The sequence below is a fragment of the Capsicum annuum genome, unplaced genomic scaffold (assembly GCF_002878395.1).
Source record: "Capsicum annuum cultivar UCD-10X-F1 unplaced genomic scaffold, UCD10Xv1.1 ctg83095, whole genome shotgun sequence".
NCBI lineage: Eukaryota > Viridiplantae > Streptophyta > Magnoliopsida > Solanales > Solanaceae > Capsicum > Capsicum annuum.
This window is the reverse complement of record NW_025893936.1, coordinates 1-64,836: the sequence shown is the minus strand read 5'-3', so window position 1 is coordinate 64,836 and position 64,836 is coordinate 1. Positions and strand designations below refer to the sequence as shown.

The following is a 64,836-nucleotide window of genomic DNA, read 5'->3' as shown; positions in this document are numbered from 1 at the left end:
ATTGGTGGTTAATGTGATGGGTGGTCTCCTTATAAGACTTGGACAATCCTCCTCCTCTTGAGCTAGCTTTTGGGGTGTGAGTTAGTCCCAAGACCAATTTTAACATGGTATCAGAGTCAGGCCCATTCCAAATATTTGTTCACCGATGTTGGGCCCCCATATATATTGTCCACGCTCCAGTTAGCCTCTGTGTGTTGTCCATGCTACAGTTAGCCTGGGCGTGCGGGCGAGTGTTAAGTATGCCACATCGGAAGAGGAAAGGGTCCTTGGTCTCCTTATATGGCTTGGGCAATCCTCCTCCTCATGAGCTAGCTTTTGGGGTGTGAGTTAGGTCCAAGACCAATTTTAACATGGTATCAAAGCCAGACCCACTCACCCAATGTTGGGCCTCCAGAAAGTCAGACATTGGTGGTTAATGAGATGGGAGGTCTCTTTATAAGGCTTGGGCAATCCTCCTCCTCATGAGCTAGCTTTTGGGGTGTGAGTTAGGTCCAAGACCAATTTTAATATGGTATCAAAGCAAGACCCACTCACCCAATGTTGGGCCTCCAGAAAGTCAGACATTGGTGGTTAATGAGATGGGTGGTCTCCTTATAAGGCTTGGGCAATCCTCCTCCCCTTGAGCTAACTTTTGGGGTATGAGTTAGGCTCAAGACAAATCTTATAAAGAGACCACTCATCTCATTAACCACCAATATGGGACTTTCTTTTTAATCTTTTTAACACCCCACCCACGCCCAGACCTCAACTGAGGACCAGACCTCAACTGGGCGTGAAAAATCTCCCCGACATCTCAATTCGGGGGCCCAACATTGGGTGAGAATGGGCCTCGCTTTGATACCATGTTAAAATTGGTCTTGGGCCTAACTCACACCCCAAGAGCTAGCTTTTGGGGTGTGAGTTAGGCCCAAGACCAATTTTAACATGATATTAGAGCCTAACCCATCTCACCCAATGTTAGGCCTCCGAATTGATATTCGGGAGAGATTTTTCCACGCCCAGTTGAGGTCTGGGCGTGAGGGGGGATGTTAGAAGAAAGTCCTACATTGGTGGTTAATGAGATGGGTGGTCTCCTTATAAGGTTTGGGCAATTCTCCTCCTCTTAAACTAGCTTTTGGGGTGTGAGACCAATTTTAACAAGCTTCTTAGAAATCCCTTCCGCAGGATACAAATATAGTGGCCTTACCAATTTAGTAGCCATTGTCAAATCCTAACACCAAAAAAGAAATTAAAGTGATGCTGCGATTAAGTACTTGATCAATAGATTTGTAATTTTGATAAACTATTAAAATCTGTTATTTCATTTATGATTTGCTTACCTCAGTTGGGCTCAGCTGGTAAAGATTAGTTGCTAAAAACTTGGGACCTAGGATGAGGGTAGTTGGAGGATTCTCAGGTCCATTGTCATATATAACGCGATTATCAAGTTCAGGTACTACTGCATTACATGTCTATAACGAAGTATATTTAGTTTCAAACATGTAAGACAACAAATCAATTATGAAAAATTGGTACCTCAGTGTAGATGGTGTTTGCACTGAAAGTTGGACCAGGCATTAAAGCAGCGAGAAATACAGCAACTGGAATCTTTTCTGGGAAGGTTTCCATGGCTTTAGATGCCAAGTCCACCAATGCTATGGCCGACAAGAACTATTTTTTCATCAGCAGGAAGTGAAGCCGTGAACTCCATTCACGGATTCAAGTAATCAGAAGAACGTGTGACTTGGAGGGTCTGTTTTGCGTTGGTTCCTGAAGCACCCATATCAAGAGCTGTAACGTTATACCCCGAAGATTTCATCAATTCTACAATCTTATACCAGCACCAGGCTCCATGGCCTCCCGTATGAATTAACACAAATTGTTTCTTAGCTTTAGGGCCTGACAAGATTGTAAGGATTTAGCATGATTCTATAACTTAAGCAATCTAATATAAATAGTCCTATCAATTATTTAGGAACGAAGAACTTAATGATTTTTATATAAACTTTCTCTCTCTTAACCTTACGTTTCAGAATAATATATGATGGAGCTTATTCTTCTTTTGGCAGAGAGAGCACCCGTTTTATAATATGGAGAGCAGACAGTTATGTTTTCACCTTCCATCAACGTGATTTGTGGATATAATAATTATCCTACTAGCAGTTATCCACTAACAGACAGTAATTATCCTACTAGGAGTCAGTACTTATCTTACTAACAGATTAGTCAATAGTTTAATCCTACTAGGTAACTTTTCCATACAAATTTAGGATTTAACTTATTTAATTATTATTAAACCAGCAAATAAATTAATTATGCGGGCCATAGAAATTTACATTCTCCCACTTGGCACACACAATGTTAATTTAGCGGTTTAATATGGACGTTAATCATGTGCACAATTAACGTTAAATCCAACATCATTTATCATCGTTAAATAAATCAACTAAAATGAGTCATGGCGGTTGTACATCACTTTACTTGACATAATTCCTTCCATGTACTATAATATTAGTCTATTACCTAACATAACATTTCAAATACATAATGAGTCCAACGATAATACTTAGAATCCTTTATCTAAGTCAGAACCTGTCATCATCATTCACAATATTATGTATACAAGAGAAAACAGGTAACAACAGAAACATATATAATTTGATCTAAAACTGTCAATTACATAAATATAATAAAGTCTTTACATAAAATCTTTCATTGTTATCGATAAAACCCATCCTTTCAACATGTTCAACAAATGTTTTGGGCGGTAATCCTTTCATCAAAAGATCAGCAATCATAAGCTTAGTGCTAATATGTTCAATTAACACTTTATGTTTCTGGACTTCTTCTTTAACCAAACAGTATTTCAATTCCATATGCTTAGCACCTTTCGAATACTTATCATTTTTAGAGAAGAAAACTACGACAGTATTATTACAATAAATTTTCAGCGGTCTGGCTATATTGTCGACTAGTTCAAGTTCTAAAATAAAATTCCGCAACCAATTAGCCTAGACTGTGGCCTCAAAGCATTCCACAAACTCAGCTTCCATAGTGGATACAACTATAACAGACTGCTTCGCACTCTTCTATGATATTGCTTCTCCACCTAACAGAAACAAATATCCAAATGTGGATTATCTTGTATCCACACAACCAGCATAATCTGAATCTAAATATTCAACCACATCTAGATGATCAGATCTTCTATAAGTGAGCATATGATCTTTCGTTCCTTGTAAGTATCACAACACTTTCTTTGCAGCCTTCCAGTGATCCATTCCAAGATTACTCTGATATCGGTCCAACATTACAACAGCAAAACTGATGTCTGGTCTTGTACATATTTGGGCATACATAATACTCCCAACTATTCATACATAAGGAATATCTTTCATATGCTTTCATTCCAAGTCATTCTTTGGATATTTATTGAGACTAAACTTATCTCCTTTCTGAATCAAAACGGGGCTTGATGAACATTTTTCCATTCTAAATCCCTCTAATACTTTATTAATATAGATTTCTGAGACAATCCCCACAATTTTTGTGATCTATCTCAAAATATTTCTATTTCAATGACATAGGATGTCTCTCCCATATCTTTCATTTCAAAGTTGTTAGAGAGATATTTCTTGGTATCATGCAATAAATCAAGATTATTAGTAGCTAGCAAGATGTCATCAACATACAAGACTAACATAATAAACTTACTCCCACTGACCTTCAGATATATACACCAATTAACAGTGTTTTCTTTAAATCCAAAGGTGACAATCATTTCATTAAACTTAAGATACCACTGTCGAAAAGCTTGCTTAAGTTTGTATATTGACTTCTTAAGTTTACACACTATGTGTTCCTTTTCTTTAATAGAAAATTCCTTAGGTTGATTCATATAAACTCTTTTCTCCAAATTTCCATTCAGAAAAACTGTTTTCACATCTATTTGATGTAGCGCTATGTCATAAGGAGCTATCAAAGCCATTATAATTCTGAGTGAATCTTTTTTAGAGATAGGTGAAAATGTCTCTTTATGGTCAATGTCATTCTTTTGAGTGAAACCTTTGGTAACAAGTCTAGCCTTATGATGTTCTATGTTGCCAGTTGAGTCGCGTTTGGTCTTAAAGACCCATTTACACTCAACTCTTTTGCAACCTTCGGGTAATTCAACAAGGTCCCAAACTTCATTCTGTTCCATAGATTTTAACTCATTTTTCATAAAATTTATCCATTTATCAGAATTGTTACTTTCAACAGCTTGTGAAAATGAAACTGGATCATTATCAATTCCCAGGTTAGTTTCTTACTTACGTAGATATACCAAATAATCGTCAGAAATAACAGATTTTCTTTGTCTTTGAGATCTTCTTGATTTACTTCTTGTGGTTCATCTACGATAGGTTCATCAATTATGGCTTCATTAGTAGGAGCATTAATTTGTTTTTCTTATTGATTACTTTGTTATGCAACAGCTTCAGGAACAACAAATGAGGAATTCGTACCCTAACTTCTTTAATTTTCACATTATGTGTTTCTTCACTCCTACTAACTTCGCCATTCTCAATGAACCTAGCATTTCCAGTTTCAACAATTCTCATACTATGATTAGGACAATAAAATCTACACCTCTTTGATTTTTCTGGATAACCAATGAAGAAATCACTGATTGTTCTTGAATCCAGCTTCTTTTCTCATGGATTGTATACTCCAACTTCTGTCGGAAAACTCCAAACATGCAGGTGCCTCAAACTAGGTTTCCTACCAGTCCATAATTCAAAAGGGGTCTTTGAAACTACTTTACTAGGAATCCTATTTAGCAAGTAAATTGCAGTATACATCCATAAAGAAGGAGGTAACGATGAATTACTTAACATACTCCTAACCATATCCATTAATGTACAATTACGCCTTTCTGCCACACCATTTTGTTGTGGTGTGTTAGGCATTGTGTATTGAACACATATGCTATATTTTTCGAGGAATTTAGTAAATGGACCTGGGTGTTGTCCACTTTTATCATATCTTCCATAATATTCACCGCCTCTATCAGACCTGATTAGTTTCACCTTTCTATCTAATTATCTTTCAACCTCAGTAATAAATACCTCTAAGGCATTAATCGGTTGAAATTTTTCATGCAACAAATAGATATATCCATAACGTGAAAATTCATCAATAAAAGTGATAGAATATTTTTCTTTATTAAAAGATATAATATCAAAAGGACCACGTATATCAGTGTGTATAATTTCAAGAAGTTGTGTGCTTCTAGTGGCTCCTTTCTTTGTGTGTTTTGTTTGTTTTCCTTTAATACAATCTATACAAATATTAAGGTCAGTAAAACTCTAAATCTAGAAAATTTTCATTCTTAACTAATCTTTCCAGTCTTTCTTTAGATATGTGACCTAAACATTTATACCACAAGTAAGCAGATTGTTCATTCACCAAACTTTGTTTGGTTCCAACATTATGATGCAGAGTTAAGAGTGTTTCGACAAGAAGATTATCAAGATTCAGTTTGTATAAGTTATCACAAAGAGTACCAGTACCAATGAGCTAATTATGTTTAAACAAACTAAAACATCCATTACCAAAATTAAAGGAATATCCAGTCTTATCTAACTTAGACAAAGAAACTAAATTTCTCGAAAGAGAAGGAACATAATAAGTTTCAACTAAATCTAAGTGACGTCCAGTATCAAGAATCAGACGATAAGTCTTGATAGCTTCAACTGGAGCCTTCACTCTATTCCCCATGTAAGCAAATTTTTCATTCTTGTTTATGGTTTGGATTGTAAAGAATCCCTGCATAGTATTAGAAACATGAACAGTACAACCAGAGTCAATCCACCAAGTATTATAAGGAACTTCAGTTAAATTTGATTTGAGACATGTAAAAGCACAAAGCTTACCTTTCTTCTCAAACCATGTCTTACGTTTCAGGCAATCTTTCTGAAAGTGTCCAGATTTTCCACAGAAATGACACTTCTCATTCTTGTTTCCTTTCTTACGTACTTGAGATAATGAATCATTAACATTAAGTTGCTTCTGTTGTCCCTTAACATGTTTCTTTCCTTTATTTTCAACTTCTTGATGATTTACAAAGTTAATGAAGTGGGGTCCTTGATTCTTCAGTCTTGTTTCCTCTTGAACTAGCATACCATGCAATTCATGCACGTTCCATTTGTCTTTCATGGTGTTGTAGTTCATTTGGAAAAGACCATACTCAGACGGTAATGAGTTGATGATGAACTGCACAAGGAAATTTTGTTCCACTTCCATTCCCAAAGACTTAAGTCTTGCTGCTATATTTGTCATTTCAATGACATGCTCATCATAGTACGTGAACCATCAAACTTCATGGTGGTCAAAGTACCCATTAGTGTCCTAGCAAAGGACTTATTGACAGTTTGGGAAGACTCTTCCACAAATTTTAGAAGTTCTTTTGCACTTTCAGTTTTGGAAAGAGTAGTCTTAATGTTGCCCGCAATATTCATTCGCATGAATATTAGGCCTAATCTGTTAGATCGATCCCGATGCTTATAATAGGACTTTTCTTCATCACTGCTAGCTTCAGTAATAACCGTTGGCTTCTCAGAGTAAAGTGCAACATCAAGATCTAAAACCCCAAGATGGAATTTGATTTGTTCGTTCCAATCTAAAAAGTTAAGTCTGTTAAAATTTGTAACAGAGGCAGAGTGCGAATGAAGGGCAAGTGCTGCAAGTAAAACATGCTCATTTATTAATACTTTGAGTTACTAGTTTAAACACATTATCAAATTCAGAAATAATTTACTTTCTTGAATGTATATTGATGTTCTCCTTTGGGCGAAACATCAAAATACAACTTTAAACATAATGATGCTTAAAAGTATATTTAACACAAATCGAAAATATTTAATGCATCAATTAATAATATTTATTATCTTTGGATAAATAAATAAATAAATAAATAAAATTAACGACACATCAAAATTATCTCCTTAATATTTATTGGTCATACGAACAAACAATCAACCTTTAGGTGATCCACAAATATTTTATAACCAAAATTTTAATTTAGCCATAATTATTAGATCAATTATAAGCACCAACATTAATGGATAATTAATTTTAATTTAATCTTTATTTTGGAATTAATTTCATAAAGATTCGACCACTTTGGTGATTAACGAATCTTACATATATAATTTCAAGTCACATTAAAAAAAATAATAAATTTTATTATTGCATACTACAATATTCTAACAACAAAGAGTTGTTTCCGTAACATTTAAAATAACAAAGAACAAACATAATAAAGGTTATTCTTTATTTTATTTAACAATGAGCAGTCCGTAAATTAAAATCTATGGAAGTAATTAACAATGCATCACTGTAAGCCGGAATTTAGTAGAATTAATAATATATCCCATGAATTTATAATATCCTAAATCTATGGAAACATCACTAGGCCAACAATTAAGCATCCTTAATTTACTGCAATATTCAGTCCCATAAATTATGCAATGCGTCACGAAATTTTAATTATTATCACCGTATTAGCAATTATGCTTTCCCATGAATTCAATTCCAATAAACATACTACTACAAACAATTAAAACATAAGGATTTGATTAAAACATACACTATTTAGTTTCTTCATAGACACATAAATCATAATTTATCAAAATTTCATTATTTTGGTAATTGTGAAATTCCTAACAAACATAATTAAGGTTCAAACAATTAGAAGAAACATTATTTTTTTTGATGAAAAATCACTTATTCTTAAACCTTACTCGGATACCACATGTAAGGATTTAACATGATTGTATAACTTAAACAATCTAATATAAATAATCCTATCAATTATGTAGGAACGTAGAACTTAATGATTTTCACATAAACAAATTACAGTAATTCAGTGAAGAATTACTTACCTGAATTCTCTATGGTTTTAGCGGAAGCACAAAAGTATTTTTCTCTCTCTTATCCTTACATTTCAAAATAATATATGAGGGAGCTTATTTTTATTTTGGCAGAGAGATGACCCTTTTATAATATGGAGAGCAGACAATTATGTTTTCACGTTCCATCAACGTGATTTGTGGATATAATAATTATTAGTCAGTAGTTTAATCCTACTAGGTACCTCCCTGTACAAATTTAAGATTTAACTTATTCAATTATAATTAAATGAGCAAATAATTAATTAATTATGTGGGTAATAGAAATTTAGAAAGATAGCATCTGCATATATGGCAACATGCACAAGTATTAGAAAATTGTTTTTTCTTCATATATTTTTTCTACTTCTTTTGATTGGCATTTGTGGATGGTTTGTAAACAAACTTGTGAGTCCTAAATAGGAATTGACAAATACGCTCGATCGATCGGATATCTAAATACTTATTGGCAATGTTTGAGAATTAGAATCAATTTGGAGCGTTGTAGTATTTATTACTTTTGACGCTTGGAGTTGAAGTAGGTTAAGAATTACTCTTTTTGAGAAATCTGAAAAGAGAGGGCAAATTAAAGCTCGACCTTTGGTTTGTGATGGGGTTTGCAGTGAGAACATGGGGAGGCCTAATGAGGCGACATGGTTATTTGCCTTTTGACCTCCAAATGAGTTCAATCCACTAGTCATGTACTTCACTTTGGTTCTTTTGATCTGGCCAGACGTCCTTGTACCTACAATGGCTGCTGAACTTACTATTGCTGCAGAGAATGTTGTCATTGTTGTCCCACCACCAACGTAACCTCTACAAAAAATTGAAGTGGGAACAAGTTTATACCAAAACTTGGGAAAGAAAGAGCTAAAAGATTGGATTTGTACCTTTATTGTAATGGCTTGTGGAGTGCTCTAATTTTAGTTGAGAGATAATAATAATATTGGATTATGAGGCATCTTATAGCTAGCTCATCATCAATTTGTAAAACTGGACGTGTTCATTTTTTCCAAATTTATATAAAGTATTCTTTAATTTGTCCTTTCTTATTATTGCACCCATTTTGTGGCTTTTACTTCATAATAGTAAAAAAAATGGTTTAGCTATAATACATCCTTCCCATATTTGTAGGCCTCATTTTAGGTAACAATTCAATTTAATTTGTATTTGAATTGCTTCAAAATTCTTTCACGTAGAATACCATTGCAACACGTGCTAGGGACGAAAAATTAACATCTTATTGTGACTTCTCCTATTTTATTGTTTTATCTAAAAGTGGATTAATAAGAAAGTGAATTATCAAAAACAAATTCCAAAAATTTAATGAGCTAGAGACGTCTACGAACTTCATACTGCTCGATGATTCACTGTACCGAAAATTATCTGACTAAAAATTAGCTTGTTGAGGAAGACTGTTGCAAGGTAAAAATTATTGTATAAATAGTGGTTATGATTGCATATACATTTGTGTTACATAATTATATCTCATATATACACAGATATATATTATATAACTATTTATATAACATCGATACACAAAATACGCACGCGGTCATTTTGTTAGAAGACTTTTGTCACTGGTACAGTTATGTAAACATCCCAAAAAGATATGTACAACTTGTGTATACTTATATTGAATATACATATACTATAATATAATATTTATATATAGCTGTATATAGGTAAATAATCAATGTAATGATTGTGTATAGTTTGACCATTAACTAGTTGATCCAACTGTAAATAACCTCCACTTTTCCAAAATTAGTTGTATTTAATATGCATTTCACTTCAAAAAAAATTGCCGAGTAGGAAATATTTTAACTCGAAAAAATGCCAAAATTTCAAATTTGGAAAACTCATCCTAAAAGATTAACCGAAAGAACATTTTAATACGTATATATTAAGTAGCAATAACTTATTTTCATGAAAAATGAACTCAAGCAAATAAATTTCTTTTTTTACGCAAAAGGGCACATAAGGTGCAGAAACTAAAAACACAAATCAGTGAGCACATTACATTGTTGTGATTATTGTGTATGCAATGACATATACTTCTCAAGGATCATGCTCTATAACTGAGAAAATATGAAATGCTGAGCTACCAAGAGATCATGTAGCTAAAAATACACCATAATACCCCTCAACGTAGAATAAATATTCACAAAGAAAAAGGTTTTTTGTGGGGTAAAAAAATAAGCCATAATACCCCTCAACACAGGAAAAAATTTGTAGAAAGGACAATCATGCTAAGCAAAATATACTTGAGTAAGCGAATGTTATAACTATTGGGGTCTTTTCACAAGTGAATTTTATGGCTATAATGTGAAAGATTGGGCGTTAGACTTTATTGTTACAAAATATATTTGTGATAGAAAAATCAATTTTCTGCCTGCACCACTTGTTATTTATCTTGTGATTCAAGGAATATGTAAGTTCTTGAAAAGGAAAAATTCTTCCAAAATTCATATCTGAAAAAATATTTGTATAAACTGAAGTGATGCAACAACAATAATATACCTAGAAAAATTCTCCTATGCTCAAAAAGTGAGTTTGTAGGAGTACAGTTTCTTTAAAAAAAAAAGTGACAACATTTCACGTGGTCTTATTGTTCAAAATGATTTTGGAAATAAAGATTTGAGGAGAAGCAAAAAAGAAACTATTTTACAATATGGCTTGGTCTAGATAATTTCGTATTGGGCTGATTTTTAATCCATTCTTAAAGGGGGTCATGTACACTTTTCCACCTATTATTTTGTGTTGTCTTTAAGTTTAAGCTCTTCATAACAAACACTTTTTGGTTGAGCCAAAAACATAACGGAGGGTGTACTCATTTTAAATAGTTCATGAATATATTTGACCACTTTTCTAATTAAAAAAACTACAGATAGAAAATTGTACTATATGCCTCACACAATTGACATTAGTTGTGTTAGAAAAAAGTAAACCCAAATTTTGTATTTTTAGGTCTACAAATTTTGAATCCACATTTTTGTATGATAAAAAGATGTCTCACACACATATTAACATTTGTGCACTACATAAATTAGAGTGTGTTTTGGGTTGACTTATTTTTAGATATTTTTAGTTTTCAAACATTTTTTATTTTTAAGCATATTTTAATTTTTGAAGGTATTTGGCAAAGACACTTTACTTTAAATTTTAAAAGTACAAAAATAAAGTCAACTTTAAATTTAAACTTACAAGTTACTTAAAAAAAACTAATTCAAACACCCCTTAGTGTGCTTCTGTCTTTTGACTCATAAATTAGAAATCTCAACTTAAGGTTTTTTATTTATTTTTAGCATTTTAGCTTAAAATCAAGTAGTTATAAACACTTTTTTTAATTTACCCAAATATTTTCAAAGTACTTTAAAGCTATTTTGACTTAGAAGCACGTCAATCCAAACAGACTCTTAGCAGTAGAACCATGGTTAATCTTGTCACCCCAATCATTCGTAAAAAACAAAAAGAAAAAAAAAAGTGTGGAACAAAGGTAATAAAGAAAAAAACAAAGGCAAAGAAGGAATAAATTTGAAAAAGAAAAAAAAGGCCCACTGCTCTATAACAAAAAATTTAAATTGTAGCCGTTAGGAATGATTAGTAAACCTATAATATTTTCAAAATTTCCCCCTCCTATTCCTTCATTATTATGTAATAACCCCTTTCAATATTTTCAAAATCCAATGCGCCAATTCAAACGTTGATTAAATCATAACCGTCCATCTCTGTCCCCCCCTCTCTCTCTCTCTCTCTCTCTCTCAGATGATGGAGAGTGAAGACTGTTGAGTTATTGATTTCAAGATTTTTCGAATATGAATGTGGAGGGGGGGACAGAGATGGACGGTTATGATTTAATCAACGTTTGAATTGGCGCATTGGATTTTGAAAATATTGAAAGGGGTTATTACATAATAATGAAGGAATAGGAGGGGGAAATTTTGAAAATATTATAGGTTTACTAATCATTCCTAACGGCTACAATTTAAATTTTTTGTTATAGAGCAGTGGGCCTTTTTTTTCTTTTTCAAATTTATTCCTTCTTTGCCTTTGTTTTTTTCTTTATTACCTTTGTTCCACACTTTTTTTTTTCTTTTTGTTTTTTACGAATGATTGGGGTGACAAGATTAACCATGGTTCTACTGCTAAGAGTCTGTTTGGATTGACGTGCTTCTAAGTCAAAATAGCTTTAAAGTACTTTGAAAATATTTGGGTAAATTAAAAAAAGTGTTTATAACTACTTGATTTTAAGCTAAAATGCTAAAAATAAATAAAAAACCTTAAGTTGAGATTTCTAATTTATGAGTCAAAAGACAGAAGCACACTAAGGGGTGTTTGAATTAGTTTTTTTTAAGTAACTTGTAAGTTTAAATTTAAAGTTGACTTTATTTTTGTACTTTTAAAATTTAAAGTAAAGTGTCTTTGCCAAATACCTTCAAAAATTAAAATATGCTTAAAAATAAAAAATGTTTGAAAACTAAAAATATCTAAAAATAAGTCAACCCAAAACACACTCTAATTTATGTAGTGCACAAATGTTAATATGTGTGTGAGACATCTTTTTATCATACAAAAATGTGGATTCAAAATTTGTAGACCTAAAAATACAAAATTTGGGTTTACTTTTTTCTAACACAACTAATGTCAATTGTGTGAGGCATATAGTACAATTTTCTATCTGTAGTTTTTTTAATTAGAAAAGTGGTCAAATATATTCATGAACTATTTAAAATGAGTACACCCTCCGTTATGTTTTTGGCTCAACCAAAAAGTGTTTGTTATGAAGAGCTTAAACTTAAAGACAACACAAAATAATAGGTGGAAAAGTGTACATGACCCCCTTTAAGAATGGATTAAAAATCAGCCCAATACGAAATTATCTAGACCAAGCCATATTGTAAAATAGTTTCTTTTTTGCTTCTCCTCAAATCTTTATTTCCAAAATCATTTTGAACAATAAGACCACGTGAAATGTTGTCACTTTTTTTTTTAAAGAAACTGTACTCCTACAAACTCACTTTTTGAGCATAGGAGAATTTTTCTAGGTATATTATTGTTGTTGCATCACTTCAGTTTATACAAATATTTTTTCAGATATGAATTTTGGAAGAATTTTTCCTTTTCAAGAACTTACATATTCCTTGAATCACAAGATAAATAACAAGTGGTGCAGGCAGAAAATTGATTTTTCTATCACAAATATATTTTGTAACAATAAAGTCTAACGCCCAATCTTTCACATTATAGCCATAAAATTCACTTGTGAAAAGACCCCAATAGTTATAACATTCGCTTACTCAAGTATATTTTGCTTAGCATGATTGTCCTTTCTACAAATTTTTTCCTGTGTTGAGGGGTATTATGGCTTATTTTTTTACCCCACAAAAAACCTTTTTCTTTGTGAATATTTATTCTACGTTGAGGGGTATTATGGTGTATTTTTAGCTACATGATCTCTTGGTAGCTCAGCATTTCATATTTTCTCAGTTATAGAGCATGATCCTTGAGAAGTATATGTCATTGCATACACAATAATCACAACAATGTAATGTGCTCACTGATTTGTGTTTTTAGTTTCTGCACCTTATGTGCCCTTTTGCGTAAAAAAAGAAATTTATTTGCTTGAGTTCATTTTTCATGAAAATAAGTTATTGCTACTTAATATATACGTATTAAAATGTTCTTTCGGTTAATCTTTTAGGATGAGTTTTCCAAATTTGAAATTTTGGCATTTTTTCGAGTTAAAATATTTCCTACTCGGCAATTTTTTTTGAAGTGAAATGCATATTAAATACAACTAATTTTGGAAAAGTGGAGGTTATTTACAGTTGGATCAACTAGTTAATGGTCAAACTATACACAATCATTACATTGATTATTTACCTATATACAGCTATATATAAATATTATATTATAGTATATGTATATTCAATATAAGTATACACAAGTTGTACATATCTTTTTGGGATGTTTACATAACTGTACCAGTGACAAAAGTCTTCTAACAAAATGACCGCGTGCGTATTTTGTGTATCGATGTTATATAAATAGTTATATAATATATATCTGTGTATATATGAGATATAATTATGTAACACAAATGTATATGCAATCATAACCACTATTTATACAATAATTTTTACCTTGCAACAGTCTTCCTCAACAAGCTAATTTTTAGTCAGATAATTTTCGGTACAGTGAATCATCGAGCAGTATGAAGTTCGTAGACGTCTCTAGCTCATTAAATTTTTGGAATTTGTTTTTGATAATTCACTTTCTTATTAATCCACTTTTAGATAAAACAATAAAATAGGAGAAGTCACAATAAGATGTTAATTTTTCGTCCCTAGCACGTGTTGCAATGGTATTCTACGTGAAAGAATTTTGAAGCAATTCAAATACAAATTAAATTGAATTGTTACCTAAAATGAGGCCTACAAATATGGGAAGGATGTATTATAGCTAAACCATTTTTTTTACTATTATGAAGTAAAAGCCACAAAATGGGTGCAATAATAAGAAAGGACAAATTAAAGAATACTTTATATAAATTTGGAAAAAATGAACACGTCCAGTTTTACAAATTGATGATGAGCTAGCTATAAGATGCCTCATAATCCAATATTATTATTATCTCTCAACTAAAATTAGAGCACTCCACAAGCCATTACAATAAAGGTACAAATCCAATCTTTTAGCTCTTTCTTTCCCAAGTTTTGGTATAAACTTGTTCCCACTTCAATTTTTTGTAGAGGTTACGTTGGTGGTGGGACAACAATGACAACATTCTCTGCAGCAATAGTAAGTTCAGCAGCCATTGTAGGTACAAGGACGTCTGGCCAGATCAAAAGAACCAAAGTGAAGTACATGACTAGTGGATTGAACTCATTTGGAGGTCAAAAGGCAAATAACCATGTCGCCTCATTAGGCCTCCCCATGTTCTCACTGCAAACCCCATCACAAACCAAAGGTCGAGCTTTAATTTGCCCTCTCTTTTCAGATTTCTCAAAAAGAGTAATTCTTAACCTACTTCAACTCCAAGCGTCAAAAGTAATAAATACTACAACGCTCCAAATTGATTCTAATTCTCAAACATTGCCAATAAGTATTTAGATATCCGATCGATCGAGCGTATTTGTCAATTCCTATTTAGGACTCACAAGTTTGTTTACAAACCATCCACAAATGCCAATCAAAAGAAGTAGAAAAAATATATGAAGAAAAAACAATTTTCTAATACTTGTGCATGTTGCCATATATGCAGATGCTATCTTTCTAAATTTCTATTACCCACATAATTAATTAATTATTTGCTCATTTAATTATAATTGAATAAGTTAAATCTTAAATTTGTACAGGGAGGTACCTAGTAGGATTAAACTACTGACTAATAATTATTATATCCACAAATCACGTTGATGGAACGTGAAAACATAATTGTCTGCTCTCCATATTATAAAAGGGTCATCTCTCTGCCAAAATAAAAATAAGCTCCCTCATATATTATTTTGAAATGTAAGGATAAGAGAGAGAAAAATACTTTTGTGCTTCCGCTAAAACCATAGAGAATTCAGGTAAGTAATTCTTCACTGAATTACTGTAATTTGTTTATGTGAAAATCATTAAGTTCTACGTTCCTACATAATTGATAGGATTATTTATATTAGATTGTTTAAGTTATACAATCATGTTAAATCCTTACATGTGGTATCCGAGTAAGGTTTAAGAATAAGTGATTTTTCATCAAAAAAAATAATGTTTCTTCTAATTGTTTGAACCTTAATTATGTTTGTTAGGAATTTCACAATTACCAAAATAATGAAATTTTGATAAATTATGATTTATGTGTCTATGAAGAAACTAAATAGTGTATGTTTTAATCAAATCCTTATGTTTTAATTGTTTGTAGTAGTATGTTTATTGGAATTGAATTCATGGGAAAGCATAATTGCTAATACGGTGATAATAATTAAAATTTCGTGACGCATTGCATAATTTATGGGACTGAATATTGCAGTAAATTAAGGATGCTTAATTGTTGGCCTAGTGATGTTTCCATAGATTTAGGATATTATAAATTCATGGGATATATTATTAATTCTACTAAATTCCGGCTTACAGTGATGCATTGTTAATTACTTCCATAGATTTTAATTTACGGACTGCTCATTGTTAAATAAAATAAAGAATAACCTTTATTATGTTTGTTCTTTGTTATTTTAAATGTTACGGAAACAACTCTTTGTTGTTAGAATATTGTAGTATGCAATAATAAAATTTATTATTTTTTTTAATGTGACTTGAAATTATATATGTAAGATTCGTTAATCACCAAAGTGGTCGAATCTTTATGAAATTAATTCCAAAATAAAGATTAAATTAAAATTAATTATCCATTAATGTTGGTGCTTATAATTGATCTAATAATTATGGCTAAATTAAAATTTTGGTTATAAAATATTTGTGGATCACCTAAAGGTTGATTGTTTGTTCGTATGACCAATAAATATTAAGGAGATAATTTTGATGTGTCGTTAATTTTATTTATTTATTTATTTATTTATCCAAAGATAATAAATATTATTAATTGATGCATTAAATATTTTCGATTTGTGTTAAATATACTTTTAAGCATCATTATGTTTAAAGTTGTATTTTGATGTTTCGCCCAAAGGAGAACATCAATATACATTCAAGAAAGTAAATTATTTCTGAATTTGATAATGTGTTTAAACTAGTAACTCAAAGTATTAATAAATGAGCATGTTTTACTTGCAGCACTTGCCCTTCATTCGCACTCTGCCTCTGTTACAAATTTTAACAGACTTAACTTTTTAGATTGGAACGAACAAATCAAATTCCATCTTGGGGTTTTAGATCTTGATGTTGCACTTTACTCTGAGAAGCCAACGGTTATTACTGAAGCTAGCAGTGATGAAGAAAAGTCCTATTATAAGCATCGGGATCGATCTAACAGATTAGGCCTAATATTCATGCGAATGAATATTGCGGGCAACATTAAGACTACTCTTTCCAAAACTGAAAGTGCAAAAGAACTTCTAAAATTTGTGGAAGAGTCTTCCCAAACTGTCAATAAGTCCTTTGCTAGGACACTAATGGGTACTTTGACCACCATGAAGTTTGATGGTTCACGTACTATGATGAGCATGTCATTGAAATGACAAATATAGCAGCAAGACTTAAGTCTTTGGGAATGGAAGTGGAACAAAATTTCCTTGTGCAGTTCATCATCAACTCATTACCGTCTGAGTATGGTCTTTTCCAAATGAACTACAACACCATGAAAGACAAATGGAACGTGCATGAATTGCATGGTATGCTAGTTCAAGAGGAAACAAGACTGAAGAATCAAGGACCCCACTTCATTAACTTTGTAAATCATCAAGAAGTTGAAAATAAAGGAAAGAAACATGTTAAGGGACAACAGAAGCAACTTAATGTTAATGATTCATTATCTCAAGTACGTAAGAAAGGAAACAAGAATGAGAAGTGTCATTTCTGTGGAAAATCTGGACACTTTCAGAAAGATTGCCTGAAACGTAAGACATGGTTTGAGAAGAAAGGTAAGCTTTGTGCTTTTACATGTCTCAAATCAAATTTAACTGAAGTTCCTTATAATACTTGGTGGATTGACTCTGGTTGTACTGTTCATGTTTCTAATACTATGCAGGGATTCTTTACAATCCAAACCATAAACAAGAATGAAAAATTTGCTTACATGGGGAATAGAGTGAAGGCTCCAGTTGAAGCTATCAAGACTTATCGTCTGATTCTTGATACTGGACGTCACTTAGATTTAGTTGAAACTTATTATGTTCCTTCTCTTTCGAGAAATTTAGTTTCTTTGTCTAAGTTAGATAAGACTGGATATTCCTTTAATTTTGGTAATGGATGTTTTAGTTTGTTTAAACATAATTAGCTCATTGGTACTGGTACTCTTTGTGATAACTTATACAAACTGAATCTTGATAATCTTCTTGTCGAAACACTCTTAACTCTGCATCATAATGTTGGAACCAAACAAAGTTTGGTGAATGAACAATCTGCTTACTTGTGGTATAAATGTTTAGGTCACATATCTAAAGAAAGACTGGAAAGATTAGTTAAGAATGAAAATTTTCTAGATTTAGAGTTTTACTGACCTTAATATTTGTATAGATTGTATTAAAGGAAAACAAACAAAACACACAAAGAAAGGAGCCACTAGAAGCACACAACTTCTTGAAATTATACACACTGATATACGTGGTCCTTTTGATATTATATCTTTTAATAAAGAAAAATATTCTATCACTTTTATTGATGAATTTTCACGTTATGGATATATCTATTTGTTGCATGAAAAATTTCAACCGATTAATGCCTTAGAGGTATTTATTACTGAGGTTGAAAGATAATTAGATAGAAAGGTGAAACTAATCAGGTCTGATAGAGGCGGTGAATATTATGGAAGATATGATAAAAGTGGACAACACCCAGGTCCATTTACTAAATTCCTCGAAAAATATAGCATATGTGTTCAATACACAATGCCTAACACACCACAACAAAATGGTGTGGCAGAAAGGCGTAATTGTACATTAATGGATATGGTTAGGAGTATGTTAAGTAATTCATCGTTACCTCCTTCTTTATGGATGTATACTGCAATTTACTTGCTAAATAGGATTCCTAGTAAAGTAGTTTCAAAGACCCCTTTTGAATTATGGACTGGTAGGAAACCTAGTTTGAGGCACCTGCATGTTTGGAGTTTTCCGACAGAAGTTGGAGTATACAATCCATGAGAAAAGAAGCTGGATTCAAGAACAATCAGTGATTTCTTCATTGGTTATCCAGAAAAATCAAAGAGGTGTAGATTTTATTGTCCTAATCATAGTATGAGAATTGTTGAAACTGGAAATGCTAGGTTCATTGAGAATGGCGAAGTTAGTAGGAGTGAAGAAACACATAATGTGAAAATTAAAGAAGTTAGGGTACGAATTCCTCATTTGTTGTTCCTGAAGCTGTTGCATAACAAAGTAATCAATAAGAAAAACAAATTAATGCTCCTACTAATGAAGCCATAATTGATGAACCTATCGTAGATGAACCACAAGAAGTAAATCAAGAAGATCTCAAAGACAAAGAAAATCTGTTATTTCTGACGATTATTTGGTATATCTACGTAAGTAAGAAACTAACCTGGGAATTGATAATGATCCAGTTTCATTTTCACAAGCTGTTGAAAGTAACAATTCTGATAAATGGATAAATTTTATGAAAAATGAGTTAAAATCTATGGAACAGAATGAAGTTTGGGACCTTGTTGAATTACCCGAAGGTTGCAAAAGAGTTGAGTGTAAATGGGTCTTTAAGACCAAACGCGACTCAACTGGCAACATAGAACATCATAAGGCTAGACTTGTTACCAAAGGTTTCACTCAAAAGAATGACATTGACCATAAAGAGACATTTTCACCTATCTCTAAAAAAGATTCACTCAGAATTATAATGGCTTTGATAGCTCCTTATGACATAGCGCTACATCAAATAGATGTGAAAACAGTTTTTCTGAATGGAAATTTGGAGAAAAGAGTTTATATGAATCAACCTAAGGAATTTTCTATTAAAGAAAAGGAACACATAGTGTGTAAACTTAAGAAGTCAATATACAAACTTAAGCAAGCTTTTCGACAGTGGTATCTTAAGTTTAATGAAATGATTGTCACCTTTGGATTTAAAGAAAACACTGTTAATTGGTGTATATATCTGAAGGTCAGTGGGAGTAAGTTTATTATGTTAGTCTTGTATGTTGATGACATCTTGCTAGCTACTAATAATCTTGATTTATTGCATGATACCAAGAAATATCTCTCTAACAACTTTGAAATGAAAGATATGGGAGAGACATCCTATGTCATTGAAATAGAAATATTTTGAGATAGATCACAAAAATTGTGGGGATTGTCTCAGAAATCTATATTAATAAAGTATTAGAGGGATTTAGAATGGAAAAATGTTCATCAAGCCCCGTTTTGATTCAGAAAGGAGATAAGTTTAGTCTCAATAAATATCCAAAGAATGACTTGGAATGAAAGCATATGAAAGATATTCCTTATGTATGAATAGTTGGGAGTATTATGTATGCCCAAATATGTACAAGACCAGACATCAGTTTTGCTGTTGTAATGTTGGACCGATATCAGAGTAATCTTGGAATGGATCACTGGAAGGCTGCAAAGAAAGTGTTGTGATACTTACAAGGAACGAAAGATCATATGCTCACTTATAGAAGATCTGATCATCTAGATGTGGTTGAATATTTAGATTCAGATTATGCTGGTTGTGTGGATACAAGATAATCCACATTTGGATATTTGTTTCTGTTAGGTGGAGAAGCAATATCATAGAAGAGTGCGAAGCAGTCTGTTATAGTTGTATCCACTATGGAAGCTGAGTTTGTGGAATGCTTTGAGGCCACAGTCTAGGCTAATTGGTTGCGGAATTTTATTTTAGAACTTGAACTAGTCGACAATATAGCCAGACCGCTGAAAATTTATTGTAATAATACTGTCGTAGTTTTCTTCTCTAAAAATGATAAGTATTCGAAAGGTGCTAAGCATATGGAATTGAAATACTGTTTGGTTAAAGAAGAAGTCCAGAAACATAAAGTGTTAATTGAACATATTAGCACTAAGCTTATGATTGCTGATCTTTTGATGAAAGGATTACCGCCCAAAACATTTGTTGAACATGTTGAAAGGATGGGTTTTATCGATAACAATGAAAGATTTTATGTAAAGACTTTATTATATTTATGTAATTGACAGTTTTAGATCAAATTATATATGTTTCTGTTGTTACCTGTTTTCTCTTGTATACATAATATTGTGAATGATGATGACAGGTTCTGACTTAGATAAAGGATTCTAAGTATTATCGTTGGACTCATTATGTATTTGAAATGTTATGTTAGGTAATAGACTAATATTATAGTACATGGAAGGAATTATGTCAAGTAAAGTGATGTACAACCGCCATGACTCATTTTAGTTGATTTATTTAACGATGATAAATGATGTTGGATTTAACGTTAATTGTGCACATGATTAACGTCCATATTAAACCGCTAAATTAACATTGTGTGTGCCAAGTGGGAGAATGTAAATTTCTATGGCCCGCATAATTAATTTATTTGCTGGTTTAATAATAATTAAATAAGTTAAATCCTAAATTTGTATGGAAAAGTTACCTAGTAGGATTAAACTATTGACTAATCTGTTAGTAAGATAAGTACTGACTCCTAGTAGGATAATTACTGTCTGTTAGTGGATAACTGCTAGTAGGATAATTATTATATCCACAAATCACGTTGATGGAAGGTGAAAACATAACTGTCTGCTCTCCATATTATAAAACGGGTGCTCTCTCTGCCAAAAGAAGAATAAGCTCCATCATATATTATTCTGAAACGTAAGGTTAAGAGAGAGAAAGTTTATATAAAAATCATTAAGTTCTTCGTTCCTAAATAATTGATAGGACTATTTATATTAGATTGCTTAAGTTATAGAATCATGCTAAATCCTTACAATCTTGTCAGGCCCTAAAGCTAAGAAACAATTTGTGTTAATTCATACGGGAGGCCATGGAGCCTGGTGCTGGTATAAGATTGTAGAATTGATGAAATCTTCGGGGTATAACGTTACAGCTCTTGATATGGGTGCTTCAGGAACCAACGCAAAACAGACCCTCCAAGTCACACGTTCTTCTGATTACTTGAATCCGTGAATGGAGTTCACGGCTTCACTTCCTGCTGATGAAAAAATAGTTCTTGTCGGCCATAGCATTGGTGGACTTGGCATCTAAAGCCATGGAAACCTTCCCAGAAAAGATTCCAGTTGCTGTATTTCTCGCTGCTTTAATGCCTGGTCCAACTTTCAGTGCAAACACCATCTACACTGAGGTACCAATTTTTCATAATTGATTTGTTGTCTTACATGTTTGAAACTAAATATACTTCGTTATAGACATGTAATGCAGTAGTACCTGAACTTGATAATCGCGTTATATATGACAATGGACCTGAGAATCCTCCAACTACCCTCATCCTAGGTCCCAAGTTTTTAGCAACTAATCTTTACCAGCTGAGCCCAACTGAGGTAAGCAAATCATAAATGAAATAACAGATTTTAATAGTTTATCAAAATTACAAATCTATTGATCAAGTACTTAATCGCAGCATCACTTTAATTTCTTTTTTGGTGTTAGGATTTGACAATGGCTACTAAATTGGTAAGGCCACTATATTTGTATCCTGCGGAAGGGATTTCTAAGAAGCTTGTTAAAATTGGTCTCACACCCCAAAAGCTAGTTTAAGAGGAGGAGAATTGCCCAAACCTTATAAGGAGACCACCCATCTCATTAACCACCAATGTAGGACTTTCTTCTAACATCCCCCCTCACGCCCAGACCTCAACTGGGCGTGGAAAAATCTCTCCCGAATATCAATTCGGAGGCCTAACATTGGGTGAGATGGGTTAGGCTCTAATATCATGTTAAAATTGGTCTTGGGCCTAACTCACACCCCAAAAGCTAGCTCTTGGGGTGTGAGTTAGGCCCAAGACCAATTTTAACATGGTATCAAAGCGAGGCCCATTCTCACCCAATGTTGGGCCCCCGAATTGAGATGTCGGGGAGATTTTTCACGCCCAGTTGAGGTCTGGTCCTCAGTTGAGGTCTGGGCGTGGGTGGGGTGTTAAAAAGATTAAAAAGAAAGTCCCATATTGGTGGTTAATGAGATGAGTGGTCTCTTTATAAGATTTGTCTTGAGCCTAACTCATACCCCAAAAGTTAGCTCAAGGGGAGGAGGATTGCCCAAGCCTTATAAGGAGACCACCCATCTCATTAACCACCAATGTCTGACTTTCTGGAGGCCCAACATTGGGTGAGTGGGTCTTGCTTTGATACCATATTAAAATTGGTCTTGGACCTAACTCACACCCCAAAAGCTAGCTCATGAGGAGGAGGATTGCCCAAGCCTTATAAAGAGACCTCCCATCTCATTAACCACCAATGTCTGACTTTCTGGAGGCCCAACATTGGGTGAGTGGGTCTGGCTTTGATACCATGTTAAAATTGGTCTTGGACCTAACTCACACCCCAAAAGCTAGCTCATGAGGAGGAGGATTGCCCAAGCCATATAAGGAGACCAAGGACCCTTTCCTCTTCCGATGTGGCATACTTAACACTCGCCCGCACGCCCAGGCTAACTGTAGCATGGACAACACACAGAGGCTAACTGGAGCGTGGACAATATATATGGGGGCCCAACATCGGTGAACAAATATTTGGAATGGGCCTGACTCTGATACCATGTTAAAATTGGTCTTGGGACTAACTCACACCCCAAAAGCTAGCTCAAGAGGAGGAGGATTGTCCAAGTCTTATAAGGAGACCACCCATCACATTAACCACCAATGTGGGACTTTCTTCTCTTTCTTCTAACAGAGCTGGTTCTTTTGAGAAAAAGGTACAGATCAGTTAGGCGAGTGTACATTATTGCTGTGGAAAGTAAAGGTTTGACGAAAGAATTTCAACGATGGATGATTGAAAATAATCCACCGGATGAAGTGGAAGAGATCTCAGGATCTGATCACATGGTCATGATGTCTAAACCCGAGCAACTTTTGACTACCCTTCTGCGCATTGCCAATTCATATATTTGATGCATTTCTATGTCAATCTCAATTTTTTCTTACATAGAAGTCCTAGTTAATTTGATATTCCAATCATTTTTTCAATTGTTATATCCTTTTGTTGTAATTTCAATGTTTGGAAGCCACATCAATAAATATTTTATTTCCTTGCTTCTGTATCATCCAATTGTTAAACCTATATTTTGAGTCATAAAGATTTTCTGTGAACAAAAAGCTCCATTTTTACAAAATACGTAATCTCTTATTTCTTTCAATCAGATTGACCATATGATGAAAGGTGTCCGTATAGGACCATAGTTATCCTTTTAACTTTTCGATGTCATTTTTCAAACTTTAACTTCAACTTCAAATATCACTAAATCATATGTTGTGGCATATCTTCATAAACTAAAGGATGGTCAGTTTAACAACGAAGACCCTTCATTGACAAATTATAAATTGATCACCCTTTGCTTGAAATTGCGTAAAAATTGATATTTGCTTGTATAGATCAACTATTGGAAATCTTAGGAAAAATATTTAAACATTGTCCTTAAGAATATTTTATCATGAATGTGTATTCCTCAAAATTAAACTCAAATCTCTTTTATTCTTCTCTACACATCAAAAGAACAGGACAAGAATTAATCTATATATATAAAGGAGGATTACAGATAAGGTGATGTGTCTACACATCAAAAGAACAGGACAAGAATTAATCTATATATAGAGGAGGATACAGATAAAGTGATGTGATACCTCTCTATGGCCTCTATTCATATTTATCCTCTTTTTTTTCTTTTTGAATTTTTTCCTCCATTCTTTTCCTTGAATAATTTGTTTAATAATTAAAAAAAAATCAATTGGATTTATTATATATAATTATATTTTATGAGTTACAAAAAAATTCATTCATGTTCACTGCGTCCCTTCTTATGATGAACTAAAATTTACTGCGATCGAAAGATAATATTCAAACAGTTAAAATAACATGAAGACGCTACTGCAAAAAATATGATGTACTCCCTCCATTCAATTTTACATGTTCACTATATTAATTTTTTTTTTTTATTTTTACTTGTCAATTTTTGCATATTAAGAGCAAAATATATAATTTTTCATGTGTTATCCTTAACATTAATTACTAATTCTCTAAATTATTTTCTTAGACCTAAGACTATGCATCAATTAATATGAGTGTTGAACAAAATATTCATATTAAACGTTATCTTTTAAGAGGCATGACAAATTCAAAGTGGACAAGTAAAAGCAAATTATAATATGATATATGTGAAGGGCCTAGATATATAGTGTTAGCATGTCACGTTTAAAATAAGAAAAATGTAGGACACTGTCGAACATTATTGTGACTCGAACTTTTTATATGGAGAGTCAGATAATTGTTGAAGGAGAGAGACAAAACAGAGGGATCGACCAAATCAAATTAAATTAAGTATATGAGTCCAATGTAGAATTCCTAGGAGAAATTGATGAATGATGAAATCATGGTGGTTAACGGGAAGATGGTCTCTCTATATATACTTCCTCTGTTTGGTTTTACTTGATAAATGTGATATTGGACAATTCTCTCATTTTGAGCTAGTACATAGATGAAGAGAACTCACATCAAACCAACATGAATTGTGGTGTAGTGGTGGGACTATTTCATCCTTAATCAGAGGTCTCGGGTTCGAACCCTGGATATAGAGAAAATCCTGTTGGAAGCGCCACCCTAGGCCCTGCAGTGTGCGATTCAGATTGGTTGGAGCTCCAATGTAGGTATTGGACACTAGGGTGGGATTAAAAAAAAAACTCACATGAACATAACTAAGTTTCATTAGCCTTTTTAGACTGTTTCAAGGATGGATATAGAGATGGTATAAGTGAGAAGATCGGTCCTCAGATATTTTCTCTTTCGATTTTCTTGCGAAGGCTTCGACTTCTCATGCAAATCTATCAATGCGGAGAACACTACATTAGCAAAGTAGATGCAGAAAGACCATAGATTCAATTCATTTCTTCTTTTTCTTTGTTAGTTCACAACATTTGGTGAACTGGATTCTGAACTTGAGTTTCGCCCATACTATTACCACAACCACCACTCCCATTACATGAGTTTTCATTAACCAACGTCCACAATAAACACACCGTAGGAACCACGCTCGAGAAATCAATTGCAAACTCATTTATTAACACATAAAATAATCATTAGCTGCAACATTCTCTTTCTGTATTAAATGTTGAAGAATCAATATCTTCCAAAACTCAAAGCAGAGAAGATTGAAGAGTGAGAAGAAAGAGCATAGGCAGATTTAACTTCTAAAGAGAAAATAACATGGTAGCAACTCATCTTAGTGAACTGTGTATTATGGCTTTGGTGAACGTGGAAATTGAAAATTCAACACCACAAAGAATTTACGCCACCTCCCATTAACTTAAACTACAAAGTGGTGCTTTTGGACGTCTCTATCACCTTTCTGTAAAAGGTATTACAGTATAAGTATTTAGAATTAGAATCTATATTAAGGATGAAGGGTAATTTTTTTTTAAGGTATTTTGGTAATCTAACTTTCAACTACGGGGCTTCCCACTTATAAAATAAGTTTGTGCAAGTGGTGATCTAATTTTAGAAATGAGGGACAACGACATTGGAGGTCTTCCTATTGTTCAAGGACTAAAAAAGAGGATTGTTGTCAATGTAAGAATAATACAAATCAGATTCTTGCGACTCTTCTCCAAGAACATGAATGGATGACTCTTTCCATTACATTCAACTCAATACATGATAATAAGTGAAAAGTATACAAAATACAAATGACATTTGATTTAAGCACCAAAAGTTGCTTCTTGTTACTAAAAATCACATGTCAATAAGATTATGATGTTTCAAACTTCAATGTTAATATCAACCTAAAGTGCAAAGATCGTGTATTTGTAGGATAGAATGAACCTACCTATACATAGTGAGGACATCCATTGTCTTGGACCCAAACCCACACCGTCCTATAATTATATAGTCCAGCTGAGACAATTCTGTCGGGTGGCAAGTTAGCGAAATGACGGTACCAAAATTCTGTGGGGTGGCAAGTTAGCGAAATGACGGTACCAAAATTCTGTGGGGTGGCAAGTTAGCGAAATGACGGTACCAAAATTCCGTGGGGTGACAATTCTCCAAAAATTCGTTACTTTTGAAGAATCCAACATGCTTAGTTGTGAAACTTTTGAAGAGTCCGAGTAGCATAGATGTAATGAACTTCAGTTATGAAAATTGAAGTGAAGTCTCAAGAAACTTTCATAATCAGTTCCCAAATTGTCAGAAGCACAAATCTGTTCTATCAATTTGAGAAATGCTCCAGGCAAATACATTTGAGAATGGATTAAAGCAAAAGGATAAATGAAGACAATTTTAGTAGATATATATTTACCAGTTATCTTTTTAAAGCAAAAGAAGAGATCCAGGAAACGAAAGATTCACGAAAGAACACCACCGCAGTTAATTTGTATAGCACACGTTCCAAAATATGCTAAAGGTGGAGCGGAAAAGTTTCGTTTCTATCTCTGCTTTGACTCATGTACCTATTGCAGATATTTTCATAGCAAATATTGATTTCTAAGCAGCGTTTGTTTGATTTTTGTTTCTCGGTTGATTTATGAATCTGATATTTTCCCCATTTCGTCTGATTTGGGCACTGCCATCCGTTTCTTGTTTTTAAGGAGATTAAACAGGTGACATTGTTGAGAACCTGATTGTTGAAGGACGCGTCTGAATACTTTGGTTGGTGTCGATTAGTGTTTGCAGCATTCATATGTGTAGGGTTGTTGTAATTAATAAAATTTGATCTAAATTAAAAGGAATGAGTTGGGGGTAAATTAGTAGTTTCACTTTAGGTTTTTTGAGTTGGTGCTTTTAAGGCAGTATATAATATAAAAGAAACTATATCCCAAAATATACATGTTCAAAATATTTTTCTTAGCAAAAACATCCTCACAAAAATATGTACGTACACGTAAGTCTCGGGGTGGGGGTGGGGGTGGGTGGGTAGTAGGCACAAATTAAAGAATTATAGATCTTAAAAGAAAAGAAATTAAAGGACAAATTAAAGAATTCTTTATGTAAATTTGTACAAAAGGAACATGGCCAGTTTTACAAGTTGATGATGAGCTATATAAGATGCCTCATGATCCAATATTATTATCTCTCAACTAAAATTAGAGCACTCCATAAGCCATCACAATAAGGTACAAATCCAATCTTTTAGCTCTTCTTTCCCACGATTCTAACAAGTCTAGTAGTTCTAATACTTGTGTTGCCATATATATGCAGATTCTATCTTGTCAGGACCTAAAGCTATGAAGCACTTTGTGCTAATTCATACTGGATGCCACGGAGCCTGGTGTTGGTATAAGATAGTAGAGTTGATGAAATCTTCAGGGCATAATGTCACAGCTCTTGATTTGGGTGCTTCAGGAACCAACGCAAAACAGGCCCTCGACGTCGCAAGTTTTTCTGATTACTTGAGTCCGTTAATGGAGTTCATGGCTTCACTTCCTGCTGATGAAAAAATAGTTCTTGTAGGCCATAGCTTTGCTGGACTCAGCATCTCTAAAGCCATGGAAACCTTTCCAGAAAAGATTTCAGCTGCTGCATTTGTTGCTGCTTTAATGCCTGGTCCAACTTTCAGTGCAGCCAACGTTTACACTGAGGTACCAATTTTTTATATTCCCAATTTTTTATACTCTTTACATGTTTGAAACTAAATATACTTCCTTATAGACATGTGGTGCAGTAATACCTGAACTTGATAATCGTGTTACGTACGACAATGGACCTGAGAATCCTCCAACCACCCTCGTCCTGGGTCCCAAGTTCTTGGCAACTAATCTTTACCAGCTGAGCCCAATTGAGGTAAGCAAATCAGAATCGTCCTAAAGTCAGGGGTGGATTTAGGAGGGGCGAGGGTGTTCATCAGAATCCCTCGACAATATATATATTTGACAACTTGGAAATGATTTAAATTAGTACTTTTTTTTCCTTCCTTGGTGTTAGGATTTGACAATGGCCACTAAACTGGTAAGGCCACTATATTTGTATCCTGCGGAAGAGATTTCTAAGGAGATGGTTCTTTCAAGAAAAAAGTACGGATCAGTTAGGCGGGTGTACATTATTGCTGCGGAAAGTAAAGGTTTGACGAAAGAATTTCAACGATGGATGATTGAAAATAATCCACCTGATGAAGTGGAAGAGATCTCAGGATCTGATCACATGGTCATGATGTCTAAACCCGAACAACTTTTTACTACCCTTCTGCGCATTGCCAATTCATATATTTGACGCGCGCATTTATAGGGTGATTTCAGTTCTTCCATGGAAGTCCTGCTTAGTTTGATATTTCAATCATTTTATTCAATTGTTATTTTCTTTTGTTGTAATTTAAGTGTTTGGAATTTAACATCAATAAGTGATTTTATTTTCTGTATTTAATTTGATCCATACAATTTTTCAAGAATGTTTTAAGTTTGGACGAAAATTTATTTTAGGTAATTTAAAGTTTGGAACTTTTGAAGTTATAATTCAAGAATGTAACTATTTTAGAAACTAAATTTAACGATTAAATAAAATCTGAGGCACTGTCACAATTTTACTACAAAGTTACTTCCTTTAACATTCATATGGTCATTTGAATATGTGATCTGCAACTCATGACATCTACCGACTGAATCAGTGTACATAATACTTTCTTTTTATATAATAAAAAGAGTAAAAATTAACTTTTTAAGTTGGTTGATGTCAATTCCTTGAGTTTGTTTGTTTAATTTCATTTTTAATTTCTCTTGAACGTCATAGTGGGGTGCCAATTAAAGGATGAAGCATTAATTATATTATAGTAATTTCTTACATTAATAAAGATTCTAGAGATCAAATGAAGTGTTAAAAAATTGCATGCGTCAAAGCACTTGCAACATGTGAAGACGACATAATTAATATTATATCCAGAACGAAAATGCCTCTTCACCAAAGAATAACTTAAACAATGACAACATGTGTTATATTCAGTTCAAAAATTGAACCTCGAATTAGGTAAAGATTAATCACTATGCTTGTCCACTGGCTAACTTGATCAATGAGAATCTTCTACTAATTAATCAAATAATCAGAGGCATGATGCACGCTAGTTTCTAGTTTCAATGATTATCATAAAAATATAAAGATGAAACTCATCAAATTTAAATTTTGGTCCTCGCTAATTCATGATATTTCATACATTGGCCTAAAATACAAACTAATAAATAATACGAAAAAAGGGTTTAAAATATTCTTCACCTATTGGAAATGGTATAAAAATGTATTCATCCACCTTTGAGCTCTATATAATGTCCTTCACATCCATCTTTGGATCCAAATGCCCTTATATTTAACAACCCCAATATTTAATTAAAAATTAATTCATTAGTAATGTGTCCACTTATTAAAAAAATAAGTAAAAAGCCCGCACAAAAGCTAATAGGTCCATCCTGATTATCTTAAAGTTCTAGTAAGCTTCGGCAAACTTAATAATATTTTTGGAGTTGACCTATTTAGATAATTTTTTTTCCCATTCTATTCCTACTAAGTGATTGACGCTCACCCAAGATTCTAAAATTGGGCCAAACAAGTAGCTTTCGAGAATGATCAATGTCTGTAAATTGTTGGCGGTACCATGCTTGGAGGAAAATTTTCAATTAATTTATTGGTATTTGTATCAAGAATCTTTAATTTAGGAGGCAGATTTTCAGTTAATTTATTGGTACATTGACTAAAAATATGTACCAAACAAGTTGCTAATAATACACAAGATTAATGCATACATTATTTTTGTAATACACTCTACCAAACGGCCCCTTACTGTTTTTGCCTAAGTCCATTGAAATATTTCTAGTGAAATTGTTTTACCATAGCTGCAATGCTTCCAGTTTCATAGGCCTCAAAACTAAATTCCTCATCCTAGAATATAAATCACATAAAGCTAATTACACACAATCTATTAAAGATCGAGAACTTCCTTAGTCAAGTTTGAGATCCTTTTTTTCGCACATTCAGAGAAATTGAATATAATTCATAGAACCTAAATTTTCACGAAATCAAGAAACAATTAGACAAAAAGAACTAAAGTAATAATATTCAAGCATATTGGTGTATATTTTTCACTTCAAGATCTGAAATCAGATTCAAATCCGAAATCATATAGAAAAATGTAACATACAAAAAATGTTCATGTGTAATTTTTAATAAATATATATTAATCAGGAATAAGTATAACAATTGTTCACCAGATCAAACATGAAAACAATGAAAAAAATAATAAATAAAAAATAGGTTATTTAATATTTTAATTAATTAAATGGGACCAATTAAGAATTGACATGTTACTAATTAAATCTTTTTTTTAATTTAATATTGAAATTGTTTAATATAAGGGTATTTTGGAGCCTAAAAGTGGATGTAAAGGGCATTTTGGAGCTCAGATGGGGATTTAAAGGACATTATAAAGTCCAAAAGTGGATGAATGATATTTTTCTACCATTTTCAATAGGTGTAAAGAATAATTTCATTATTAACTAGTAATGTATATGTAGACCAACACTGATGTGTATATGACGACTAATTTTTATAATAAAAAAGCACTTTTTTTTTCCCTTGTAGCACTACGTACGTTGATTTAATACAAATCGTTATTTTATTGTCAATATTGGATAGGGTTGTGCTCGAAACAACACCTATATTATTTGAGAGAAAATAATTAAAACAATTAACAACCGGTTGTTCCTTTCCATTATTGCTAATCATATTATTTAAAAAGAATATAATCCCCTCTTGGGGTTTCCAAAAGTCATATTAGCTACATTTTTTAAAATGTTCTACAAATCATGAACGTATCTTATACTTTATAACAAATTTTAAAATATAGTTTCGAAAATATTTTATTAATGAAGATAATTAAGATATTTTTACGTATATAGACAATATATAGAGAATTATAAGAGAGACGTAAAATTTAAACATACACGCGCACATGCACATGCACACACATACATCATTAAATACTTTCTCTAATACATATAGTATAAAATAATAATCACAAAAACAATATTCTAGAGAATGGAAACATATGAGGAATAATTGTTCAGGCAATCATAGAGTAATATGAGCACAGAGAAGCAACGAGCTTGTTTTCGTACAGAAAATATTTTCTAAAAAATTTTAAACCAAACGACCACACTCATAGAATTAACAAAAAAGGAAGTGGTGCTGACAGAGTACTAAACAAAGAAGGCATCGTCCAAATGATGCGCATCAAGTTTGTTAGAAACCAGTTCTAGAGAAAGACAACATACATACATGCAGTAGTTTAATCGTCCAAAATGGGACTGCATAACAAAAGGAGATGCTGCTACACATGGATTCACAGAGGAGGGGTTCAAAGTAGCTCTTTTGGACATAGAGGGGAATAAGTCTTTTAACTTACCTCCATGGCAACAATTAGATAAGAGGATGAATGCTACAAATTTGGCATCACCTTTTACTTTTTTCTTCGTGGATATGGATGTTCGCTCTCACCCTTTTCCTAATATTCAACTATTAATTTGATCTATGATTCTAGATGACTCTATTTTTTTGAAATATTTTTAAAGTACTTTTTGAAGATATGGGCCGCCAATTTCTTGGCTGTTTTACAAATTGATGAGCTATAAGATGCCTCATGAATGATCCAATATTCACCCAACCAATAATTTGACCAACTAATTAGAGCACTCCACAAGCCATGAAAACAGGTAAAAGTCCAATCTTTTAGCACCAATATTTTGTATTATAAACGGTTTCAACTTCAATCTTTTGTATAGGTTGTTCTGCAGCAATAGTGAGTTCACCAGCCATTGTAGGTACAAGGATGTCTTCCCAAATCAAGAGAACCAAATTGAAGTACATTAGTGGATTGAACTCATTTGGAGGTCAAAAGACAAATAACCATGTTGCCTCATTAGGCCTTCCTATGTGCTCATTGAAAACACCATCACATGAAGCCAAAGGTGGAGCTTTGTCCTCTAACTACAATGCTGCTCCCTTGAGATTTTCAAATCAGGTTTCTAGAGAAAAGCTCCTTAAAAAGTGTAATCCTTAACTTATTGATCATCAACTCCAAGCTTCAAAAAATAATACTACACAATGATCCAAATTGATTAATATGCTCAAATATTTCCAACAATTAGATATTCCAAATAAATCAAAACATGTCCAAACATTCTTGTCAATTCCCCCTTAGGACTCACAAGTTGGTTGCACTTTGAACAATTGTCAATCAAAAGAAGGAAAAAAAAAAAAATCTGTGGACAAAAGCAAGTTTCTAACAAGTCAATTAGTTCTAATACTTGTGTTGCAATATGCAGATGTTATCTTGTCAGGCCCTAAAGCTAACAAGCACTTTGTGCTAGTTCATACGGGATGTCATGGATCCTGGTCATGGTATAAGATTATAGAATTGGTGAAATCTTCAGGGAATTACGTCACAGCTCTCGACTTGGGTGCATCAGGAACCAATGCGAAACAGGCTCTAGAAATCCCAACTTTTTCTGATTATGTCAGTCCGTTAATGAAGTTCATGGCTTCACTTCCTGCAGATAAAAAAGTAGTTCTTGTAGGCCATAGCTTTGGTGGACTCGCCATTTCTAAAGCCATGGAAACCTTCCCAGAAAAGATTTCAGCTGCTGTATTTGTCACTGCTCTTATGCCTAGTCCACCTCTCAATGCAACCATTGTCTACACTGAGGTACCAATATGATTTTTTATCTTTATTTAAACCCTTACATGTTTGAAAGTAAATATACTTCGTTATAGTCATGTGATGCAGTATTACCTGAACTGGATAACCGCGTTACATATGACAATGGACCTGAGAATCCTCCAACCACCCTCGTCCTAGGTCCAAAGTTCATGGCAACTAATCTTTACCACCTGAGTCCAATTAAGGTAAGCAAATCATCGCAAAAATGTGTACTGCAGTTAAAATAGCCAATAAATTCTGTTACTATGGTCATGAGAATGACCTTAAATGACTTCTTTCGTCAAAAATATCAGTATATATATATGCATCAGTATAATTTTAGTCAACTATTTTTTTCCTTTCTCGGTGTTAGGATTTGACGATGGCCACTAAACTAGTATGTCCACTATATTTATATCCCGTGGAAGATATTTCCAAGGAGATAGTTCTTTCAAAAAAAAGGTATGGATCAATTAGGCGAGTGTTCATTGTTGCTGCGGAAAGTAAAGCTTTCAAGAAAGAATTTCAACGATGGATGATCGAAAATAATCCACCAGATGAAGTGGAAGAGATCTCAGGATCTGATCACATGGTCATGATGTCTCGACCGCAACAACTTTTTAATTCCCTTCTGCGCATTGCCAATTCATATGTTTGATTCATTATATGATGATTTCAGTTTTTCCATAGAAGTCCTACTTAATTCGACACTTCAATCATTTTATTCAATTGTTATTTTCTTTTATTGTAATTTAAGTGTTTGGAATTGACGTGAATAAATGATTCTATTTTCTTGCTTCTGATTCATCGTCCAATTGTTAGAACCGTATTTTGATTCATATAGATTTTCTATTAAAAAAAGCTACATATTTTACACAACATTATCGATCAATTTCTTAAAATCAGATTGTCTATAACATAAAATAATCTGTATTACACCAAAGATTTTTGCACGTGAATTCAAGATTTGAAACTTTTGAGGTTATAATTCAAGAATGTAACTATTTCACCTATTAAAATTTTAAAATAAAATAATTCGAAGATATTCTTATAATTTATTACAAAATTACTTCCTTTAACACTCATATGATCATTTGGAAATGCGACCTGCAACTTATGACATCTACAGACTATTGTTCTAGGACGTAGTTGATAATACTAGTACTATAAAAGTAAGAGATTTAACATATATAAAATTTCCTTGCTTTTTTTTTTAATATATAATTTCTCTTGAACATCCTAATTAGCAATATATCCAGAACAATGTGCCTTTCCACCAAAATGACCAAATAATAACTTAAACAATGCTAACATGTGCTTTGTTCTCTTCTAAAACTAAAAGCTTAGATTATTCAGTAAGCTCAATCAAATATTGTCCTAAAACACATGCTAATTATCAAACTAGACCAATGATGATGTGTATACAGCTAATTTTTATAATTAAAAAACACCTTCTTTTTAAAATAAAAAAATAAAAAAAATTGACCTGATAATGCTACACGTTGGTTTAATCTATCGTTATTTTATATTGCTATCACTATATATATATATATATATATAAAAGCTGGGTCCTTGATACTCCTCCTATATTATTTGGGAGAGAACTAATAAAAATGAAAAACAAGAGTTGTTTCTTGCCATTATTGCTATTTGTACTTTTTTTAAAAAAAAATATAATCTCCTCTTGGGGGTTTCCAAACGCCATAATTAGCTAAGATTTCTATGTTCTACAAATCATGAACGTATCTTATATTTTATGATAAATTCTTAAAAGATGATATTTGCTTCATTTCCTCTGCGAAATTGTTATGAATTAATCGTACGTAAATAATTTTAGTGAATATGAGAAGCCTATGAAATTCTACGTTATCTTTATTTAAACTCTTAAATGTTTGGAACTAAATATACAAAAATTACATATCTATTCAAGTACGTACTTAATCGCAAAATCAACTTGGAACGGATATAAATTATTTCCTTTCTTGGTGTTGGGATTTGACGATGGCCACTAAACTAGTAACGCCATCCTACGGAGATAGTTGGACTGCATACACTCTATTCTTTCCAGATTTCACTTTGTGGGAATACACCGAGTCTGTTGTTCTTGTATAGTTCTTTTCTTGTATGCATTAGTAAGGTGAGATTTTATAGAAATGAAGCTTTGAAGAAAAAATTTCAAAAATGGATAGATTGAAAATAATTCACCAAATGAAATACTAGAAGAGATCTGTGGCTCAGATCGATCACATGGTCATGATGTTGAAACCCTAACAACTTTGTACTATCTTTCAGGACATAGCCAATTAACATATTTGATTATGCATGTCTATGGCGATATGAGTTTTTCCATAGAAATCCTAGTTAATTTGATATTTCAATCATTTTCTTATATTTGTTATTTTCTTTTATTGTAATTTCAGTGTTTGCCATTGATGCCAATAAAATAATTTTATTTTCTTGCCTCTCATTTGTCTTACTGTTAGACTCGTACATACAGTTTTTTGTGTGTGAAAAAAGCTCCATTTTATAAAATAGTACCAATTTCTTTAAATCAGATTGTCCAATTTATAAAAGCAACCAATATTAGTCAAATAGTTATTTCAAATAAAATTAGAATTTGAAATTTTGAGGTTATAGTCCAAGAATCCAAGATTTGTCCTGAATTTTCTTCTTTACTTGGATTCTATCATAATTGTGTTTTAATTCGAAAAGCTTTTCTTAGTGGAAAAGGTTTCCGTGTAGGAAACAATCTCTTCCATAATTGGTTAATTCTTTTTTGTGGAGAAGTTTTGAACTTTTATAAATAGAAAGATCTCTCTTCGCAAGATACAACATTGTATCCCCACAATGTAGTAGAGTTTTGGTTTAGATTTTTAATATTTAGGCCAATTGGCCGAATCATATCAATAATATTATGTTTTAATATATTTTTTTTTCATCTTATTTATCCTCTCAATAGTTTGCAACTATTAGCTTCCACATGACGCCCTCTCGATTTTGAAGTATAAGAGTCTATGGTTCAATGGTTCGATGGTTCAAACTGAATGAGCTTTGAAGGTGCGGTATATAATACTTTCATCAATTTCAAGTCTATATTGTAGATGAATGAGTGTTTGGCAATCATATCATTCTAATATATTGCAGAAGAATGTTCGATTTGACTTTGAGAATTATTTTGTGTAAAATGTTAGGTTTAATTGTATTGTTCTAATATCTCAATTATTATAGTTTATGTTCAATTACTATCTGTTGTTTTTTTACCTAATACAAGTGGTAGATGAAGTTCGGTCGAGCTTCAAGGAATTTTTGTGTAAAAGTTATGTTTAATCATATTGTCATGATATCTCGTTCATTGTATTTTTTTGTTGTATTTTAAAGGTGATAGACGAAGGTTCGAGCTTTGAGTGATTTTTTTGTAAAGGTTAGGTTTAATCATATTTTTTTGTTGAAGTTTCTACTCTATTACTATCTGTTGTTTTTGTATTATTATCCGTTATGTGACGTTGGAAAATAAAATTTTATTTACGTGACTATCTACAAGTCTTTAAAGTCAACTGTTATTTTTCAATAAATTATTTTCTTTTATATATTTTATATTAATGACTCGACATGAAGCACACATGTAACACATGTATACTTGGCTAGTTATTTTAAAAAAGAGAAAGTAAATAAGGAATTTACGTAATTATTTAAAAGAATAGAAATTTTAAGTAGTTAACACTTAAATTAAATTGTGTTATTAAGTAATTTTTCCAAAAATAAAATTAGCCCAATCTAATACAGCATCCAGGCCCATTCTCTATTCCTAGAAAAGAGGGATTTGTCGGAGAAGTCTACAAATGACAAGATTTAATGAATAAAACATCTTATTCCTAAAAAAAAATCTATTGTTTAGATATTTTTAGTTTTGGGCACTAAATAAATTTGTATATTCAATCGATTTGTCTATATAAATGGAAAAGATAAATAATTTGAACTTGCATTCTAATCGAGCAGGTAGATCATGAAATCGAACCTCGTTGTCACTCATTTTTCAAAAGAAAAATAATTTTTTTTTCATGTGTTTGACTCATAAAAAAAAATTAGATCCGCACGTGAGGAGTGTGTTGAAAATATAATTGAAATACAAGTTAAGAGACGTAAATGATTTCCATCAACTGAAAAAAGTTTGTTCAAATCCTTCATAAAAGCAAAAACTATTCTCACACAAGAGCAAATTAATCTAACTTTTGTATTTCAACTGTTCTATAGACTACATCAACGATAAAAATTGGATTAGTTTTGATTGGTCTGGCGATTCAATTTCAAAATTCAACCTATTGGAGACTTAGTCATTATCATTATTTGATTGTTCACTTTATATATCAATGAATCGTCGTCTAATCATTTGCATTGCACCTTAAAACCCCAAAACATTCCACACTACCCATAGAGTCTCATGGATTGATATTTGTTCTTACTTTCTTATCATTATTGAATTTGTTTTCCGGAAAAACACACACAATTTTTTATATTTAGCTATCAATCACATCCCAAATTCTAACCAGTGTCTTCTAGAAATTCCCTAGTTTTAAATTTGGATAAAAGATACCAAATATTCTTAAAAGTATTAAAAAGAAATCAAGTTGATCGATCTTATCCTGTTATTGATTTTGAACAAACACATTACTTTTTAAAATGTCTCAGTCGATCCGTCACAATCAAGTCCTATAAAAATAAAATTCATTTCATTGTCCCCATGACACTTTTCTTACTTACTACAACCAAAATATATGCACTTTCTTTCCATGTAATTATTATCATATTCCTGTTTAATTTATACCCAGCTAGAGAGCAATGTCATAAAACACCAAAAAGAAACAACAGAAAAAAAAAAAAACAAAGAGAGAGAGAGAACACAGGGACAGCTGATCACTGTATTTGATGATTTTTTAATTTCTGTGAGAGACGTATGAATCATTTTCCAACCATTTAATTTCTTGCATTTAAATTTGTCATATCATTAGGGCATTTCAACAAATTTGATGGTCTAAAACTAGATTTGAATAAGAGGTTTCAAGCATATTCAATAAAATTAGTTTTTGTGTATCATAAGTGTATTTTGTATGTCAACATACATCTTGTGCGAAATGCGTGCATCTCCGACGGCATACGTGCATCTTATGTGCATTTTGTGTGCCATACATGCATGTCGTTGTCAATTATTAAAATTATATAGTATCACATAGATATTATCGTTAAATATACCTGTAAGTATATATACTATCATTGAGAACTATCTTCGAACTTAATTTAATATTCTTAAGGAAAAAAACTCTAAACAACTAACCTTACTTTTAGTAACTATTGAAAATGAGTCCTCAAAAATTATTTTATTTTTTCCAAAAGTTTCTCTTGAAATTTAACACTACATAAAGAAAATAATTTATATTTTTAGAAAAAATGAAGCCCCAAGCCATTTATGATCGAACCTGACCTGTATATCATTTTGGATAGGATGATGAAGATTACTCAATGCTATAACAAAAATATTTTGGCCAATAATTTGTGCGTCATATATACGAGTGTTATATAAGGTACTTGTTTTCTCTCAAACACACAAAATAAGACAAGTATCTACTAGGTCACAATTAAGTCTCAACCTGTTTGAGTACTACGTGCCTTGTAAATGTGCATTTGTCGGACCAAAAAGACACCAAACTCTAGATGGTCAAACCAAAAATGATTTTTTCTTTTTGTTGTAGCTTTCTAAGTTGGTTGATGTCAATATCTTCAGCTTGTTTGATTTTTAATTTCTCTTTATTACATCCTAGTTAGGTACAAAAGATGAAGCATTATATTAATCAATATCCCTTTTTCCCTTTCATATAATGTTAATCTAAAAAGATTCTAGAGACAACCTCTGAAGAGACATGCAAAGTGCCTCTTCACCAAAAAGTAACATAAACAATTTTTTTTAGTACAAAAAAGTAACTTAAGCAATGCCATCATGCATGTATTATATTCACTTTTAAATTAAAAGATCAGTTTAGGTGAAAATTAATCACTAAGCTTGTCAACTAGCTAAACTCAATCAATGAGAATCTTCATACTTATCCAATTATCAGATTCAGATGTACTTTAATTAGTTTCAAATAGTTCAACAGAACCAAATACTTTATATACGGATCAAAGAAATATGATTAAATTTTTAATAAAAACCATTAAATTTGATTTCATGATTGCAAAAGTGTAAAAAAATTAAACTCGATCTTTAATTTGAACTGTAAATTCGTCTCTGTCATTAATATTTCATTTTCCTAAAACACATAATATAGCACTCATATCATTTTAACGTAGATCCAACGTTGATGTGTGTACGGCTATATTTTTCTAATCAAAAGCACTTTTGTTTTTCGTTCTTTAACTAATATTATATGATACGTTGATTTAATACATTGTTATTTCTCTGCCAACACGATATATATGGGATAAGGTTGTCAATATATTTATATTATTATTGCCAACATCACCCACACAAGTTGAAACCATTCACAATGTTTTTCCATGCTATTATTTCAATTATTAGTACTATTTTTTTTACTAATATAATCCCCGTCTCTTGGGGGTTTTCAAAAGCCATATATATACTTAGGTTAGCTTTGTATTTGTTCTACAAATTATCATTAACGTATCTTGAAAACTATAAATAGCAGAGGTACTGGAGTTGAATCAAAGAGAAAAAATAAATACGCGCAAAATAGAGAGTGGAGAGAAGAATAAAGGGATGATTCAAAGGTTGGAAATGTTCATTGGAATGGTGAAATTGGCGTTTGAGTTCGTTGAGGTGTTTGTGAAAGCCATCTCGGTCGAAGATGAATCATCTTCAGCCGAGATGAACTATGTTGCTCAAACGCCCTACATCGGCCTACTTCCATAATACTGGTCCGACTTATTCAGATTTAGTAAATTTTGTACGTCTTACTGAATTCAGAAGAAACCAAGTAGCTAGCTAGCTTTCTATATGACTGCAGCTTAGCTTTTTTCTCCGTCACGAGGCTTTGTAAAATGAAAAAAACAAAAGAGCTTTCTTGGGAGAGAGCTAGGTGTTAGATTTTTTATTTTTTTTGGTAGTTAATTTCTTTATTTTTCTTTTTTTGTACGTGTTGTAATTTTTGGTTAGTTATTTTCATCTAATGTGATTTGCCGTGAACTTATAATAAATATTGGCAGCTTTGAGTTCTGTTCATTCCTTCATGCACTATCAATTAATTAATTGCTTGATCAAGCACTGATATAGTCTATCTCTGATCTTTCCCCTCAAGTATGGTGTACCTTAGACCTGAGGGTGTGGCCGGTGAAACTATGAGATTTTGAATTTGAATTTAAAGTGATTTATTTTCATCCATTTTAATGTTGATGAGCGCAACGTTTGTATGATGAATCCCTTTGGTACCTATGGCCAAATCGAGCAATCATCCCTTTATGGGATGTGTCCCTTCCTCACGTACCTTATTTTCGCCTTTTATGGATACTACTATTAAGGTTTCAAGCACTCTTCCATTTTTTCTTGCATTGATTCTTTTTCGAAGAATACAATTTTATTTTATTTTTTGATAGTAAACTGTGAAATAATTATCATATCAACCAAATTCAATACACCTAAAGAACAGACAAGTAGCCTAGCCACCTACAAGCAGGGGACAAGACTCTCATGCATCAAGTCAGACAAAGCTATACATATGAAAATAATTACTCTCTAACATCCTAAATGCTGTATCAATTGTCTACATCTACTAGCTCTTTTTGTACACTTTCATTGGCCAATTCTTTCCTTAATCTCCATTTGAATCTAGCCTATCACCACATCCCTCGGTAAGAACAAATTCTGAAACTACTTTGAATTTCTAGCTTTCCACGTGCGATATATACTTGCACCCCAAATTGGTGTGGCTATTTCTTTGTGAAACTGCTTCCACCTTCTACTCTTGTCCCATCTCAACGTTTGCTTAGCTGTAAAGTTCAACAATGAAATACCCGACCATCCTTGTAGTGCTTGCTTCACCTCTTTAGCCCCATCACATTCCACGAACAAGTGTTTTTGTGTCTTCAGTTAGTCAGCATCACCATAGACCACATTTCTCATCTTCAATTGGCAAGTTAATTAAGTCTCAGCATCTAGCCTTAGTAATCTCTCCTGATAGGCCAGCCAAATGATGAACCTATGTCTTGGCATCATTATAGAGTTTCAAACCAAATCTGCCTCCTGGCACTTTTAACTGTCTTCCAAGCATTGCATTATAACTATGTGAAACTGAATAGACATCATTCCTTGTCAACGTATAAGCTCCATTCATGTACCAGTGCACCATATTTCTTTTGATAGAATTGAGTTTTCTTCTGTACTAGCTACTATCTACCGGAGAAATATGAGTTCAAATATCAGTGCAATCCTTCATGTAAACCCCATGGACCCGCTTAACCCATGGCATATCCTTCTGCATAGCTAACTATATGCCAGATTAATTTTTCAACTGATGCAGTGTTCCACTCTTTACTTCTCTTGATATTTAAACCCCCATACATCTTAGGCCTACGTACTACCTCCCAGGACACCATTCACACCAAATCTACTTTCCTTTTATTAGTGGAGCACCCCACACGTAGTCCCTATATAACCTATCCACTTCTTTTAATATACTCTTGGGTAGGATAATTTGAACAGGGCAAATTTTTATTTTTTAGGATACAGTATTTTTAGGACAAAAAAAGTTATATATGATATATCATACATGTATAGATCAAAACATACCATATATATATATATATATATATATATATATATATATATATATATATATATGGTATGTTTTGATCTATACATGTATGATATATCATATATAACTTTTTTTGTCCTAAAAATACTGTATCCTAAAAAATAAAAATTTGCCCTGTTCAAATTATCCTACCCAAGAGTATATTAAAAGAAGTGGATAGGTTATATAGGGACTACGTGTGGGGTGCTCCACTAATAAAAGGAAAGTAGATTTGGTGTGAATGGTGTCCTGGGAGGTAGTACGTAGGCCTAAGATGTATGGGGGTTTAAATATCAAGAGAAGTAAAGAGTGGAACACTGCATCAGTTGAAAAATTAATCTGGCATATAGTTAGCTATGCAGAAGGATATGCCATGGGTTAAGCGGGTCCATGGGGTTTACATGAAGGATTGCACTGATATTTGAACTCATATTTCTCCGGTAGATAGTAGCTAGTACAGAAGAAAACTCAATTCTATCAAAAGAAATATGGTGCACTGGTACATGAATGGAGCTTATACGTTGACAAGGAATGATGTCTATTCAGTTTCACATAGTTATAATGCAATGCTTGGAAGACAGTTAAAAGTGCCAGGAGGCAGATTTGGTTTGAAACTCTATAATGATGCCAAGACATAGGTTCATCATTTGGCTGGCCTATCAGGAGAGATTACTAAGGCTAGATGCTGAGACTTAATTAACTTGCCAATTGAAGATGAGAAATGTGGTCTATGGTGATGCTGACTAACTGAAGACACAAAAACACTTGTTCGTGGAATGTGATGGGGCTAAAGAGGTGAAGCAAGCACTACAAGGATGGTCGGGTATTTCATTGTTGAACTTTACAGCTAAGCAAACGTTGAGATGGGACAAGAGTAGAAGGTGGAAGCAGTTTCACAAAGAAATAGCCACACCAATTTGGGGTGCAAGTATATATCGCACGTGGAAAGCTAGAAATTCAAAGTAGTTTCAGAATTTGTTCTTACCGAGGGATGTGGTGATAGGCTAGATTCAAATGGAGATTAAGGAAAGAATTGGCCAATGAAAGTGTACAAAAAGAGCTAGTAGATGTAGACAATTGATACAGCATTTAGGATGTTAGAGAGTAATTATTTTCATATGTATAGCTTTGTCTGACTTGATGCATGAGAGTCTTGTCCCCTGCTTGTAGGTGGCTAGGCTACTTGTCTGTTCTTTAGGTGTATTGAATTTGGTTGATATGATAATTATTTCACAGTTTACTATCAAAAAATAAAATAAAATTGTATTCTTCGAAAAAGAATCAATGCAAGAAAAAATGGAAGAGTGCTTGAAACCTTAATAGTAGTATCCATAAAAGGCGAAAATAAGGTACGTGAGGAAGGGACACATCCCATAAAGGGATGATTGCTCGATTTGGCCATAGGTACCAAAGGGATTCATCATACAAACGTTGCGCTCATCAACATTAAAATGGATGAAAATAAATCACTTTAAATTCAAATTCAAAATCTCATAGTTTCACCGGCCACACCCTCAGGTCTAAGGTACACCATACTTGAGGGGAAAGATCAGAGATAGACTATATCAGTGCTTGATCAAGCAATTAATTAATTGATAGTGCATGAAGGAATGAACAGAACTCAAAGCTGCCAATATTTATTATAAGTTCACGGCAAATCACATTAGATGAAAATAACTAACCAAAAATTACAACACGTACAAAAAAAGAAAAATAAAGAAATTAACTACCAAAAAAAATAAAAAATCTAACACCTAGCTCTCTCCCAAGAAAGCTCTTTTGTTTTTTTCATTTTACAAAGCCTCGTGACGGAGAAAAAAGCTAAGCTGCAGTCATATAGAAAGCTAGCTAGCTACTTGGTTTCTTCTGAATTCAGTAAGACGTACAAAATTTACTAAATCTGAATAAGTCGGACCAGTATTATGGAAGTAGGCCGATGTAGGGCGTTTGAGCAACATAGTTCATCTCGGCTGAAGATGATTCATCTTCGACCGAGATGGCTTTCACAAACACCTCAACGAACTCAAACGCCAATTTCACCATTCCAATGAACATTTCCAACCTTTGAATCATCCCTTTATTCTTCTCTCCACTCTCTATTTTGCGCGTATTTATTTTTTCTCTTTGATTCAACTCCAGTACCTCTGCTATTTATAGTTTTCAAGATACGTTAATGATAATTTGTAGAACAAATACAAAGCTAACCTAAGTATATATATGGCTTTTGAAAACCCCCAAGAGACGGGGATTATATTAGTAAAAAAAATAGTACTAATAATTGAAATAATAGCATGGAAAAACATTGTGAATGGTTTCAACTTGTGTGGGTGATGTTGGCAATAATAATATAAATATATTGACAACCTTATCCCATATATATCGTGTTGGCAGAGAAATAACAATGTATTAAATCAACGTATCATATAATATTAGTTAAAGAACGAAAAACAAAAGTGCTTTTGATTAGAAAAATATAGCCGTACACACATCAACGTTGGATCTACGTTAAAATGATATGAGTGCTATATTATGTGTTTTAGGAAAATGAAATATTAATGACAGAGACGAATTTACAGTTCAAATTAAAGATCGAGTTTAATTTTTTTACACTTTTGCAATCATGAAATCAAATTTAATGGTTTTTATTAAAAATTTAATCATATTTCTTTGATCCGTATATAAAGTATTTGGTTCTGTTGAACTATTTGAAACTAATTAAAGTACATCTGAATCTGATAATTGGATAAGTATGAAGATTCTCATTGATTGAGTTTAGCTAGTTGACAAGCTTAGTGATTAATTTTCACCTAAACTGATCTTTTAATTTAAAAGTGAATATAATACATGCATGATGGCATTGCTTAAGTTACTTTTTTGTACTAAAAAAAATTGTTTATGTTACTTTTTGGTGAAGAGGCACTTTGCATGTCTCTTCAGAGGTTGTCTCTAGAATCTTTTTAGATTAACATTATATGAAAGGGAAAAAGGGATATTGATTAATATAATGCTTCATCTTTTGTACCTAACTAGGATGTAATAAAGAGAAATTAAAAATCAAACAAGCTGAAGATATTGACATCAACCAACTTAGAAAGCTACAACAAAAAGAAAAAATCATTTTTGGTTTGACCATCTAGAGTTTGGTGTCTTTTTGGTCCGACAAATGCACATTTACAAGGCACGTAGTACTCAAACAGGTTGAGACTTAATTGTGACCTAGTAGATACTTGTCTTATTTTGTGTGTTTGAGAGAAAACAAGTACCTTATATAACACTCGTATATATGACGCACAAATTATTGGCCAAAATATTTTTGTTATAGCATTGAGTAATCTTCATCATCCTATCCAAAATGATATACAGGTCAGGTTCGATCATAAATGGCTTGGGGCTTCATTTTTTCTAAAAATATAAATTATTTTCTTTATGTAGTGTTAAATTTCAAGAGAAACTTTTGGAAAAAATAAAATAATTTTTGAGGACTCATTTTCAATAGTTACTAAAAGTAAGGTTAGTTGTTTAGAGTTTTTTTCCTTAAGAATATTAAATTAAGTTCGAAGATAGTTCTCAATGATAGTATATATACTTACAGGTATATTTAACGATAATATCTATGTGATACTATATAATTTTAATAATTGACAACGACATGCATGTATGGCACACAAAATGCACATAAGATGCACGTATGCCGTCGGAGATGCACGCATTTCGCACAAGATGTATGTTGACATACAAAATACACTTATGATACACAAAAACTAATTTTATTGAATATGCTTGAAACCTCTTATTCAAATCTAGTTTTAGACCATCAAATTTGTTGAAATGCCCTAATGATATGACAAATTTAAATGCAAGAAATTAAATGGTTGGAAAATGATTCATACGTCTCTCACAGAAATTAAAAAATCATCAAATACAGTGATCAGCTGTCCCTGTGTTCTCTCTCTCTCTTTGTTTTTTTTTTTTTCTGTTGTTTCTTTTTGGTGTTTTATGACATTGCTCTCTAGCTGGGTATAAATTAAACAGGAATATGATAATAATTACATGGAAAGAAAGTGCATATATTTTGGTTGTAGTAAGTAAGAAAAGTGTCATGGGGACAATGAAATGAATTTTATTTTTATAGGACTTGATTGTGACGGATCGACTGAGACATTTTAAAAAGTAATGTGTTTGTTCAAAATCAATAACAGGATAAGATCGATCAACTTGATTTCTTTTTAATACTTTTAAGAATATTTGGTATCTTTTATCCAAATTTAAAACTAGGGAATTTCTAGAAGACACTGGTTAGAATTTGGGATGTGATTGATAGCTAAATATAAAAAATTGTGTGTGTTTTTCCGGAAAACAAATTCAATAATGATAAGAAAGTAAGAACAAATATCAATCCATGAGACTCTATGGGTAGTGTGGAATGTTTTGGGGTTTTAAGGTGCAATGCAAATGATTAGACGACGATTCATTGATATATAAAGTGAACAATCAAATAATGATAATGACTAAGTCTCCAATAGGTTGAATTTTGAAATTGAATCGCCAGACCAATCAAAACTAATCCAATTTTTATCGTTGATGTAGTCTATAGAACAGTTGAAATACAAAAGTTAGATTAATTTGCTCTTGTGTGAGAATAGTTTTTGCTTTTATGAAGGATTTGAACAAACTTTTTTCAGTTGATGGAAATCATTTACGTCTCTTAACTTGTATTTCAATTATATTTTCAACACACTCCTCACGTGCGGATCTAATTTTTTTTTATGAGTCAAACACATGAAAAAAAAATTATTTTTCTTTTGAAAAATGAGTGACAACGAGGTTCGATTTCATGATCTACCTGCTCGATTAGAATGCAAGTTCAAATTATTTATCTTTTCCATTTATATAGACAAATCGATTGAATATACAAATTTATTTAGTGCCCAAAACTAAAAATATCTAAACAATAGATTTTTTTTTAGGAATAAGATGTTTTATTCATTAAATCTTGTCATTTGTAGACTTCTCCGACAAATCCCTCTTTTCTAGGAATAGAGAATGGGCCTGGATGCTGTATTAGATTGGGCTAATTTTATTTTTGGAAAAATTACTTAATAACACAATTTAATTTAAGTGTTAACTACTTAAAATTTCTATTCTTTTAAATAATTACGTAAATTCCTTATTTACTTTCTCTTTTTTAAAATAACTAGCCAAGTATACATGTGTTACATGTGTGCTTCATGTCGAGTCATTAATATAAAATATATAAAAGAAAATAATTTATTGAAAAATAACAGTTGACTTTAAAGACTTGTAGATAGTCACGTAAATAAAATTTTATTTTCCAACGTCACATAACGGATAATAATACAAAAACAACAGATAGTAATAGAGTAGAAACTTCAACAAAAAAATATGATTAAACCTAACCTTTACAAAAAAATCACTCAAAGCTCGAACCTTCGTCTATCACCTTTAAAATACAACAAAAAAATACAATGAACGAGATATCATGACAATATGATTAAACATAACTTTTACACAAAAATTCCTTGAAGCTCGACCGAACTTCATCTACCACTTGTATTAGGTAAAAAAACAACAGATAGTAATTGAACATAAACTATAATAATTGAGATATTAGAACAATACAATTAAACCTAACATTTTACACAAAATAATTCTCAAAGTCAAATCGAACATTCTTCTGCAATATATTAGAATGATATGATTGCCAAACACTCATTCATCTACAATATAGACTTGAAATTGATGAAAGTATTATATACCGCACCTTCAAAGCTCATTCAGTTTGAACCATCGAACCATTGAACCATAGACTCTTATACTTCAAAATCGAGAGGGCGTCATGTGGAAGCTAATAGTTGCAAACTATTGAGAGGATAAATAAGATGAAAAAAAAATATATTAAAACATAATATTATTGATATGATTCGGCCAATTGGCCTAAATATTAAAAATCTAAACCAAAACTCTACTACATTGTGGGGATACAATGTTGTATCTTGCGAAGAGAGATCTTTCTATTTATAAAAGTTCAAAACTTCTCCACAAAAAAGAATTAACCAATTATGGAAGAGATTGTTTCCTACACGGAAACCTTTTCCACTAAGAAAAGCTTTTCGAATTAAAACACAATTATGATAGAATCCAAGTAAAGAAGAAAATTCAGGACAAATCTTGGATTCTTGGACTATAACCTCAAAATTTCAAATTCTAATTTTATTTGAAATAACTATTTGACTAATATTGGTTGCTTTTATAAATTGGACAATCTGATTTAAAGAAATTGGTACTATTTTATAAAATGGAGCTTTTTTCACACACAAAAAACTGTATGTACGAGTCTAACAGTAAGACAAATGAGAGGCAAGAAAATAAAATTATTTTATTGGCATCAATGGCAAACACTGAAATTACAATAAAAGAAAATAACAAATATAAGAAAATGATTGAAATATCAAATTAACTAGGATTTCTATGGAAAAACTCATATCGCCATAGACATGCATAATCAAATATGTTAATTGGCTATGTCCTGAAAGATAGTACAAAGTTGTTAGGGTTTCAACATCATGACCATGTGATCGATCTGAGCCACAGATCTCTTCTAGTATTTCATTTGGTGAATTATTTTCAATCTATCCATTTTTGAAATTTTTTCTTCAAAGCTTCATTTCTATAAAATCTCACCTTACTAATGCATACAAGAAAAGAACTATACAAGAACAACAGACTCGGTGTATTCCCACAAAGTGAAATCTGGAAAGAATAGAGTGTATGCAGTCCAACTATCTCCGTAGGATGGCGTTACTAGTTTAGTGGCCATCGTCAAATCCCAACACCAAGAAAGGAAATAATTTATATCCGTTCCAAGTTGATTTTGCGATTAAGTACGTACTTGAATAGATATGTAATTTTTGTATATTTAGTTCCAAACATTTAAGAGTTTAAATAAAGATAACGTAGAATTTCATAGGCTTCTCATATTCACTAAAATTATTTACGTACGATTAATTCATAACAATTTCGCAGAGGAAATGAAGCAAATATCATCTTTTAAGAATTTATCATAAAATATAAGATACGTTCATGATTTGTAGAACATAGAAATCTTAGCTAATTATGGCGTTTGGAAACCCCCAAGAGGAGATTATATTTTTTTTTAAAAAAAGTACAAATAGCAATAATGGCAAGAAACAACTCTTGTTTTTCATTTTTATTAGTTCTCTCCCAAATAATATAGGAGGAGTATCAAGGACCCAGCTTTTATATATATATATATATATATAGTGATAGCAATATAAAATAACGATAGATTAAACCAACGTGTAGCATTATCAGGTCAATTTTTTTTATTTTTTTATTTTAAAAAGAAGGTGTTTTTTAATTATAAAAATTAGCTGTATACACATCATCATTGGTCTAGTTTGATAATTAGCATGTGTTTTAGGACAATATTTGATTGAGCTTACTGAATAATCTAAGCTTTTAGTTTTAGAAGAGAACAAAGCACATGTTAGCATTGTTTAAGTTATTATTTGGTCATTTTGGTGGAAAGGCACATTGTTCTGGATATATTGCTAATTAGGATGTTCAAGAGAAATTATATATTAAAAAAAAAAGCAAGGAAATTTTATATATGTTAAATCTCTTACTTTTATAGTACTAGTATTATCAACTACGTCCTAGAACAATAGTCTGTAGATGTCATAAGTTGCAGGTCGCATTTCCAAATGATCATATGAGTGTTAAAGGAAGTAATTTTGTAATAAATTATAAGAATATCTTCGAATTATTTTATTTTAAAATTTTAATAGGTGAAATAGTTACATTCTTGAATTATAACCTCAAAAGTTTCAAATCTTGAATTCACGTGCAAAAATCTTTGGTGTAATACAGATTATTTTATGTTATAGACAATCTGATTTTAAGAAATTGATCGATAATGTTGTGTAAAATATGTAGCTTTTTTTAATAGAAAATCTATATGAATCAAAATACGGTTCTAACAATTGGACGATGAATCAGAAGCAAGAAAATAGAATCATTTATTCACGTCAATTCCAAACACTTAAATTACAATAAAAGAAAATAACAATTGAATAAAATGATTGAAGTGTCGAATTAAGTAGGACTTCTATGGAAAAACTGAAATCATCATATAATGAATCAAACATATGAATTGGCAATGCGCAGAAGGGAATTAAAAAGTTGTTGCGGTCGAGACATCATGACCATGTGATCAGATCCTGAGATCTCTTCCACTTCATCTGGTGGATTATTTTCGATCATCCATCGTTGAAATTCTTTCTTGAAAGCTTTACTTTCCGCAGCAACAATGAACACTCGCCTAATTGATCCATACCTTTTTTTTGAAAGAACTATCTCCTTGGAAATATCTTCCACGGGATATAAATATAGTGGACATACTAGTTTAGTGGCCATCGTCAAATCCTAACACCGAGAAAGGAAAAAAATAGTTGACTAAAATTATACTGATGCATATATATATACTGATATTTTTGACGAAAGAAGTCATTTAAGGTCATTCTCATGACCATAGTAACAGAATTTATTGGCTATTTTAACTGCAGTACACATTTTTGCGATGATTTGCTTACCTTAATTGGACTCAGGTGGTAAAGATTAGTTGCCATGAACTTTGGACCTAGGACGAGGGTGGTTGGAGGATTCTCAGGTCCATTGTCATATGTAACGCGGTTATCCAGTTCAGGTAATACTGCATCACATGACTATAACGAAGTATATTTACTTTCAAACATGTAAGGGTTTAAATAAAGATAAAAAATCATATTGGTACCTCAGTGTAGACAATGGTTGCATTGAGAGGTGGACTAGGCATAAGAGCAGTGACAAATACAGCAGCTGAAATCTTTTCTGGGAAGGTTTCCATGGCTTTAGAAATGGCGAGTCCACCAAAGCTATGGCCTACAAGAACTACTTTTTTATCTGCAGGAAGTGAAGCCATGAACTTCATTAACGGACTGACATAATCAGAAAAAGTTGGGATTTCTAGAGCCTGTTTCGCATTGGTTCCTGATGCACCCAAGTCGAGAGCTGTGACGTAATTCCCTGAAGATTTCACCAATTCTATAATCTTATACCATGACCAGGATCCATGACATCCCGTATGAACTAGCACAAAGTGCTTGTTAGCTTTAGGGCCTGACAAGATAACATCTGCATATTGCAACACAAGTATTAGAACTAATTGACTTGTTAGAAACTTGCTTTTGTCCACAGATTTTTTTTTTTTTCCTTCTTTTGATTGACAATTGTTCAAAGTGCAACCAACTTGTGAGTCCTAAGGGGGAATTGACAAGAATGTTTGGACATGTTTTGATTTATTTGGAATATCTAATTGTTGGAAATATTTGAGCATATTAATCAATTTGGATCATTGTGTAGTATTATTTTTTGAAGCTTGGAGTTGATGATCAATAAGTTAAGGATTACACTTTTTAAGGAGCTTTTCTCTAGAAACCTGATTTGAAAATCTCAAGGGAGCAGCATTGTAGTTAGAGGACAAAGCTCCACCTTTGGCTTCATGTGATGGTGTTTTCAATGAGCACATAGGAAGGCCTAATGAGGCAACATGGTTATTTGTCTTTTGACCTCCAAATGAGTTCAATCCACTAATGTACTTCAATTTGGTTCTCTTGATTTGGGAAGACATCCTTGTACCTACAATGGCTGGTGAACTCACTATTGCTGCAGAACAACCTATACAAAAGATTGAAGTTGAAACCGTTTATAATACAAAATATTGGTGCTAAAAGATTGGACTTTTACCTGTTTTCATGGCTTGTGGAGTGCTCTAATTAGTTGGTCAAATTATTGGTTGGGTGAATATTGGATCATTCATGAGGCATCTTATAGCTCATCAATTTGTAAAACAGCCAAGAAATTGGCGGCCCATATCTTCAAAAAGTACTTTAAAAATATTTCAAAAAAATAGAGTCATCTAGAATCATAGATCAAATTAATAGTTGAATATTAGGAAAAGGGTGAGAGCGAACATCCATATCCACGAAGAAAAAAGTAAAAGGTGATGCCAAATTTGTAGCATTCATCCTCTTATCTAATTGTTGCCATGGAGGTAAGTTAAAAGACTTATTCCCCTCTATGTCCAAAAGAGCTACTTTGAACCCCTCCTCTGTGAATCCATGTGTAGCAGCATCTCCTTTTGTTATGCAGTCCCATTTTGGACGATTAAACTACTGCATGTATGTATGTTGTCTTTCTCTAGAACTGGTTTCTAACAAACTTGATGCGCATCATTTGGACGATGCCTTCTTTGTTTAGTACTCTGTCAGCACCACTTCCTTTTTTGTTAATTCTATGAGTGTGGTCGTTTGGTTTAAAATTTTTTAGAAAATATTTTCTGTACGAAAACAAGCTCGTTGCTTCTCTGTGCTCATATTACTCTATGATTGCCTGAACAATTATTCCTCATATGTTTCCATTCTCTAGAATATTGTTTTTGTGATTATTATTTTATACTATATGTATTAGAGAAAGTATTTAATGATGTATGTGTGTGCATGTGCATGTGCGCGTGTATGTTTAAATTTTACGTCTCTCTTATAATTCTCTATATATTGTCTATATACGTAAAAATATCTTAATTATCTTCATTAATAAAATATTTTCGAAACTATATTTTAAAATTTGTTATAAAGTATAAGATACGTTCATGATTTGTAGAACATTTTAAAAAATGTAGCTAATATGACTTTTGGAAACCCCAAGAGGGGATTATATTCTTTTTAAATAATATGATTAGCAATAATGGAAAGGAACAACCGGTTGTTAATTGTTTTAATTATTTTCTCTCAAATAATATAGGTGTTGTTTCGAGCACAACCCTATCCAATATTGACAATAAAATAACGATTTGTATTAAATCAACGTACGTAGTGCTACAAGGGAAAAAAAAAGTGCTTTTTTATTATAAAAATTAGTCGTCATATACACATCAGTGTTGGTCTACATATACATTACTAGTTAATAATGAAATTATTCTTTACACCTATTGAAAATGGTAGAAAAATATCATTCATCCACTTTTGGACTTTATAATGTCCTTTAAATCCCCATCTGAGCTCCAAAATGCCCTTTACATCCACTTTTAGGCTCCAAAATACCCTTATATTAAACAATTTCAATATTAAATTAAAAAAAAGATTTAATTAGTAACATGTCAATTCTTAATTGGTCCCATTTAATTAATTAAAATATTAAATAACCTATTTTTTATTTATTATTTTTTTCATTGTTTTCATGTTTGATCTGGTGAACAATTGTTATACTTATTCCTGATTAATATATATTTATTAAAAATTACACATGAACATTTTTTGTATGTTACATTTTTCTATATGATTTCGGATTTGAATCTGATTTCAGATCTTGAAGTGAAAAATATACACCAATATGCTTGAATATTATTACTTTAGTTCTTTTTGTCTAATTGTTTCTTGATTTCGTGAAAATTTAGGTTCTATGAATTATATTCAATTTCTCTGAATGTGCGAAAAAAAGGATCTCAAACTTGACTAAGGAAGTTCTCGATCTTTAATAGATTGTGTGTAATTAGCTTTATGTGATTTATATTCTAGGATGAGGAATTTAGTTTTGAGGCCTATGAAACTGGAAGCATTGCAGCTATGGTAAAACAATTTCACTAGAAATATTTCAATGGACTTAGGCAAAAACAGTAAGGGGCCGTTTGGTAGAGTGTATTACAAAAATAATGTATGCATTAATCTTGTGTATTATTAGCAACTTGTTTGGTACATATTTTTAGTCAATGTACCAATAAATTAACTGAAAATCTGCCTCCTAAATTAAAGATTCTTGATACAAATACCAATAAATTAATTGAAAATTTTCCTCCAAGCATGGTACCGCCAACAATTTACAGACATTGATCATTCTCGAAAGCTACTTGTTTGGCCCAATTTTAGAATCTTGGGTGAGCGTCAATCACTTAGTAGGAATAGAATGGGAAAAAAAATTATCTAAATAGGTCAACTCCAAAAATATTATTAAGTTTGCCGAAGCTTACTAGAACTTTAAGATAATCAGGATGGACCTATTAGCTTTTGTGCGGGCTTTTTACTTATTTTTTTAATAAGTGGACACATTACTAATGAATTAATTTTTAATTAAATATTGGGGTTGTTAAATATAAGGGCATTTGGATCCAAAGATGGATGTGAAGGACATTATATAGAGCTCAAAGGTGGATGAATACATTTTTATACCATTTCCAATAGGTGAAGAATATTTTAAACCCTTTTTTCGTATTATTTATTAGTTTGTATTTTAGGCCAATGTATGAAATATCATGAATTAGCGAGGACCAAAATTTAAATTTGATGAGTTTCATCTTTATATTTTTATGATAATCATTGAAACTAGAAACTAGCGTGCATCATGCCTCTGATTATTTGATTAATTAGTAGAAGATTCTCATTGATCAAGTTAGCCAGTGGACAAGCATAGTGATTAATCTTTACCTAATTCGAGGTTCAATTTTTGAACTGAATATAACACATGTTGTCATTGTTTAAGTTATTCTTTGGTGAAGAGGCATTTTCGTTCTGGATATAATATTAATTATGTCGTCTTCACATGTTGCAAGTGCTTTGACGCATGCAATTTTTTAACACTTCATTTGATCTCTAGAATCTTTATTAATGTAAGAAATTACTATAATATAATTAATGCTTCATCCTTTAATTGGCACCCCACTATGACGTTCAAGAGAAATTAAAAATGAAATTAAACAAACAAACTCAAGGAATTGACATCAACCAACTTAAAAAGTTAATTTTTACTCTTTTTATTATATAAAAAGAAAGTATTATGTACACTGATTCAGTCGGTAGATGTCATGAGTTGCAGATCACATATTCAAATGACCATATGAATGTTAAAGGAAGTAACTTTGTAGTAAAATTGTGACAGTGCCTCAGATTTTATTTAATCGTTAAATTTAGTTTCTAAAATAGTTACATTCTTGAATTATAACTTCAAAAGTTCCAAACTTTAAATTACCTAAAATAAATTTTCGTCCAAACTTAAAACATTCTTGAAAAATTGTATGGATCAAATTAAATACAGAAAATAAAATCACTTATTGATGTTAAATTCCAAACACTTAAATTACAACAAAAGAAAATAACAATTGAATAAAATGATTGAAATATCAAACTAAGCAGGACTTCCATGGAAGAACTGAAATCACCCTATAAATGCGCGCGTCAAATATATGAATTGGCAATGCGCAGAAGGGTAGTAAAAAGTTGTTCGGGTTTAGACATCATGACCATGTGATCAGATCCTGAGATCTCTTCCACTTCATCAGGTGGATTATTTTCAATCATCCATCGTTGAAATTCTTTCGTCAAACCTTTACTTTCCGCAGCAATAATGTACACCCGCCTAACTGATCCGTACTTTTTTCTTGAAAGAACCATCTCCTTAGAAATCTCTTCCGCAGGATACAAATATAGTGGCCTTACCAGTTTAGTGGCCATTGTCAAATCCTAACACCAAGGAAGGAAAAAAAAGTACTAATTTAAATCATTTCCAAGTTGTCAAATATATATATTGTCGAGGGATTCTGATGAACACCCTCGCCCCTCCTAAATCCACCCCTGACTTTAGGACGATTCTGATTTGCTTACCTCAATTGGGCTCAGCTGGTAAAGATTAGTTGCCAAGAACTTGGGACCCAGGACGAGGGTGGTTGGAGGATTCTCAGGTCCATTGTCGTACGTAACACGATTATCAAGTTCAGGTATTACTGCACCACATGTCTATAAGGAAGTATATTTAGTTTCAAACATGTAAAGAGTATAAAAAATTGGGAATATAAAAAATTGGTACCTCAGTGTAAACGTTGGCTGCACTGAAAGTTGGACCAGGCATTAAAGCAGCAACAAATGCAGCAGCTGAAATCTTTTCTGGAAAGGTTTCCATGGCTTTAGAGATGCTGAGTCCAGCAAAGCTATGGCCTACAAGAACTATTTTTTCATCAGCAGGAAGTGAAGCCATGAACTCCATTAACGGACTCAAGTAATCAGAAAAACTTGCGACGTCGAGGGCCTGTTTTGCGTTGGTTCCTGAAGCACCCAAATCAAGAGCTGTGACATTATGCCCTGAAGATTTCATCAACTCTACTATCTTATACCAACACCAGGCTCCGTGGCATCCAGTATGAATTAGCACAAAGTGCTTCATAGCTTTAGGTCCTGACAAGATAGAATCTGCATATATATGGCAACACAAGTATTAGAACTACTAGACTTGTTAGAATCGTGGGAAAGAAGAGCTAAAAGATTGGATTTGTACCTTATTGTGATGGCTTATGGAGTGCTCTAATTTTAGTTGAGAGATAATAATATTGGATCATGAGGCATCTTATATAGCTCATCATCAACTTGTAAAACTGGCCATGTTCCTTTTGTACAAATTTACATAAAGAATTCTTTAATTTGTCCTTTAATTTCTTTTCTTTTAAGATCTATAATTCTTTAATTTGTGCCTACTACCCACCCACCCCCACCCCCACCCCGAGACTTACGTGTACGTACATATTTTTGTGAGGATGTTTTTGCTAAGAAAAATATTTTGAACATGTATATTTTGGGATATAGTTTCTTTTATATTATATACTGCCTTAAAAGCACCAACTCAAAAAACCTAAAGTGAAACTACTAATTTACCCCCAACTCATTCCTTTTAATTTAGATCAAATTTTATTAATTACAACAACCCTACACATATGAATGCTGCAAACACTAATCGACACCAACCAAAGTATTCAGACGCGTCCTTCAACAATCAGGTTCTCAACAATGTCACCTGTTTAATCTCCTTAAAAACAAGAAACGGATGGCAGTGCCCAAATCAGACGAAATGGGGAAAATATCAGATTCATAAATCAACCGAGAAACAAAAATCAAACAAACGCTGCTTAGAAATCAATATTTGCTATGAAAATATCTGCAATAGGTACATGAGTCAAAGCAGAGATAGAAACGAAACTTTTCCGCTCCACCTTTAGCATATTTTGGAACGTGTGCTATACAAATTAACTGCGGTGGTGTTCTTTCGTGAATCTTTCGTTTCCTGGATCTCTTCTTTTGCTTTAAAAAGATAACTGGTAAATATATATCTACTAAAATTGTCTTCATTTATCCTTTTGCTTTAATCCATTCTCAAATGTATTTGCCTGGAGCATTTCTCAAATTGATAGAACAGATTTGTGCTTCTGACAATTTGGGAACTGATTATGAAAGTTTCTTGAGACTTCACTTCAATTTTCATAACTGAAGTTCATTACATCTATGCTACTCGGACTCTTCAAAAGTTTCACAACTAAGCATGTTGGATTCTTCAAAAGTAACGAATTTTTGGAGAATTGTCACCCCACGGAATTTTGGTACCGTCATTTCGCTAACTTGCCACCCCACAGAATTTTGGTACCGTCATTTCGCTAACTTGCCACCCCACAGAATTTTGGTACCGTCATTTCGCTAACTTGCCACCCGACAGAATTGTCTCAGCTGGACTATATAATTATAGGACGGTGTGGGTTTGGGTCCAAGACAATGGATGTCCTCACTATGTATAGGTAGGTTCATTCTATCCTACAAATACACGATCTTTGCACTTTAGGTTGATATTAACATTGAAGTTTGAAACATCATAATCTTATTGACATGTGATTTTTAGTAACAAGAAGCAACTTTTGGTGCTTAAATCAAATGTCATTTGTATTTTGTATACTTTTCACTTATTATCATGTATTGAGTTGAATGTAATGGAAAGAGTCATCCATTCATGTTCTTGGAGAAGAGTCGCAAGAATCTGATTTGTATTATTCTTACATTGACAACAATCCTCTTTTTTAGTCCTTGAACAATAGGAAGACCTCCAATGTCGTTGTCCCTCATTTCTAAAATTAGATCACCACTTGCACAAACTTATTTTATAAGTGGGAAGCCCCGTAGTTGAAAGTTAGATTACCAAAATACCTTAAAAAAAAATTACCCTTCATCCTTAATATAGATTCTAATTCTAAATACTTATACTGTAATACCTTTTACAGAAAGGTGATAGAGACGTCCAAAAGCACCACTTTGTAGTTTAAGTTAATGGGAGGTGGCGTAAATTCTTTGTGGTGTTGAATTTTCAATTTCCACGTTCACCAAAGCCATAATACACAGTTCACTAAGATGAGTTGCTACCATGTTATTTTCTCTTTAGAAGTTAAATCTGCCTATGCTCTTTCTTCTCACTCTTCAATCTTCTCTGCTTTGAGTTTTGGAAGATATTGATTCTTCAACATTTAATACAGAAAGAGAATGTTGCAGCTAATGATTATTTTATGTGTTAATAAATGAGTTTGCAATTGATTTCTCGAGCGTGGTTCCTACGGTGTGTTTATTGTGGACGTTGGTTAATGAAAACTCATGTAATGGGAGTGGTGGTTGTGGTAATAGTATGGGCGAAACTCAAGTTCAGAATCCAGTTCACCAAATGTTGTGAACTAACAAAGAAAAAGAAGAAATGAATTGAATCTATGGTCTTTCTGCATCTACTTTGCTAATGTAGTGTTCTCCGCATTGATAGATTTGCATGAGAAGTCGAAGCCTTCGCAAGAAAATCGAAAGAGAAAATATCTGAGGACCGATCTTCTCACTTATACCATCTCTATATCCATCCTTGAAACAGTCTAAAAAGGCTAATGAAACTTAGTTATGTTCATGTGAGTTTTTTTTTTAATCCCACCCTAGTGTCCAATACCTACATTGGAGCTCCAACCAATCTGAATCGCACACTGCAGGGCCTAGGGTGGCGCTTCCAACAGGATTTTCTCTATATCCAGGGTTCGAACCCGAGACCTCTGATTAAGGATGAAATAGTCCCACCACTACACCACAATTCATGTTGGTTTGATGTGAGTTCTCTTCATCTATGTACTAGCTCAAAATGAGAGAATTGTCCAATATCACATTTATCAAGTAAAACCAAACAGAGGAAGTATATATAGAGAGACCATCTTCCCGTTAACCACCATGATTTCATCATTCATCAATTTCTCCTAGGAATTCTACATTGGACTCATATACTTAATTTAATTTGATTTGGTCGATCCCTCTGTTTTGTCTCTCTCCTTCAACAATTATCTGACTCTCCATATAAAAAGTTCGAGTCACAATAATGTTCGACAGTGTCCTACATTTTTCTTATTTTAAACGTGACATGCTAACACTATATATCTAGGCCCTTCACATATATCATATTATAATTTGCTTTTACTTGTCCACTTTGAATTTGTCATGCCTCTTAAAAGATAACGTTTAATATGAATATTTTGTTCAACACTCATATTAATTGATGCATAGTCTTAGGTCTAAGAAAATAATTTAGAGAATTAGTAATTAATGTTAAGGATAACACATGAAAAATTATATATTTTGCTCTTAATATGCAAAAATTGACAAGTAAAAATAAAAAAAAAAAATTAATATAGTGAACATGTAAAATTGAATGGAGGGAGTACATCATATTTTTTGCAGTAGCGTCTTCATGTTATTTTAACTGTTTGAATATTATCTTTCGATCGCAGTAAATTTTAGTTCATCATAAGAAGGGACGCAGTGAACATGAATGAATTTTTTTGTAACTCATAAAATATAATTATATATAATAAATCCAATTGATTTTTTTTTAATTATTAAACAAATTATTCAAGGAAAAGAATGGAGGAAAAAATTCAAAAAGAAAAAAAAGAGGATAAATATGAATAGAGGCCATAGAGAGGTATCACATCACTTTATCTGTATCCTCCTCTATATATAGATTAATTCTTGTCCTGTTCTTTTGATGTGTAGACACATCACCTTATCTGTAATCCTCCTTTATATATATAGATTAATTCTTGTCCTGTTCTTTTGATGTGTAGAGAAGAATAAAAGAGATTTGAGTTTAATTTTGAGGAATACACATTCATGATAAAATATTCTTAAGGACAATGTTTAAATATTTTTCCTAAGATTTCCAATAGTTGATCTATACAAGCAAATATCAATTTTTACGCAATTTCAAGCAAAGGGTGATCAATTTATAATTTGTCAATGAAGGGTCTTCGTTGTTAAACTGACCATCCTTTAGTTTATGAAGATATGCCACAACATATGATTTAGTGATATTTGAAGTTGAAGTTAAAGTTTGAAAAATGACATCGAAAAGTTAAAAGGATAACTATGGTCCTATACGGACACCTTTCATCATATGGTCAATCTGATTGAAAGAAATAAGAGATTACGTATTTTGTAAAAATGGAGCTTTTTGTTCACAGAAAATCTTTATGACTCAAAATATAGGTTTAACAATTGGATGATACAGAAGCAAGGAAATAAAATATTTATTGATGTGGCTTCCAAACATTGAAATTACAACAAAAGGATATAACAATTGAAAAAATGATTGGAATATCAAATTAACTAGGACTTCTATGTAAGAAAAAATTGAGATTGACATAGAAATGCATCAAATATATGAATTGGCAATGCGCAGAAGGGTAGTCAAAAGTTGCTCGGGTTTAGACATCATGACCATGTGATCAGATCCTGAGATCTCTTCCACTTCATCCGGTGGATTATTTTCAATCATCCATCGTTGAAATTCTTTCGTCAAACCTTTACTTTCCACAGCAATAATGTACACTCGCCTAACTGATCTGTACCTTTTTCTCAAAAGAACCAGCTCTGTTAGAAGAAAGAGAAGAAAGTCCCACATTGGTGGTTAATGTGATGGGTGGTCTCCTTATAAGACTTGGACAATCCTCCTCCTCTTGAGCTAGCTTTTGGGGTGTGAGTTAGTCCCAAGACCAATTTTAACATGGTATCAGAGTCAGGCCCATTCCAAATATTTGTTCACCGATGTTGGGCCCCCATATATATTGTCCACGCTCCAGTTAGCCTCTGTGTGTTGTCCATGCTACAGTTAGCCTGGGCGTGCGGGCGAGTGTTAAGTATGCCACATCGGAAGAGGAAAGGGTCCTTGGTCTCCTTATATGGCTTGGGCAATCCTCCTCCTCATGAGCTAGCTTTTGGGGTGTGAGTTAGGTCCAAGACCAATTTTAACATGGTATCAAAGCCAGACCCACTCACCCAATGTTGGGCCTCCAGAAAGTCAGACATTGGTGGTTAATGAGATGGGAGGTCTCTTTATAAGGCTTGGGCAATCCTCCTCCTCATGAGCTAGCTTTTGGGGTGTGAGTTAGGTCCAAGACCAATTTTAATATGGTATCAAAGCAAGACCCACTCACCCAATGTTGGGCCTCCAGAAAGTCAGACATTGGTGGTTAATGAGATGGGTGGTCTCCTTATAAGGCTTGGGCAATCCTCCTCCCCTTGAGCTAACTTTTGGGGTATGAGTTAGGCTCAAGACAAATCTTATAAAGAGACCACTCATCTCATTAACCACCAATATGGGACTTTCTTTTTAATCTTTTTAACACCCCACCCACGCCCAGACCTCAACTGAGGACCAGACCTCAACTGGGCGTGAAAAATCTCCCCGACATCTCAATTCGGGGGCCCAACATTGGGTGAGAATGGGCCTCGCTTTGATACCATGTTAAAATTGGTCTTGGGCCTAACTCACACCCCAAGAGCTAGCTTTTGGGGTGTGAGTTAGGCCCAAGACCAATTTTAACATGATATTAGAGCCTAACCCATCTCACCCAATGTTAGGCCTCCGAATTGATATTCGGGAGAGATTTTTCCACGCCCAGTTGAGGTCTGGGCGTGAGGGGGGATGTTAGAAGAAAGTCCTACATTGGTGGTTAATGAGATGGGTGGTCTCCTTATAAGGTTTGGGCAATTCTCCTCCTCTTAAACTAGCTTTTGGGGTGTGAGACCAATTTTAACAAGCTTCTTAGAAATCCCTTCCGCAGGATACAAATATAGTGGCCTTACCAATTTAGTAGCCATTGTCAAATCCTAACACCAAAAAAGAAATTAAAGTGATGCTGCGATTAAGTACTTGATCAATAGATTTGTAATTTTGATAAACTATTAAAATCTGTTATTTCATTTATGATTTGCTTACCTCAGTTGGGCTCAGCTGGTAAAGATTAGTTGCTAAAAACTTGGGACCTAGGATGAGGGTAGTTGGAGGATTCTCAGGTCCATTGTCATATATAACGCGATTATCAAGTTCAGGTACTACTGCATTACATGTCTATAACGAAGTATATTTAGTTTCAAACATGTAAGACAACAAATCAATTATGAAAAATTGGTACCTCAGTGTAGATGGTGTTTGCACTGAAAGTTGGACCAGGCATTAAAGCAGCGAGAAATACAGCAACTGGAATCTTTTCTGGGAAGGTTTCCATGGCTTTAGATGCCAAGTCCACCAATGCTATGGCCGACAAGAACTATTTTTTCATCAGCAGGAAGTGAAGCCGTGAACTCCATTCACGGATTCAAGTAATCAGAAGAACGTGTGACTTGGAGGGTCTGTTTTGCGTTGGTTCCTGAAGCACCCATATCAAGAGCTGTAACGTTATACCCCGAAGATTTCATCAATTCTACAATCTTATACCAGCACCAGGCTCCATGGCCTCCCGTATGAATTAACACAAATTGTTTCTTAGCTTTAGGGCCTGACAAGATTGTAAGGATTTAGCATGATTCTATAACTTAAGCAATCTAATATAAATAGTCCTATCAATTATTTAGGAACGAAGAACTTAATGATTTTTATATAAACTTTCTCTCTCTTAACCTTACGTTTCAGAATAATATATGATGGAGCTTATTCTTCTTTTGGCAGAGAGAGCACCCGTTTTATAATATGGAGAGCAGACAGTTATGTTTTCACCTTCCATCAACGTGATTTGTGGATATAATAATTATCCTACTAGCAGTTATCCACTAACAGACAGTAATTATCCTACTAGGAGTCAGTACTTATCTTACTAACAGATTAGTCAATAGTTTAATCCTACTAGGTAACTTTTCCATACAAATTTAGGATTTAACTTATTTAATTATTATTAAACCAGCAAATAAATTAATTATGCGGGCCATAGAAATTTACATTCTCCCACTTGGCACACACAATGTTAATTTAGCGGTTTAATATGGACGTTAATCATGTGCACAATTAACGTTAAATCCAACATCATTTATCATCGTTAAATAAATCAACTAAAATGAGTCATGGCGGTTGTACATCACTTTACTTGACATAATTCCTTCCATGTACTATAATATTAGTCTATTACCTAACATAACATTTCAAATACATAATGAGTCCAACGATAATACTTAGAATCCTTTATCTAAGTCAGAACCTGTCATCATCATTCACAATATTATGTATACAAGAGAAAACAGGTAACAACAGAAACATATATAATTTGATCTAAAACTGTCAATTACATAAATATAATAAAGTCTTTACATAAAATCTTTCATTGTTATCGATAAAACCCATCCTTTCAACATGTTCAACAAATGTTTTGGGCGGTAATCCTTTCATCAAAAGATCAGCAATCATAAGCTTAGTGCTAATATGTTCAATTAACACTTTATGTTTCTGGACTTCTTCTTTAACCAAACAGTATTTCAATTCCATATGCTTAGCACCTTTCGAATACTTATCATTTTTAGAGAAGAAAACTACGACAGTATTATTACAATAAATTTTCAGCGGTCTGGCTATATTGTCGACTAGTTCAAGTTCTAAAATAAAATTCCGCAACCAATTAGCCTAGACTGTGGCCTCAAAGCATTCCACAAACTCAGCTTCCATAGTGGATACAACTATAACAGACTGCTTCGCACTCTTCTATGATATTGCTTCTCCACCTAACAGAAACAAATATCCAAATGTGGATTATCTTGTATCCACACAACCAGCATAATCTGAATCTAAATATTCAACCACATCTAGATGATCAGATCTTCTATAAGTGAGCATATGATCTTTCGTTCCTTGTAAGTATCACAACACTTTCTTTGCAGCCTTCCAGTGATCCATTCCAAGATTACTCTGATATCGGTCCAACATTACAACAGCAAAACTGATGTCTGGTCTTGTACATATTTGGGCATACATAATACTCCCAACTATTCATACATAAGGAATATCTTTCATATGCTTTCATTCCAAGTCATTCTTTGGATATTTATTGAGACTAAACTTATCTCCTTTCTGAATCAAAACGGGGCTTGATGAACATTTTTCCATTCTAAATCCCTCTAATACTTTATTAATATAGATTTCTGAGACAATCCCCACAATTTTTGTGATCTATCTCAAAATATTTCTATTTCAATGACATAGGATGTCTCTCCCATATCTTTCATTTCAAAGTTGTTAGAGAGATATTTCTTGGTATCATGCAATAAATCAAGATTATTAGTAGCTAGCAAGATGTCATCAACATACAAGACTAACATAATAAACTTACTCCCACTGACCTTCAGATATATACACCAATTAACAGTGTTTTCTTTAAATCCAAAGGTGACAATCATTTCATTAAACTTAAGATACCACT

General features: G+C 32.6%; 6 protein-coding genes across 11 annotated transcripts; 2 read left to right on the top strand and 4 right to left on the bottom strand.

Annotated features, from left to right (window-relative positions):
- Positions 1 to 1,102: 1,102 nt before the first annotated feature.
- LOC124895588 (methyl jasmonate esterase 1-like) lies at positions 1,103 to 1,608 on the bottom strand. The gene is made up of 3 exons (XM_047406021.1): positions 1,516 to 1,608; positions 1,320 to 1,451; positions 1,103 to 1,210 (listed from the first exon to the last, which is right to left on the bottom strand). The coding sequence occupies exons 1-3, from the start codon at positions 1,606 to 1,608 to the stop codon at positions 1,103 to 1,105; spliced, it is 333 nt and encodes a 110-aa protein (XP_047261977.1).
- Positions 1,609 to 14,490: 12,882 nt separating this feature from the next.
- Positions 14,491 to 29,090, top strand: LOC107840327 (methyl jasmonate esterase 1). Of its 5 annotated transcripts, none has more exons than XM_016684162.2 (5): positions 14,491 to 14,591; positions 14,666 to 14,883; positions 27,933 to 28,312; positions 28,383 to 28,514; positions 28,656 to 29,090. In XM_016684162.2, exons 2-5 carry the CDS (start codon positions 14,691 to 14,693, stop codon positions 28,938 to 28,940), a joined length of 990 nt encoding a protein of 329 aa, XP_016539648.1. In that variant the 5' UTR covers positions 14,491 to 14,591; positions 14,666 to 14,690; the 3' UTR covers positions 28,941 to 29,090. The 5 variants fall into 5 exon arrangements, 4 of the variants coding, with proteins under 4 accessions (XP_016539648.1, XP_016539647.1, XP_047261975.1 ...); XM_047406019.1 differs by lacking the exon at positions 14,491 to 14,591 and adding an exon at positions 21,514 to 21,876 and having other exon boundaries at positions 14,751 to 14,883; XM_016684161.2 differs by having other exon boundaries at positions 14,523 to 14,883.
- Positions 29,091 to 32,435: 3,345 nt separating this feature from the next.
- Positions 32,436 to 34,108, top strand: LOC124895586 (methyl jasmonate esterase 1-like). Its single transcript, XM_047406018.1, has 4 exons — positions 32,436 to 32,674; positions 33,032 to 33,411; positions 33,480 to 33,611; positions 33,779 to 34,108. Exons 1-4 carry the CDS (start codon positions 32,536 to 32,538, stop codon positions 34,061 to 34,063), a joined length of 936 nt encoding a protein of 311 aa, XP_047261974.1. The 5' UTR covers positions 32,436 to 32,535; the 3' UTR covers positions 34,064 to 34,108.
- Positions 34,109 to 50,336: 16,228 nt separating this feature from the next.
- On the bottom strand, positions 50,337 to 52,009 carry LOC107879984 (methyl jasmonate esterase 1-like). Its single transcript, XM_016726905.2, has 4 exons — positions 51,771 to 52,009; positions 51,034 to 51,413; positions 50,834 to 50,965; positions 50,337 to 50,666 (listed from the first exon to the last, which is right to left on the bottom strand). The coding sequence occupies exons 1-4, from the start codon at positions 51,907 to 51,909 to the stop codon at positions 50,382 to 50,384; spliced, it is 936 nt and encodes a 311-aa protein (XP_016582391.2). The 5' UTR covers positions 51,910 to 52,009; the 3' UTR covers positions 50,337 to 50,381.
- Positions 52,010 to 55,354: 3,345 nt separating this feature from the next.
- LOC124885117 (methyl jasmonate esterase 1-like) lies at positions 55,355 to 56,796 on the bottom strand. 2 transcript variants are annotated; one of them, XM_047406016.1, is made up of 4 exons: positions 56,598 to 56,795; positions 56,133 to 56,512; positions 55,931 to 56,062; positions 55,355 to 55,789 (listed from the first exon to the last, which is right to left on the bottom strand). In XM_047406016.1, the coding sequence occupies exons 2-4, from the start codon at positions 56,484 to 56,486 to the stop codon at positions 55,505 to 55,507; spliced, it is 771 nt and encodes a 256-aa protein (XP_047261972.1). In that variant the 5' UTR covers positions 56,487 to 56,512; positions 56,598 to 56,795; the 3' UTR covers positions 55,355 to 55,504. The 2 variants fall into 2 exon arrangements, with proteins under 2 accessions (XP_047261972.1, XP_047261973.1); XM_047406017.1 differs by having other exon boundaries at positions 56,133 to 56,796.
- A 4,010-nt stretch (positions 56,797 to 60,806) lies between these two features.
- Positions 60,807 to 62,661, bottom strand: LOC124895587 (methyl jasmonate esterase 1-like). The gene is made up of 4 exons (XM_047406020.1): positions 62,569 to 62,661; positions 62,373 to 62,504; positions 62,182 to 62,263; positions 60,807 to 61,024 (listed from the first exon to the last, which is right to left on the bottom strand). Exons 1-4 carry the CDS (start codon positions 62,659 to 62,661, stop codon positions 60,807 to 60,809), a joined length of 525 nt encoding a protein of 174 aa, XP_047261976.1.
- Between the last annotated feature and the right edge of the window lie 2,175 nt (positions 62,662 to 64,836).

Bases quoted from the DNA above. Each gene is read 5' to 3' on its own strand.
- LOC124895588 (XM_047406021.1), bottom strand. From the start codon at position 1,608: ATGGAAACCTTCCCAGAAAAGATTCCAGTTGCTGTATTTCTCGCTGCT. The intron at 1,452-1,515 runs GTACCAATTTTT...ACTTCGTTATAG, and splicing joins CAAACACCATCTACACTGAG to ACATGTAATGCAGTAGTACC. The intron at 1,211-1,319 runs GTAAGCAAATCA...TTTTGGTGTTAG, and splicing joins ACCAGCTGAGCCCAACTGAG to GATTTGACAATGGCTACTAA.
- LOC107879984 (XM_016726905.2), bottom strand. From the start codon at position 51,909: ATGTCTTCCCAAATCAAGAGAACCAAATTGAAGTACATTAGTGGATTG. The intron at 51,414-51,770 runs GTGGAGCTTTGT...TGCAATATGCAG, and splicing joins ACCATCACATGAAGCCAAAG to ATGTTATCTTGTCAGGCCCT. The intron at 50,667-50,833 runs GTAAGCAAATCA...TCTCGGTGTTAG, and splicing joins ACCACCTGAGTCCAATTAAG to GATTTGACGATGGCCACTAA.
- LOC107840327 (XM_016684162.2), top strand. From the start codon at position 14,691: ATGACAACATTCTCTGCAGCAATAGTAAGTTCAGCAGCCATTGTAGGT. The intron at 28,313-28,382 runs GTACCAATTTTT...ACTTCCTTATAG, and splicing joins CAGCCAACGTTTACACTGAG to ACATGTGGTGCAGTAATACC. The intron at 28,515-28,655 runs GTAAGCAAATCA...CCTTGGTGTTAG, and splicing joins ACCAGCTGAGCCCAATTGAG to GATTTGACAATGGCCACTAA.
- LOC124895586 (XM_047406018.1), top strand. From the start codon at position 32,536: ATGTCTTCCCAAATCAAGAGAACCAAATTGAAGTACATTAGTGGATTG. The intron at 32,675-33,031 runs GTGGAGCTTTGT...TGCAATATGCAG, and splicing joins ACCATCACATGAAGCCAAAG to ATGTTATCTTGTCAGGCCCT. The intron at 33,412-33,479 runs GTACCAATATGA...ACTTCGTTATAG, and splicing joins CAACCATTGTCTACACTGAG to TCATGTGATGCAGTATTACC.
- LOC124895587 (XM_047406020.1), bottom strand. From the start codon at position 62,661: ATGGAAACCTTCCCAGAAAAGATTCCAGTTGCTGTATTTCTCGCTGCT. The intron at 62,505-62,568 runs GTACCAATTTTT...ACTTCGTTATAG, and splicing joins CAAACACCATCTACACTGAG to ACATGTAATGCAGTAGTACC. The intron at 62,264-62,372 runs GTAAGCAAATCA...TTTTGGTGTTAG, and splicing joins ACCAGCTGAGCCCAACTGAG to GATTTGACAATGGCTACTAA.
- LOC124885117 (XM_047406017.1), bottom strand. From the start codon at position 56,486: ATGAAGCACTTTGTGCTAATTCATACTGGATGCCACGGAGCCTGGTGT. The intron at 56,063-56,132 runs GTACCAATTTTT...ACTTCCTTATAG, and splicing joins CAGCCAACGTTTACACTGAG to ACATGTGGTGCAGTAATACC. The intron at 55,790-55,930 runs GTAAGCAAATCA...CCTTGGTGTTAG, and splicing joins ACCAGCTGAGCCCAATTGAG to GATTTGACAATGGCCACTAA.